The following is a 71,787-nucleotide window of genomic DNA, read 5'->3' as shown; positions in this document are numbered from 1 at the left end:
CCGATCTTTAAGACAACAAATGCATGTGTTTTGATAGCTGCACTAAAGAGCTCGGCAATTACTCAAAGGGTTTCCAAACTCAGTAGAGTTATTGGTCCCTGTTTGAAACCCTTCCTCCCACCATCAGTTACCGGGTTCATTTGTGCCACTGAAGCCTGCACTCAGAACAACTCGAACAGAAATGATGTTTACATTTTACCAGTGTTTTGTTTTCAATTAAACAACTTGGCTACTATTTACATAGTTGAATGGCACGGCATTTATACCATCCAATTTGATGTTACTTCTTGGTAAATATTTCTACAAGGAGAGACCTAAGTTCAAATTAGTTGTGAAAACGTCACTAAAAATAAAATAAACTTTAATTTAACCTTGATCACAAATTATTGTTAAAATACAGCTGAAAGCTTATAAAGGTTAAAAATGAGATGCTAAAAGAGCTAAGATGTAGATCTCCTAAGAAGCACCTGGCCTCTTCCCTGCCTGAATCCTTGAGGACTGGGATGACCTGAGTCAAAGGTATTAAACAAAGGCCTAAAGAGCAAGAGTACTTAGATAAGGAGGATGTGGCTCCACAGGGTCACTTCTCAGGTCCCATCTTAAAGGAGGGGAGGAGTAGACCAGTTCCTATTTCTCCCTCAGGCTGCTCTTCCCTGACGAATGCTCATGAGAAATTACTCATCATGACTACCAGCTCCTGTCTCAGGTGCATCTGAAATTTCCAAAGCCAGTCTGATCCACTTGCATTCATGATGTAAATCAACACAGGAGCGGGCCAACATTGCCTTCTTTGCTTTCTTGGACAGAACGTTCTCTTCCGTGGGGCATCGTGGGTGCTCTGGAAAAGCCTGAGCACATGGCAGAGTGAGTTTCACACACATCATTTTTGTCTGGTCTTCTTTTGTAAAGCAGGAATGCCGCAGGTAGTCCAGACTGTCTCAGCTCCAAAGGTCTAGGGATACAAGGTGCACACTCTTCCTAGATCATTTTACTGATCGCTTGTTAGGATCTTCCAGCTCTTTTTCGATCCTGAAAAAAAATTTAAACTTAGAAGAAGCAGGCTTGGGGAATAAGTTCTATCTTATTATACACATACTATGCAAACCAATCATATACACATACTATGCAAAACAACTGGGTAATGATTTGAGAGATTTTACTCATGCCAAAAAAAATGAGAAATACAAAAGTCATGCATCCATGCCCCCAAATCTTACTGTCTTGAGATGCCAGCGGTCCAAGCACAATCGCTATTCTCTTCTACACTTTCAGCGGGAATACATTCACCATTCAGCATGGGCTCCTTTACTACATTACTTGCCTTTGAAGATGAAAAGGCAGTAAAAGAATAAGAATTTAACAGAGAAATGAGGCATCTGCTGCATGACAATGTCAAATTCAACAATGTACCAATTTTACCAATTTACCTAATTCTCTTTGGTTTGGAGGGAATAAGCTAATTCTTTCCTTCTCAGTCTAGTTCCATCAACTTAGATGATCTCACCAGTGACTATCTGCTATCTCACCAGGTAACTGAATCTGCAGAGCCAACTTTGCAACGCAGCAAAGTGCAATAGGAATGAGCTGCTAGTTTTGACCCCCAGCATAGTCCAAATTAAAGGCAATTCTCTTTAGTTTCCTTCAAGGGACTCTCACTGGGGAAAGAAACTGCTCTTAAGGGTAGATGACATGCCCAGCAGTAGATGGCCAACAGAAAACAAACTCAGAGGCACCTTTGGAGTTTCCTTGTCTGTGGTATCATATTTTTAATTACACTTTTTGTTATTTTCTTTTCCTTTTTAAAATTTGATCTTTTCTTTTACTTTTTTGACCCTAGACTAAAGGTTCTTTGCATATATATGATGGTTTCTGATTTCATATTTTATGGTGTTTACTGGGTGTGCAAATGAGTGGTCTCTTGAGTCTATAACTGAGTCTTGTGCCTTCTCATAGGCTCTTTTTTTCTATTTGTTGTGTCCAATTCTGATGAGTTTGATTTTGTTTCCTCTTATTATATTTTATTTTATTATTATCCCTTAGGAACATGTCGGTATTCTAAGGAGAGACAGAAAGGAGGTGGGCCCAGATGGGAGAGGAGGTGTTTGATAGCAGAGGGAAGAGAAACCATAATCAGGACATACTATGTGAGAGGGGAAAAAAAAACTATTGTCAGCAAAACAAAAAAGAATGATAATATTTGGGAATTCGATAAAAACATCATCTCACTCCCTAGTGACGCTGGTTAAATCAAGAGGACCTTGAAAGAATCCAACTGACAGGTGACCAACAGTCACCTGTCGGGTTCTCTTGCTAGAAGGAACAAGTTGTAAGCATCTAAGGGGGATGTGGAAGACAGAGCATCACTCAGGAGCTCAGGAATCCAGAACCAGAAAGTAAAGTGCTAAGTGTCAGCATTCAAGTAGACACAACCAACCAGAAATGCTTCCCTTTTGTTTCTGCCTCTTTGAAAGTGGTGCTTCCAGTGACTGCCTCCAAGTGGTATCATGAATATTAGTCATAAAGTGCCTTACAGGTACTTTGAAGATGGAAAAAGGACTAATTACTATCAAGCCATGAAGTTGCAGCCAAGACATCCATAACAGTTAAAGCAAAACAGGAAGAAGGAACCACAGAAAAATTTGGAAGCGGTACAGCAGTGTGTTCATGTTTGTGCAAACCCTTTAATAATGAAAGCCTGTGGACTCCTCTTCAAATGAAAAGGGATTCAACTGTGTCTTTAATTAGGTCATCCTACTGGAGCACAATATAGTGATAAAGAAGATTTAATAAAGCATTTTGTCTTTTTATTACTTTGATTTCATGTAACATATCTGCTTATCCAAGCAAGATGTTTAACTTCAAAAGAAGTTTTGTCCACCCTCCCCTCTGGCCAATAAATAACTGCAAAGTAGGGAGAAAAAACAATATATTCGGAGCATCCCTAGGCTGCAGAGTGATGAAAAGATTCATCCTTTTTATTCTACTGTGGACACAGTCCTTTACTTTTTTTCCTGCACTTGAAGGAATGTGTAAAAATTTAACTGCTGCTAGTTGTTGATTCAAACATATGGGAAAGTAATTATAGGAAAAAATGTAATTACTCAACAACCGTAATAAAATTCTCTATTTGAGATGATTCCAGGCATGTCCATTAGAATGGGAATTTTAGAAATAAACAAAATTAAGCCATAAACCTGCTGGCATAGGAGTCCCCATATCACAATGCTAAGTGCCTTTTTGTTAAATCCGTAGATCTTTAAGCAGATCCAATTTGCTGAAATTTAAGGCTGTGGACAGACTCTTCCTGGAAACACATAAATAGAATATTTGGGAGGCTGTGGAAATGATTTTTTAATTGGTTTGTTTTTTTAAGTCATCTTCAGAATAATATTAACACAATCAGATTAGCCAGAAACGTATTCCGAGTCTAGATGTAAGAAAGCTGCAGAGAGAGTCCTCCAAATAAGCTCACAGGCAGTAAATTAGCAATCCCAATGAAGATGAGAAGGAAAACAGGCTAACAGGAAGAACAGTCAAAGAACAAGGCTGACAACAAAGAGGATGGTCCAGGGAATAATCTATCTATCTATCAACTTAATGACATAAAATCTAAAAGCCCTTTTGACATTTTTGTCCTTAGCCAAACTTCAGGCTACATCAATGAATGCACAGGTCGGACCTGAAAAAGGCATCAGGAATCCCAGCAAGGGTCTCTCCGTCCTTCCCCTGCCTCATTCTCCTTGCTGGTGCGAGGGATGCACAACTGCAGCTCTCGTGTTTACAGTACTGGCAATGGCACTAGCAGAGTCTGACTCTGCATTCCATCTTAATCCGGCTGGAAGAGATGCTAACACGTGTACCAGAGGCTGGGATGAAGGTGAAGCCCTTGGGGAAAGAAATCAGCTTAAGCATCATCATTATATATGTTTTAACTACTGAAAAGATCACAGACCCTGGAACTACAAGCAAAGCAATGGCATGCCAAGGCTCAGCACACAGCACATGTGGCAAGAGCTGGCCATGCATCACCTGCCAGAAGGAAACAGGAACTCTTGAAACAGGCAGGACAATGGAGACCAGAGGTGAAAGGACGTTTGGAAAATCTGACTGGTAGATCTATTCCTAACATTTGTCTGGTCCAGTAGAAGATGTAAAAAGCCAGATAGCACATCCTATACGAACAATCATGAATTAAGATCACATCCATAAAACAAATAAAATGTTTGACTTGGCAAATATACCTTCACAACAACTTTGAGTCCTCGGCTCTTTGGAGCTTGACCTTGAAATATGGTGGCAAGGGAAATCTGGCCAGAAGCTTCTCTCTGTCCCTTATACCCACTTCTCTGGCAGTTAAAGTAAGCTTCACACAAGCATATGGACACCTTATCACACAACCAAGCTTTACCATATCCCTCTAAAATACCTCCCCCAGCGTTCAAGTGTGAGAAGCAGAGGCCTTTAAAAGGAATTTTTGTTTTCAAAGGAAATTCAGAATCTTGGGAATCCGGGCATTGCCTAGGCAGGGGTTTTTTTAACCTCTGAACAATTGACATTTGACACTCAATATCTTTCGCACTGAAGGGAAATGGGGGAAATACTTTTACTGCATTTTATTTATTTAGTGGGAGGTGTGCGCACACACACATGCACAGATACATACTGTGGTATGCATGTGAGATAAGAGAATAACTTGAAGATATAAGTTCTCATTTTCTACCATGCAGGAATTAAATTCAGGTCATCACACTTGGTGGCCAGCTTCTTTACCCACTGAGCCATCTCATTGGTCCAAGAAAACTTTCTTGTGCATTCTAGAATATTTAAGAACATCCCTGGTTTCTACTTTCTCAATGCTGGCACCATCCCCAAAGACTTAACCAGAATAGTCTCTTGATGTTCCAAATGGCTCCTTTGAAGTTAAATAGACCAAGTTTGAGCCACAGATCTAGAAAGGAAAAGCATATACTGTGAAAGGGATGGAGTCAGATAAAGGCTAGCATTGACCAAAGTTGGGGCAATGGAGGCTCTTAAAAGTGACCAAAAGGGACCAGTGTAGTCTCTCTTCACAGAGCTGTTTTCTCAGCAGCTCCTAATAACTCAGAGAAGTGCTGTTAATCCATCTCATCAGTGAGGAAACAGGCTGTGAACTTGAAGCATCTCATTGATGACTTCCACACAATCAAAAACCAGTGGAAAAGGCATCTTCCAAATTCTGTCTTGGGCTATGATTAAGTTAATGAAGCCAAGTTAGAATCTCACTTTTTCTATTTATTTAAAAATGTTTTTGCAGATACAGAGACCCACAGGAAAAACATTAAGCAAACCTTAGGAAATCCTCAGAAAGAGGGGGAAGAAGGATTATGGGAGACAGAAGAATCAAGGACACCACAGAAAATCACAGAGTCAACTAACTTGGGCTCATGGGTGCTCACAAAGACTGAACCACCAAGAAGAAAGTTTGCATGAAACTACCTGGACCCTCTGAACATATGTTATAGTTGTGTATGTAGCTTGGTCTTCTTGTAGGACTCCTACCAGTGGGAGCAGGGGTTATCTCTGACCCTGCTGCCTGCTCTTGGGACCCTTTTCTTCTACTGGGTTGCCTTTCTTAGCTTTAAAAGGAGAGGAAGTGTCTAGTTTTGCTGCAACTTGATATCCCATGGCTGACTGATATACATGGAAGGCCTGTCCTTTTCTGAAGGGAAGGGAGAGGGAGTGGATGGGGACAAAGATTGAGAGAAGGAACAGAGAGGAGAGGAGGGATAGAGGGGAAACTATGTTCAGGCTGGGGGAATTAATTAATTAACTAATTTTTCATTTAAAAAGAGGAGGTTTGAGCAATATATTTTTATCTTTTTTTCTCTTCCCCAAGTCCTCCTAGACCTTTCCCAAGTCAAAAAAGACCCACCTCCTCTGTCCAGTTGAGGGGAACTTTTCTGGTTCTGAGGAAATAGTATGCTTCCATAAAAACAGAGCAGGAAGAGCCATGTGTGATAGCACACACATGCAATCTATCACTTTGGAGGCTGAGGCAGGAGGATTGTGCCTTTGAGACCAGCCTGGGCTATGTGGTAAGTTCCAGGTCAGTCTGTGCTACCCAAAGAATACCCATCTCAAAACGAAAAGAACTGGGCTAGAGAGATGGCTCAGGGAATATGAGCACTAACTGCTCTTTCAGGGAACCTGAGTTTGATTCCCAGCATCCACATGGCCATTCACAACTGTGAGTGCCATAGGATCTGATGCCATCCTCTGGCCTCTGTGAGTACCAGGTATGCACTTGGTACACAGACATACATGTAGGTAAAACACTTACATGCATAAAATAATAAAATAAATTTAAATTTAAAAAAAATCTTTGACAATATATCAGTGAATATTCAGCTTATTCAGGAAAATTTCCAAAACATTAAAAAATCTTTACACCTGTCTTGAATACCAATGTTTACTCTTTAAAAGAAAATTAGGTGGAGCAGGAAAGTGCATAAGCCTTAGTGTCCAGTTCATTAGTAGATGGAAGATGAGAACCTGGTTTTTAAAGCCAAGGAAATATTGCATATGCAATTAGGCAAAGATGGGGTAAGAAGCATAGATCTAAAGGTTCATAACTATATAAGGATGTTCATAAAGTTACATCACTGCATTTCTTCAAGAGCAGATGAGAGATACTTCATCCTTAATTTTTAATCTGGCACAGTAAATGACACATAAAAAGCATTTAGAAAATTTTACTAAATAGCTTAAGAAAACAAGTTTTCTCATCCACAGGCCGACATTTGGATAATTGGCATGATTTGTTATTTAGAGTTTAGCTCACAAAAAAAAAGAAAAGAAAAAACCTTCTAGAAGTGCCTTGGAATGATTGTACTTAAAATTTCTTAAGTAAATTTTTCATTTGGTGCCCAATTCACATTAAGTAATATAGACAGTAGCCAAACTAAGCATTAGCCATCAGAAAGCCAGACTGTATTAGTGAATATATTTGTATGCTCTGGGCCAAGGTACACAGGGGCAAAGGTTAAACAATTGGAGGCCCTGGTTTAATAGCAGACCTCAACTGTTATTTAAATATCACAAATGTCAATGTTCGTCTTCAGATGGTATTACAGCAGGATTAGTGTCCTAAGCCTTGTTCCAATTTACGGAGAATCAGGGAGAATGATTCTCGTCAACTTGGTCCAAAGCAGGAGAAGATTGATTTTCCTTAGCGCTCAGTTGGTTTTTATGAGATTTCCAGACCCTACCTGTTGTCGTCTGCGTGGTGGGTGGAAACTGCCAGGTCTGCTGGGAGGTCATCTGTGAACGGCAACTCTGGAAGACAGGTTCATTGAGAAACCAAGGAGGAAAACCCTACCGCTCTCAAAGACCTCCCACCAGTCAGGGCTCCCTGCAGCTGTCAGAACCAGCAGGGACTTAAACCATGGAACAGACATAGGACCAATAAAACCTGTTCTTCCATGAGGCATTCTAAAGGTAGAGCCCTGCGGGACTGAGGTAGGTGAGACATCCAGGCTTTTCTAGCCCCATAACTTCTCTTGCTCAATGAGGAATAGGTACCGGATCCCAAAGCTCGTCTAAAACGTCTTTGTTATCCTCCACAGTGAAGCGCATATATTTGAGCTCCTATTATGTAGCAAGTGCAAGGCATCCAGTATCCTATTTTCGTCACGGAATTACATGAAGACCACATTAGTCTGCCTGTTTGGAATGAAATGAGATTGATGTGTACGCAGCTTAGCAAAGATGGCTGGAGTCTGGGGCACCTCCCTCTCAACAATTAGAAAGTAGAGTAACTTTCAGAAAGGGATGAAGGGAAAAAAACTTCCAGGGCAGAGTTTTATCCCTTAAAGTATTATCCAACATGGACAGAAATACCATGCTATGGCTCAAGGGTATTTCATGTTAGGTCTCCAGATGAGCATGAGTGTGCATTCAAGATGTCAAACATTCTGTACTTAAGAATCACATCTACTCTTGACAATGCCTTCTCTTCTTCAGAGCTTTGGAGGTGCCAAAGAGTGGTTTCCATATTAGGAGGCCTTTCTTACTGCAGAGAGGACGTGGGGGATGTCTGAGAACATGGATCGGTCGTGAGCCTCTTGGCTCTCTAAGGGCAAAAGTAGGAAACAACTGCCAGGCTAACAACTGAGGCTGCTGTTTCTCTACTCCAGCTTGTCCTCTCTTGGGCCCCTCCAACCTACTGTAATCATAGAGAGGAAATGAACTTGCTTGTGCTTGGGATTGTGGGAGTGAGATGGGGAGACTGCATTAAGACTCAAGAGGTTCACAGCAAAAAAAATTATTTGAGTAAACAGCCTCTGTACAGTAAGGAATGAGACCCCCAAAGATCCCCAGATAGTGAGTACCCAGAAGACTCAGATCCCTCTCCACTACTTCATTTTTTTTATTTTTTAACATTAGGTCTCATGTGTAGTGCAGGCTGGCCTCGGACTTACTATGTAGCCAAGGATAACCTTAACTTCTGGTCCCTACATTTCTGTCTCCCAAGTACTGAGATCACAAGTGTGAGTCACTACATTCAACATGCCACTAAATTTTTAGTGAGGTATTCTGCCATGTCCTCTGTGCCTTGGGTCCCAGAACCCTAATGGAGTCTTCAGGGGAATGAAGAAATTAAAAAAAAAAAAGCACAAACAGATAAACATGAGCAGGTAGGGTTTGTTAACTGCTACCAGTACATCCTGGAACAAAGCCTGTTTATTAAGGTACAACCCAGGGTGAAGGGTTGAGAGTCTCAGTAGGAAATCTCTGTAGGCAGCTTGCTTTGGCTTTGGACAGAAACATCCAGAAGGCAGAAGCTGCAGTTGCTAGTCTTTATGCCCACTGAACACTGATCGATCATTCATAAACGCTCCTACTCAAGATTTCAGAGGAAAGCTCTGCCATCTCTCTTGAGCAGGGCCCTTGTTGGTAGATTTGCCAATTTGCCATGGGTCAGTTGGTCTTGGGTTCTTCAACAGGCTGTGCTTGTGTCTAGATACACATTCACTTGGGTTTCACTCGCTTGGGTCTTCTGCTCCCTAAAGTATACTGGACATTTTCTACTTTCCTTTTTGAGTTTGGCCAGATGACACAAATAATTACACAAATCTGATCACTGCTCATGAGATAATGTAAAAATATAATAAGAATGATGCCATAGTGGAAAAAAAAAACTTAATTCTTAACTGAGAATAACAAATCTTGGGCTGGGTGGTGGTGGCACACACCTTTAATTCCAGCACTCAGGAGGCAGAGGCAGGCAGATCTCTGTGAGTTCAAGGTCAGCCTGTTCTACAAAAGCTAGTTCCAGGACAGGCTACAGAGCTACAGAGAAACCCTGTCTCACAAAACAAAAATTAATAATAATAATAATAACAACAACAACAACAACAAATCTTTTCATAAAAGACACTGAGTACCTACTCTTTGTGAAGCACTGGGTGATTTGACACAATGGATTTTTTTTTTTTGTAAAGTGAGTAGTATCACTTAACCCCTCCTACAGGAGAAACAGCATTTTTTAAGTTCCTCAAAACTGGAACACTAAACTTTGTCCTTTTGATCTGAAAACTCTTGTTCTAATGTCAGTCAGGCTAAAGAAAGAGGCAGTGAGTTCAAAAGAGAGCCTGTCTCTAAAACAAACAAACAAACAGAAAACAAATAAAATTCCTGCTCCTCATCTCAACCTAGACAGTGGTAGGGAGGGCCTTGGACTTCCCAGGGGGTAGGGTCCCTTGCCCTCTCTTAGGATTGGAGGGTGTGGGGTGGGAGACTGTGTGGAGGATGGGAGGGAGTGGGAATTTGGATTGATATTTTTTAAAGTAATAAAATTAAATTAAATTTAAAAAATTTCTGCTCTTTCAGCACTTGAAAGTTGAGCAAATCAAATAGTTCACATGAACAGTTGCAAAGAAGAGGTGTGTGAGAGGGGGAGGAAAGCACAGACTTTGTTATGGGGCCTCAAGCCACTAATTTAGTACCCAGAAACCACACAGTAGAAGATGAATAAAAGTGATCAGTATTTGCCATCATATTTTAATGGAAGAAAGATGTCTTTTGGCTCACAGTTGAGAGATTCCAATCCAACATGGGCTGGTTCATTGTTTTATATCTGAGGGTAAATAGAACATCACAGTGGCATGCGTGTGTGGCAGAGGGGCCTACTTGTCTCAAAGAGAGTGCAGGGCACTGGGGACAAGGTACACCCTTTAATAGAATGTCTCTGTTTGAAGAAAGGGAGGAAAGATGGTAGCAGTCAGGAGGGTCATGATGGGGGAACCCATAGAGAGAGCTGACCTGAGCTTGCGGGAGCTCATGGATGCTGGACCAACAGCCAGGGAACCTGCATGGGCCCCACCTAGGCCCCCTGCTCTGCATATGGGTGACAGTTGTGTAGTTTGGTCTCTTAATAAAGCTTCTAACAGTGAAAGCAGGACCTCTCCATGGTGCTTAGCTGGCTTTAGGGAACCTGTTCCCCATGCTGGATTACCTTGTCCTGCCTCAACTTAATATGCCATACTTTGTGCAAGCTCATAGGAGGCTTGTCCCATTCTGAATGGAGGTAGAGGAGGAATGGATGGGGAGGGAATAAGATGGGGAAGGGGAGGGGATGTGAGGAGAGGAGGGAGGGGAAACTGTTTGGTATACAAAATAAATTTTAAAAATGTTCTTTAAATTAAAAAAAAAGAATCTCCCTGTTTGACTTCATACCAATATGTTTTAATCATTGCTAGAGCCAGCTGGAATTTGACCATCAAACTATTCTGTTTCTTCTAAATTTACCTCACTTCTTTTAATAAAGTTTCTTGTTTCCATAATTTAAACAAATCCTATACTACACACACACACACACACATACACAGAGAAAGAGAGAGAGAGAGAGAGAGAGAGAGAGAGAGAGAGAGAGACTCATCAGCTAATTAGACTTGAGCAAGAACAAGGAAGAACAGTAGAATTCAAGGCTAACTCTTGTTTTGTGTTTAAAAGTTGGAGTTACTTCAAACTTTTTTGTTTTAATTAGTTTCCAAGTTTAAGCTTTGAAACTCCTCTACTAAAACTTTACACAAAGAGAAGCAAAACCAACAGTAGCAACAATGTGCTGCCCCTGGACACAACTGGGAAAAGGATGCTAAGGACTTTGATCTGTACTTTTACATGAACTGTGAACATTTAAAAGGAATTTAGGGGTGGTCAAGACGGTTCCGAGAGTAAAGGCACTTGCCACCAGGCCTGGAAACTTCAGTCCAGTTCACAGAGCCACATGATGGAACGAGAAAACTCACTCTCAAAAGTTGTCCTCTTAACTAACATGGAGAGGGAGAGAGAGGGGGAGAGAGAGAGAGAGAGAGAGAGAGAGAGAGAGAGAGAGAGAGAGAGAGAGAGAGAGAGTAAACTAAATGTAATAAAAATATTTATTTAAAAAAAGCAACTAAATGGGACCAAAGAAAGACTGGTCTATAATGTGCTGACCTGAGCTTGATCCTCCATAACCCACAATTTAAAAAGAAGAAGAAGGAAGGAAAAGGAGAAGAAGAAGGAGAAGGAGAAGAAGAAGGAGAGGGAGAGGGAGAGGAGGAGGAGGAGGAGGAGGAGGAGGAGGAGGAGGAGGAGGAGGAGGAGGAGGAGGAGGAGGAGGAAGAGGAGGAAGGAGAAGGAGAAGGAGAAGGAGAAGGAGAAGGAGAAGGAGAAGAAGAAGAAGAAGAAGAAGAAGAAGAAGAAGAAGAAGAAGAAGAAGAAGAAGAAGAAGAAGAAGAAGAAGAAGAAGAAGAAGAAGAAGAAGAAGAAGAAGAAGAAGAAGAAGAAGAAGAAGAAATAAAAAAAGCTGGCCCCAGGAGTACTGGGGAGGTGGAGAAAAGAGGATCTCTAGAATTCTCTGGCCGGCTAGTCTAGTTGAATCAGTGAGTTTCAAGTTCAATGAGAAACCACGTCTCAAAAAGTAAGGTGGGTAACAGTTGTGGAGGGCACCTGATGTGGGCCTGGCTTCCACACACACAGTATGCACCCAGACTCACACACATATGTACGCATATGTACGCATATGTACGCATATGTACACATACACACAAGGTGGTAGGGAGATTACTGCATGTTATCCTATTCATTAATTTAGGGGAGATACAGCCTCCCTATATTGTCCAAAGTGATCTTGAACTTCTGGAATCAAGCCCTTCCTGGTCGCAGCCTCCTTGTGCTAATCCACAGGTACAAACCGCAGCGCTCAGCTCAAACTGGCTCTTCAGAGAAAGGAAACGCATGCACCCTCATCCCTTTTGTTCTTCCATATTAGACACTCATATCCTTACGATGTGCACAACTGATGCGAACGTGCGTCCTCTGGCCCAGTAGTGTCGCACTGGTGGGAAATGGAAATGAAGGAATGAGGGCGTCTCCTCATGGGCCATGGATGCAGAGGGAGCGGTGCTAAGGAGAGTCCAGGAGAAAACGGGGCCTTGGGCTACAAAAAGGCTTTTCATTTCATAACAAAAGTCCAATTCAAGATACAAATTAACCTTTTCTTAGGCTAGGAAGTAAAAACCACTCAATTAAGAAATTAAAAATACCAACATGAACGGAGGACTTTCTGATGGTAACTGTATAATAGTGCCTTTGTTGGTTTGTAAAAATAAGTCCGGGAAATATTTTTGATAGATTAATACTCAAATGAGCAGCAACTTAAATTTTTCCCTCACAGTAATACAATCTGTTTTATTGAGCACCAAACAGAAAGTTGCAAAAAATATCCACTGGACAACAATCTCTACAGTGTTACAGCTCAGCAGGTGGAATTTCAGCTGGCCAGAGACTCCATGTTGGGAAAGCAGTCTTCCAGGATTCTCCCGGCTGCTTCATTTCGTGAAGGGAACACTGTGAGAAGATTTGTACTTAAGTACGCAATGGGACCCTGAAACAATCTTTTGTTTCCCGCCACATTCCAAGAAGTCTTTCTGTGGGTAAATAGTTCGAGGGTACATTCTAAGCTGGATAGAGGAGAAACGATGGAATGTCAGTAAACACTTATCTTGAGATTCATGAAGATTAAATCCAGCTTCTTCGAAGCCATCCAATTTATCTAAGAAGCAAAAATGACAATTACTGGTACATCAGAGAGAGGAGGGCCCTCTCATTGGAGAAAATAAAAATAACTAAGCAACAAATTTAAATTTTTTCCCTAAGACAGGTTTACGTGTTTTAAGTCAAATGTTGCTTGCCACTAAATGATATCAAGAATTATTTAGCCCTCTCGGACACTGAAATACCCTCAAGTGCTATAGGAATTCAGTGAACCAGGAAGAGATGAACCGGGAAAGAATTCTTACAAGATCACAGTGGTTATTCACAGCTGAATAATGAATTACGTGTCATACACTATATGATAGCTATCTACATTTCTGAATTTATAGCTGAGGAATTATTGGCCTCCCTTATCTGAAAAACCAAACACAGTATGAGATCAAAGGAAGTAATAATGGTACAGGAAATATCTTTTTCAAAAAAAAACTTCCTCTGAGGATGAGAAGCTGATTTATAAATTTGAAGATTAGTAAGCACTGTGTCATCTTAGATTTCCCAAGTTGAATGAAATATTTTTGGCAGTATTTTGAACAGACTACTTGCAGCGGAAAGGAGCAGTTTAAAAAAATCAAACTGGCAAACCAGAGATCCCTCCTGAGAAATGAGCAAACAAAACAAAAAGTACATGAAGTTATTTTTCAGATCCTTCTCTGGCATGGATTCTATATAATAAATTCACGATTGCATCGAGTCCTTCCATTGAAAGAAGAAAATGACCCTTGGAATCTTCTCCAGAAGCCCCCACAGACGAATCAAGTTTCCATAGCCTCTACGCCAGGCTAGTTCTGACCTCGGAGTTTTATGAATCAGCAGTTCTGACAACTTCAATCTGAGCACAAGAAGGACTTGGAACAAACTGATGTGGAATTCAGATCAACAGTGAGTCCCTGGCTCTAGCTAGACCAGCTTACTTCCTTATCAAAGCACACCTACAAAGCACATTTGGAATTCACCAGCACCTAATGGCATATCTCACCACTATCCTTTGAGAGCCACGAGGGCAGAAGATGCCACCTAAGTTTTCCCAGGGCCTTCATTAGAGAAATGTTTTCCTTCACAAAACTCAGTTATGAGGCTAGAGAGATGGCCAGGAGCCTGCGACCATGGACTGCCCTTCCAGAAGACCTGGGTTTGCTTCCCAGTATCCAGGTTTGCTCACAACTGTCTGTAATTCGGGTCCAAAGGATCTGAACGTCCTATTCTGGCCTCAGTGAGCACCAAGTGTGCATGTTTTGCACAAACGTATATGCAGGGAAAACACCCATACATATAAAATAATTTTTTAATTAAAACACAATAAGACTCAAGTGTGCTGGTGAATGTCAAAAATACCAGCACTTGAGATGCTGAAGCAGGAGGATGAGAGAGTTACATAGCAAATCCGTATTGCAAATAAATGTAAATAAGAAAAAATAGCACTCAGTGTTTTAACTATATTAACTGGGTAAACATCTTTAAAACTATATAGTTGCGAAAAGGAAAAAAAGGGTCTCACAATGGGGGTATAAGACAAAGATGTATTTTCAGTTCTTTTTAATGGCCTAGATGCATAAAAATACACATAATGAAGCCGGGCAGTAGTGGTGCATGCCTTTAATCCCAGCACTCAGGTGGCAAAGGCAGGTGGATCTCTGTGAGTTTGAGGCCAGCCTGGTCTACAAGAGCTAGTTCCAGGACAGGCTCTAAAACGACAGTGAAACCTTGTCTTGAGAAAAAAAAAAAAGAAAGAACGAAAAGAAAAAATACACATAATGTAACCTCCAATTATAAATGATAAAAGCAAAAAAAACCATTAAAACACATTCTCAGAAGGACTTCAAGCACAGATGAGAAGAAACCTCTTCCCCATTTTATTTCCATCTATGCCTTCCTTACCAAACACAGACATGAGTCTTTCTGTTTTATTCTGTTGACTTTTTGGAATGGTCTATGAGCACAAGAGACTCATTTATCTAGACTAAACTGGGGAAAATATCTCTAGAGATCTTGTCATGCAGTACTAGGTTAAGACTGTGGTAAGTCAAGTGAAAATCTGATCTCCCAGCTATCCTTAAAGAATTGTAGTTAACTAGTTCCTTCCTCCTGATTCTTAGCATGGCTATTTACCTTTCTGTGGCTAATATAATACAATTGAGCTTATTCTATTGCCAGCATAAAGGACAACAATCCTGAAATGAACTACTTTCTATTTATATTTTATAACTTTAGACAAGACTTTAGCTACATAAATCAACAAGTTCAGATATAGAAAGCAAAAGTAAAAAATCAACTATGGAGCTAGACATGATCATTCACATCTACGATTCCAGCACTTATAGATGCTGAGGCAGGAGGATTGTCAAGAAGTTTAAGCCATGCTGGGATACGTGGTGACCATGTAGACCAGCCTGGACTACAGAATATCTCAAAAATTAGTCAACTAAGGGACTGCTTGTCTAATGCAGAGTGGTCAGCCTTGAAACTATATACGAACAACAAAAACAGCCTCAGCAGGTTGCATTTATGACGAGTTGTGCATACACAATGCTGAACCATCTATCACTCCAGCCGTTACACGAGACACGTTAATATAGAATGAGAACATAGGTTGCGTCTTGGTTGATCCTCAGCTATAAAGAGGGGGGAGAGTAAGCCTTGCTTTATCTCTGAGGCTCTCCCAGACAGCTTATCCTTAGCTGCCCCCTAAATTTCTACTGTTCAGTCTGAGGTTTGCTCACCTGGCCCCTATGGACTACTTTGTACCAACAACACATATCTTTGGTACAACCTACTTCTATTCTGTTTTTCCAAATAAACTGTGGGCCCTTTATGTCATTTTGAAACCCCTTCCCTCCAGAAACTTCCTTTCTGATTTTGTCACCTTCTGCCTTATCTAGCAAATATCTCATGGACAGATGTTTTGTGGATCTATCTATGTATGGCTTTACTTTCTGAACTACAAATCAACTACCTTTCACTGAGTCTAGCCACAGTCCTACAGGCTTAAGCGTGAAGGCAGCATAGCAGAACTATCATCATCCAGGAGGGTCAGAAGATGGCAAAGCCGAGCTCCTGGCTGCTGGTTACTACCCGTGTACTCTTGAATAAAATCTTTCACTTTCTAGACTTTAGTTTCCTCATTGGTAAAATCACAGTGCCACACGTGGCAAACTTTGAGCTCTAGTCTAATGCCTAAATGCTATGATTCTGTTTGTTTCAAAAAAAGCTTCACTGAACAGACACAGTTCATATGGGCCACTTAAAGTCAAATTGAAGATATGTTAAATTAAACCAAATCTAAAGTCCGGCTCCTCATTTGCATGATCCCCATTTCAAGTGCTCAGTAGCTACATGTGACTAGCGGCTACTATATTGGTAGACAGAATTAATCAGGTTCAATTTCTACTGATGCCAAACTTTAATTGGATAGAACTAGTCTACAGTGATAGCTTAAATACCAGCATTGTCCTTCTGAGATGCACCAGCCAATCCAATTAACTTCTATTAAACAGGTTATTTTCATTGCATCACGAGTTTTAACTGTCATAATTCACATATGACACATAAAACATGCATTTTTGAAACATTTACTTACAAATATTCTTTTCTCTTAAAAAAATACACCAAGTAGCATGATAACAAGCAGCGAACTGAAAACCAGAAGAGTGGGACCCACCCTTCCCGTGGAAATTCCCATGGGGTTCACTGGCCTTGTTCTACGTTCCTTACTTGTTGAAGTGAGTGAGATACAGAGTGAGCTATGAACAGAAGAGCATTTGGAATACTAGCAAAGCTGAAGAATCCATCCTTTGTGTCCATCTGGAGAGATACAGGTTACCTGCCCAACAGGCCACTCATCACCAATGGACAACATGGGACCAGACTGTGTGGGGTGCAAGCTCTGGCCCTGTGGAAAGTTGGCAGGCAGTGTTCCCTTCACCAGCTTCCAACTGACAGTTCCCTAAATTAAACCACCAACATTACCACCCAATAAATCACCGTATTGGGAGCCAACTCTGTTATTATATTGTTTCTCTTGCTCCACTCGCCTTGTTCTCCAGGACAAATGCCATTGTCACTTACTTAATGAAAGCATGTTGCCCTCCCTTGAAGCTGCCGGGGCACCTTATGTCAATCAAGAGGCACTCTGCCTACACTCCTACCCATTGATTAGTTCCTTTTCAAGATGATAAGATACGACCTGTATCTTGAAGTTCATTTTCCAGCTGTTAGCACAGTAAGTATATACTTAAAGCCAAATAGGTATTGCCTCTGATTAGGAATGAATAAACTAATGAAGTAAATAAATGTAAGCAAATGAACAGATTTTGAATGAATGAATGAATATGAATGAATGAATGAATGAATGAATGAATGAATGGCTTTACAATGAGCTACAACACCAAAAGTGGCAAATGCTTATAGTGTCTTTCATTTTCTCGGTCTTTCTTCCAGAGTTCCCTTAAATCTCCTCTCTTTACAAGGAATTACCCGGTCACATGTAGCAGTAAATGCCCAACAGCTATGGTAACTTCAGAGCAGGGGAGAGCTCTTGTCAGCCATGGTCTTAGTTCACGCCCTTGGGCATGCACCTTCTTTTCCACTTACGCATCGACAATAATTACTTTAGTCTTTGATAACGTATGTAACTGGATTCAAATAAAATAATCTGTAAGTAGTACTTGCTGTACATTGCGTGTACCAATATGAATCAGCATTTTTATCACTAACTTGCCTTCTCATCAGATTTCTACCATAGTGACAGAGCTTTTCCCCAAAACTAATAATGTATCTGAAAATTACAACTGAAAACTGTTCACCACTGACTACTCCAGCTCAGTGTGTCCATGAACTCACATTTTCGTGTCATTTTTCTTTCATCACATCCAGGCAATTTTAACGAAGCATATTATTCACATTGTGTTGCCAGTTTTAATTGCCATAATTCACATGTAGCACAGAAAACATGTTGTAGTGGTTTGAAAGAAAATGGCCCCCAAAGGGAGTGGCACTATTAGGATGTATGGTTCTGTTATAGCTTGTTGGAAGAAATGTGTCGTTTTGGGATGGGCTTTCAGGTAGGTCTCTTATGCTCCAGCTACACCCGGTGACTTCATGCAACCTTCATGCAATCAAGATGTAGAATTCTTAGCTCCTTCTCCAGCACCATGCCACCTGCATGTCTGCCTGCATGCTACCATGTTCTAGTATGATGATAATGGACTAACCCTCTAAACTGTAAGCCAGCCCCAAGTAAATGTTTTCCTTTAGAAGAGTTACCAGGGTCATGCTGTCTTCACAGCAACAGAAACACACTGAGACTCATATACATTTAAAGAAATGAATATTCCTTCATCTTAGAAAGATATAACAAGTAGTACGGTTGCAGAAGCAAGCTGCTCCATCAGCAAGGGAATACATAAATAGATCATGGTATCACTCAAAGGAATGCTATCTATGCAAATATTTTAAAAGATAAGAATGCTTTCTATATATTCCCAAGAAATTAATTCTGTCCCAAGAAAGTTATCTTCTTTTCTATAGCAGGAAATACACTAAGATTAATCATTAGGGAAACAAATAAGTTGTAGTCCATCAACTCAGTAGAAGAGCATACAACTATGAAGATGAAGCCACTCTGCTCAAAGAAAGATTTCCTAGTTAGATAATTAAGTAGAAAAATCAAAGTTAAGAACAATGTGTGCAGTGTTTTCCTTTTATTAAAAGAGGAAAGAGTTTAAGATACGTTGGGGGCAATTTTCTGGAATAAAATACAAAAAAATTAAAGTAAATGGCTGATTAGGAAGGTGGATGTTGTAGGAGGCAGGAAAGAGGAGATTTTTTTGACAATGTACCATTTTGTATTCTTATTTTTTAACTCATATGACTAGATTGCCTACACAAGAAATTTTAAGATGCATATCCCCACTCGTGTGACTAGGATAGTTCATGAGTGATTTTTGGTAAATTTCCTTCTGCTGTTTGTCCTCCCTTCTTCCACATCAAATCACTTGTTCAGTTATCATAAAGACCCAGCTTCAGGAAACAGATAAGACAGTAGAGTTTGAAATAGAGTTGGTTTTGATTCAGTTTGAAATCTAACAAAACTTAATGTTAACTAATGAAGGGGCATGATTTCCAAAAAATAAAAGCTGGAATCTGTTGTCTGAGTAATCACTAAAATTTGGGGGATTATAATTAATTATATCTGTTTTTATGATGGTCTGATTAACAGAAAGTTCAATTAAAATTTTCATTTGGGGTCTGGAGAATGCAGCTCAGTGATAGACTACTTTCTAGGCATGCATGAGGACCTGAATTTGACCCTCAGCATCACAACAAAAAGAAACACTTCCATTCATAAACAAAATCAGTGGTTTTCAACCACTGCCTGAAGAAACAGGTTTTTTTATTTCAATGGCCTATTCATATTTGAATAAAGAAGGAAAGTCATTATGTTGTCAGACCGAACTATCTTTTTTTTAACATTAACCCAACATTTTAAATATTTACTTCATTAACCTATATTTTGGAACCTCTATTCATCTCAGGACTTATATAGCTTTTCATTGATTAGAAATGAATTCACACACACACACAAACACACACATACACATGCGCAAATGCACTTAACTTTGGCATTCAAAAGACCTCCTCAGCAAGAGGTAATAAAACGTCAACTTCATTTAAATGAAACATTATTGACCCCCATTAGCAGGACATGTGCTTGGCTTGGCTTTCCCTAATGCTGGCAATGGATTTGGTCTTGTCCATCCACACACTCCTGCCCTGTCCTCTTATGACCTGGGGCAGACATATGCTAGACAGCTGGCTGGACCAAGTCTGTGGCCACTGAACAAAGCAAGCCTTGCTGGCCCACACAAAGATTGAACCTGTGACCTTGCTCTCATTAGCTTGTGCCCTAACCACCTGAACTGAACAGCCGCCAAAAGAGAATAAATTGAGCTCTGTGTAGATCAATGTCTGTGTGCGGGCATCAAAGTCAGGTATAAAATCATATATAACAACGGTCATAAAGCCGGTGCGTAAGAGGGTGTTACACCTTCCTCTTATGTTGTGTCTTGAGCCCTAGACACCAATGACACCTTATAAGCTGATAACCAAAATATGATCACCTTAGGAGCAATTTGAGTTCAATTCTGACTTATAACTGTGTGTGGCACTCACTCAGAAAAAAAGAGAAATTAGGCACTGAAATTAGTAGTTGACCAGTCCATACCAGGTGTTTGTTATGTGTTCTAGGTTCTATTGACCTAATGGGGAAAGAAAAGAGAAGACTAGTTAGACCTACAAGTGAAGATATGCAAGATGCAACTCCTGTGTGAGATCTAGAAACTGTCCAAACAGAGCTTCATCAAAAAAAAAAAAAAAAAGCCAGTGTTCAGTCATTCAGTCTAGAACTTCGGGCATGTTTTCAGGTGTTTTGTGTGTTTTAGGACCTCTGGTTGAAGAATTCTGCCAACAAGGTAGGAATGTCTACTCACAGATTATTATCAGAGTGTCTCTGGTATAGAGACATCTAGATGTCCATGTTGTCCCTGAGGTTAGAATAAATAGTGTAGTTCCAATTCCTAATGATCACCAAAGTGACCCCAAGGTGGTAGGGTGTATGGAAAATTCCAAACTAAATTAGAGATTCCACCAAAGTGTGATGGTCGGTTCAAAGCCAGGGCTTTGTTTCGAGGGCTGAAATGAAAGCCTGCATAGAAGCCCCCTTCCGCGTATACTTGAGTGGATTGTCTCCCACGGGAATGAGATGTGAGATTTGATCATACCCAGCATGGCATACAAGCCCCCTTCCTCGTGCACTTAAGTGGATGGTCTCCCACAGGAATGAGCTGCATGCATGCCCAGCCTCTAGGAGACAGCAAATGTTTTTATATTTTACATCATGAGAACAAAATCCTGTGCTAACCACTGAAAACTACAAAAACAAGTAGTCTCCCAGGCTCCTCCCTTCTTGAAGAATTGTCATGAGCATACAGTCCCAGTTCCTTGACACCTGACAGAATTTCAAGGCAATGTATTCCTTCTTATATATTCACCTCTATGTCTAGCAGAAGACTTTTGACATAAATAAGCTCAAAAAATTATTAATGAGGGAAAAAAACGAATGATTTCAGCCAAAACTAGTTTATCTTTCTACATCATTCAACTTTGTTTCTCTGATACATTCCTTTCCTCCAATCATAATCTCCTCACTATCCCATAAACACAGCCTATTCCCTCTTTCTTCTGTTTATTCAAAATGTTCTCTCAAGTGGAAAAGGCAATCGTTTATTGAACAACTACAATGTTACCATCGAGTATGTGCTACATCATTTAATAATGAAAGAAGGATTTTCACTATAGAGTGCATTCATAGAAGGTGCTTACAGAATCTAAGTAACATCCCTGGATTATAGGGCTGAGAACAACGAAGACAAAATTGAAACCCAGATCTATCTGAATCAAGATGTTTTCTCAGAATTCCCCTAGTATGTGCCTGCAAATTCTACCTTTCCAAAATTGGTCACTTCCAAAATTGCTTTATCACAGGCTCCCAGGAGAGAAACTTGTTCAGTCCATTCTGTAACATAGTGGACTCTTCATTTTGTTAATTTAAAGTGCTTGATGTCTCAAAACATAATCATGGACTGCCTATACGTTCTACCGCTCATCTCCTTCCTTGTAACTTCACTAATTCATTCGTTCTCGGCCTCCGCCAAGTGCAAGCACAGGAAGAGATGACACTACAGGTTGAAAATGGCTGTGCAATAAGAGACTCTGTTAGTATCAACAAAATACATATTGACTGCTTCATAACTGCACTCAGACCTTTTGGTGTCAATTCCGAGAGTTACAGAGAAACACTCAATGTCTTTGAGGAAAAGGGGAGAAACTGGAAAGCTTTGAAAATTAGCATATTTTAAGTATTCTAAAGTGTTGGTTTCTGGGTGTGTAAATCAGTGGTAAAGCACTCATCTGGAATGCATGAAGTTCTGCATTTGATCCTGAATTACATTTCATTTCCATTTTCAAAGCCTGTAACTATTAAAATTCTAGAGCATCTTTGCTTAAGAGGAGTCCACCACACCAGTGTCAGTGAGATCACCTTGAGTTTCTCCTTGCTTCAAGTACCCTCATTTTCAAAGGTTAAATACATGGTTGTAAAAGTGCACTCCAGAATGAAATTTAACCTGGGCTCTCCATCAGGAGATGACTATTCCTGGCATTTTTTTTTTCACAAGTAGAAAGCCATCTGTTTAAGGAATTTAAATACATACTTACAGAGAAATTAAAAATTCGGAATACAAAGGTTGGTGGACTTTAAGCTCTTCTGAGTTATGTGTAAAACACACGAAGACTTTGATGCTTAGAATAAAATATGAAGTCATGCTTTCTGCTCTAAATCAACACTAGCAGCTAAAGCCAGGCTAGAAAAGTGGGGATATCTTTAGGATGAAACTGTGTTGATCATCTAAACTGTTGTTCATTTGTATGCCTTAGAGAAGAAGGATTTATTGTTTTTAAACGGTTCAGCCTCTTAGAAAGATAAAGAGCATATAATTTGAGAAACATCAAATATAATAAATACAATACAATACAAAAAATAATACAATTTTTTTTGAATGCTGTATGTCCTTCCCTGAAAAACTTCACCAGGGTAACTCCCATTAGAACCAAACTGAACACGTTGACAGTTACACCACGCCAGGAAGGTGTTAGGCCAACGGTCTCTCCTTTTGAGAAGCTGTAACATTAATTCGATGTCACTTGACTAGTTTTCTTCAAGAACCTACCAGTTGGAGACAGGCTCTGTTCTTCAGGGCTTAATCACACAGAAGTACCAACAACCAAAGACCCCTAAACAAACACAACCCCTAAGCAGTCAGTTCCTCCTCAGTAACAGACTGGCTTGAGGTATGTCACTTATATTTTCATTGTAAAAATAATAATCCAGAAGAGGCTAGATTCCAGTGCTCATGGTTTGATATGCTCTCACAAAAAATCAAACTGTGTTCATAAATATCTCATATGCTTAGAACCGGGTATTCTCTGGAGAACAATGCATAGTAAGTTAGAAGGTTTTTTTTCCCTAAACAATCTTTGAATTGATTTTTGTCCTTATCCCAAAAAATTAACATGACAAAAAAAACTAACATGACTCTAAGATTAGCATTTCCTTTGCAGAAATTTTTGAGAAATTCAGGGAGGATTGTGTGACTCAGTGACAGAATGTTGGTTATCTAGCACTCATGAGACCCTGGTTTCAAATTCCAATGAAAATGTGGGACCAAGGAGTGTAAGGACAGAAGGGAGGGTCATTTAAAGGAAGGGAGAAAAGAGAGACTCGGTACACTCCAACATCCCAGGTATACTTTATTATAGATCTCCACGTATATTTATAGAAGACCTAACAAATATCAACTTTCTGAACTTGGGGGCTCAATACATAATTATAAAAATGTTAAAGGAAATCAGATAAAAGTCGTCTTTTTTGGTGGAGGTGGATCGAAACAGGGTCTCTCTACATAGTCCTGACACTCACTCCGTAGACCAGCCTGGCCACAAACTCACAGAGATCCACCTGCCTCTGCTTCTGCCTCTCAAGTGCTAGGCATTCACCCACCACCAGGCCCTGCTCAAGATAAGTCTTAAACCTAAGCTCGTATCTACTTTATACAGCTGAGTCCACTCAGTTCTAAGTTTGATCTAGTAAAGAAATTGCCTTAAAGTTTTTAAAAGCTCTAGACAGAATAAGTTAAGAAGTAATGTGAGATAATAGGTACAACTTTTGAAAAGGTTGCTTGGACCTTCTTTAATATAAAAGAAGAAAGCTGCTGGGGCCACTTCCCAAATCCCTTCCTGAGTCCACGCACCAGTTAGAGAACTCAGAGTCATATTCTGGAGTTGTATGCCACACGTTACCAACAGAGCCCCTGAGACCACCGTCCCCGAACGTCTTCTCGTACTGTCATTACTACTGTCACTGTGTATAGTGATGCCTGTTATTAACACAATTCTCCCCACGCAAGAGACAGCCATCAATATTAACACAATTCTGCCCACGCAAGAGACAGCCATCAAACAAAAGAGGAGAAACTTGACCTTGAGAATTCATATGGAACAAGTCAACCTTCCCACCTTCTCAAAATAGAGAGTAAACAAAAGGCTAGACAAGAGGGCTGCAGAGATGGCTCAGCGTTTAAGAGCACTGGCTGTTCTTCCAGAGGTCCTGAGTTCAATTCCCAGCAACTACATGGTGGCTCACAACCATCTGTAACAGGATCTGATAGCCTCTTCAGGCATGCGGGTATACATGCAAAGCAGTCGTACATAAAATATAAATAAATTTAAAATTTTTTTAAAAAAGCCATATAAGATCCAGCTCTGAAATACCCTAGGCTCCGAGAAAGAAGAATGTTGCTGCCCACACGCAGCCCTGCCCTGGACTTCGAGGAGAAAACACGGGCCCACCCGGCACCAGGCAGATGGGGCACTGTTATGGTGAGCAAATTTACAATGTGTTATGAGACATGCAGATAGGAAGGCAGGCAGACAGACAGACAGACAGAATGGCTCATTTCCTGTGGACAGAGTCATAACTGAAGAAGTGAAAGAGGTGAGGAGCAGGCTGACTTGGACATACATGGTGGCTTGATTGCCACTCAATAACATGGTGATGTCTGAGCTTAGGCTCCTGCCAGGGCCCATGTCTAGTAGGTTCATGGCCCTGACACAGACGTAGACACGGTCCATGTTAATGTCTAATGTTGTTAACACCACCGAAGGCTGAAAGGATATTTCTGTACAGAGCTGACCCCACACCTCTCAGACTGAAACTCTAGGGAAAACTGGTCCTGCCCCTCACCAACTAAAGCACTCAAGAAAGAGGGCCCTACACCTCACCTGGGCAGCGCTGTAAAGCTGACCCTGTTGGCAAGGCCATAGGCGAGCTGGCCCTGGGGGTGTGAGAATGGGAGAAGTCGTGCCCCTCTTGTGCCTATGTGGTAGCATGGGTGAGGGAAAAATCCTCCGCTCACCCTTCAACACCTTCAGCAGGTGGGGGACCTGACCCAACCTCTCACCTGCTGTAGCTCTTATGATAATGGGCCCCATGCCTCATCGAGCAGCACGGTAGAGCTGACCCTGTAGACAGGGACACAGGTGAGCCTGTCTACATGAGAGGGGCATCCCTGGTACTGCCTTGGGACAAACACCTGTGTGTAGAGACGTACCGATAAAGGGGTTCACGATGTGACTCACTGTGTCACACTGCAGCTTCCGTGACAAGATTTTCCCCTTCTTCCTTTTTTTTCTTTTTTCCTTTTTTAATCTTAAATTATATTTTGTTTTATTTGGGGGGATTGCAGGGGCAGAGGGCGGATACAAGGGGATGGGAGAAAGGTGGGATCCGGAAGCATGATGTGAACGGCACAGGGAATACATTACCAAAATAATAAATAAATCCAGTTCTGTGGTTTCATTCAGGTGTTATCGTGCGGCTTCTGTTGCTGTGATGAAACACCGTGACCAAAAGCCAGCAGGAGAGGAAAGGGTGTCATATCGCTGGCCGTCATCAAAGATAGTCAGGATAGGGGGCTGGAGAGATGGCTCAGCGGTTAAGAGCATTGCCTGCTCTTCCAAAGGTCGTGAGTTCAATTCCCAGCAACCACATGGTGGCTCACAACCATCTGTAATGAGGCCTGCAGTAAGAATACTGTATACATAATAAACAAATAAATAAATATTTTTAAAAAAGATAGTCAGGACAAAAACTCATAATGGAAAGGGAGCCTGGTTGCAGGAGCTGATGCAGAGGCCATGGAGGTGTGCTGCTTACTGGTTTGCTTCCCCTGGCTTACTCAGCCTGCTTTCTGATAGTATGTAGGACCAGAAGGCCTGAGAGAGAACAACCCACAAAGGGCTGGCCCCTCCCCCATCATCATTAATTAAGAAAATGCCTTGCAGCTGGATCTTATGGACTCATCATCTCAATTGAGGTTCTCTCCTTTTGGATAACTCTAATTCATGTCAAGTTGGCCTAAGACTAGCCAGCCTAGGGGCTTACATCAGTACTAACTTACATACTGTCATTGATTCGTTTTCAATATCTTCTCATGAAATCAGCTTGTTACTGAAAGAGTCAGCCTTTGTGTTCAACAAGTTATGAGTTCAAAGAAAGTCCAGATGGCTACCTAAATTCACTAATAGTTTCCCTGAAATGCCTTTCATGTACTAGATGCTTGTCTTAATTAAGGTTACGAGTCCTGGGATGAAACACCATGACCAAAACAACTTGGGAAGGAAAGGATTTATTCCACTTATACGTCCATATCATTGTTCAACGTTGAAGGAAGTCAGGACAGAAACTCAAACAAGGCAGGAACCTGGAGACAGGAGCTGATGCAGAGGCCATGGAAAGGTGCTGCTTCCTGGCTTGCTCATCATCGTTTGCTCAGCCTGCTTTCTTATAGAATCCAGGACAATCAGTCCAAGGATGATACTACCCAGAATAGGCTTGGCTTTCCTACATAAATCACTAATTAAGAACCTTGTGGGGGCATTTTCTCTTCCTCTTTTCAGTTAATTGTAGCTTGTGCCAAGTTGACATAAAACTAGCCGGTATAATTGATCCCGTGTCATCTTAACACACAAACACATCACTGTTAACATGCGTCCCTTCTTTTCTTATTCTCTCCCTAAGACCATACGTTAATATCAATGTTACAATATAAGCATTCCAATTTTCAAAAAAATCTCACAGTCTTTAAAAACTCAGACTCTTTAAAATAGCCTGTCCTTTTTAAAATCCAAAGTCTTTTAAAATTCAGAGTCCCTCAACTGTGGGCTCCTGTAAAATCAACAATAAATTCAATACTTTTTTACTTTAAGAAGAAAGAACCACGGCACAGTTACAATCTGAACCAAGCAAAAGCAAACTCCAAAAGTGTAAATAAATTAACGTCCAATTCTCTGGGATTCGCTCACTATCTTCTGGGCTCCTCCGGGGGGGGTGGGTCACTTCTCCAGCTCTGCTTCTGCAACACACACAGCTTGTCTTCTAGTCTCCGGCTGGACCCACTTGATTCTGTTCTTGAGGGTCCATCCCCTGGTTCTGGCGTCTTAAAAACTGCTGGGGTTCCTTGCTAGAACTAGGCTTACACTTTCACCAACAGCCTCTTCTAGGCTCTCTTCAGGGACTCCAGCCCTGCCACACAGTGCCAAGCTTCATCTGCTCTCCATGACCCCTTTTTATGTCTTCAAACCCAACTCCACCTGAGTGACCTATGCTCCCAAGTTCGGCTGCCAACAGGAGGTACAAACTTGGCCAAGTCTAGAACACAGACTGTGTGTACTGACCCTGGGGTGTGGGGACACTTCCCAGAAGACTTTACCTTGGTGGTGCTGGTGTCTTCTTAATTACAGTGGATTGCGCAGTTCCAGCTGGCCAGTACCCATTGTCCCAGTAAAGCAAGGCTTTACTTCAATAGTTCTGGTCTCTTATTAATCACAGCCAGTTCTTCAATTCTTCCACTCCACTGACCAGACACCACAGACTCTTCACACAAAAATCCTGGCACAGTCTCTGCTTCGCTCTGAAACCTCACAAACCGGGCCTCCACCATCTGTACAACCCTCGACGTCCTTGTCTTCCCAGCTCCCCCAAAACACCTCACTGTGCTCTTAATACTCAATAACTTTTCTAGCCCAAAGTTCTTTCACAGTCCTTTCAAAAACAATGTAACATGGCCAGATCTGCCACAACAATACCTCATTATCCTGGTACCAACTTGTCCTTTAGCTAGGATTTCTATTGCTGTGATAAACACTATGGCCAAAGCAACGTGGGGAGCAAAGCGTACATTTGGTTTACACTTCCACGTCACCATTCCTCATCAAAAGCAGTCGGGACAGGAACTCAAAACAGAGCAGGCACATGGAGACCATGGAGGACTGCTGCTGCTGACTGGCTTGCGCTTTATGGCTTGCTCAGCCTGCTTTCTTATAGAACCCAAGACCAGCAGCCCAGGGTCGGCACCACCCACAATGGACTGGGTCCCCTATGTCAACCATTAATCGAGGAAATGCCCTCCAGCCAGATATTACGGAGGCATTCTCTCAATGGAGGCTCTCTTCTTTCAGATGACTCCAGCTTGTGTCAAGCTGACATAAAACGAGCCAGCACAGTGTTCAGTGAGTCATGTGCTGAATGAAAGCAGATAAAACACTGTGGAGTCAGTCTGTGCTTTCCAGTTCTGTGCGGCTGTTTGACTCTGGTTACACGGTTGTGCTTTGAGTGTTCTACGAAACAGGGGTAGTAGCAGCAGCTTTTGTGAGGAATTGTGAAAAATAAGAATCCATATGAGAAACACACTCAGAACAGAGCATATAATAAATGCAACTGTTGTTGCTGTTATTATTATTATTATTATTATTACTACTACTACTACTACTATTATTATTATTATTATGTGGGTAGAGCAGGGTTCAGTTAACTTCCAGAACTTTGTGCAAAACTACAGGTGCTCATTACCAATAAATCATATTTGGGATCTTTGTTTTATTTTGTTTTGTTTTTGTTTCTTGAGGCAGGGTTTCTCTGTGAATTCCTGACTGTCCTGGAACTCATTCTGTAGACCAGGCTGGCTTCTGCCTTTCAAATGCTGGGATTACAGGCATGCACCACCACTGCTCAGCTCCAGTAAATCATTCGTTGTGAATGAAAACATAAAACTCACCAAACAATAAAATGAGTTCCCCGAAAGACTAAAGTTTCACAATATTCTAAAGACTGTCCAAGGCCGAGGGCAGTGACTCATGCTTATTCATACTTATTCCCAGTATTCAGAATGCTGAGGCAGGAGGATTCCCAGTTTCAATGAGCTCCGAGCCAGCCTAGACTATACAATGAAAACTATCCTTCCTTCCTTCTTTCCTTCCTTCCTTCCTTCCTTCGTTCCTTCGTTCCTTCCTTCGTTCCTTCCTTCGTTCCTTCCTCTCTCTCTCTGTCTCTCTCTCTCTCTCTCTCTGTCTCTCTCTCTCTCTCTCTCTCTCTCTCTCTCGTATTGATTCTTTGGTAATTTCACATCATGGACCCCAAACTCACTCATTTTTCTGTCCTTTCATGTCCATTCTCCACCAATGTAGCCTCCACCAAAACAAATGTAATTTTTAAAAAAATTCTCTCCTTTGTCTTTCCAGCCTCTTTATCTCATATTCATTTGTTGTGGTGGCCTTGGGAGCTGCAATGTGTCATGCAGTAGACCCTTTTGCCTGAACAGCTTTCGTTGCAAAAGTTCATTGCAATGAGTGATTGGTCTGGTTCAAGGCCTCTGGCTTCTAGTACATCATCAATACCGGACCCTCACTGAGACTCCTCTAGGGCATCCTGCTGTTGCCCTGAGTCGTGGAGATCCTGTGATTACAGTTCCACAGGACCAGTCCCTTCATGAGCTCCAGCAGATGAGGTCAATGTTGGGGTGTACCAACTCCTTTAAAGTCCTGGATGTAGGTCTGAGTCGTAGCTGAGTTGACCAATCTGGGTGTCCACCAGGACCACTCCCCCTCAAGGGAGGGTCAAGATTAGCTCTTGAGCACCTTCAGGGCCAGTTCTTCCAATTATATGAGGGTGTGGTGAAGGGGAGCAGTTCTCCCAGAGCCATTGAGGGTTGGGGACCAGTTATCTGGTACCAAGGTCACTGGGGTCAGCTCTCCTATGGCCCCTGGTGGTCAAGGACATCAACACAGATGCCACAGCTGCGGTAGGGCCATGGACCCAAACAAGGCCCCGGGCCTCATTCAGTTCAGCCCAGACAGAACCGTACCTCTGAGTGGAGCACGGGCCATCCAGATTGGTAGGACCCTAGAGGCAGCATAGTCCTTGGACATGGACATCAACATGGCCTCAGGTGGTGGTCCAGACCTTGGGCATCCATATGGCCCTCGGTGGTAATGAGCCATGAACATCAACACAGCTCCCTTCTGGGGTAGGGCCGTGGACCCAGAGATGGCCCTCAGTGGACATCACACCACCCCACGTGGTAGCAATGACCATTCGCATGAACCTGGTTCTCACCGCTATCGTAGCTCAGTGTCTCTCCACCATGCATGAACTACTCTGCATCTCCCTCTCCCGTTTCTCCACCATGTACCTGTTCATCGTAGTGGTGCTTGTTTAACCAGACCATGGGGTATGAAACTTATTCTTGCCCTTAAGTATTTTTTAAAAATAAATGAGCTAGGGAGGTAGGGGAGGGGGACGAATATGATCAAACTACATTGTATAAAATTCTCAAAGACTAAATAAAAACATTTTAAAAACTAAAATGTTACATCCAAGCTACTACTCAGAGTTCATTACTAACAAGCATAAAAGTTAACTTCCTTACATGTACAACTTATACAAAATGCTGTTAGTGTGATTTCAGTACAAGAAGACTATTAATATTGCTAATTTTTCACTGCTATTGACCTCGGCTACATTATATTGAACCTCCGCATTTCCACTTTGCCTGCTCTTCCATCACTCCCTAAGTGGTCTGGATTATCTAGCGGTGCCTCTGCAGATGCCTGGACATGTGCACTCAGGGCACCGTCAACGGCTGGCTGGACCAGGAACAGGAGCATCTTAAAACAAAACAGCTGCATCCCAGGTGCTAAAGGCTCAGGTGCAATCTGATAGCAGTTATTAAACTCCTTTGAGCTTGTCCTGACTTTGATGATTTCTCTCTTCCTCTTCTTTCTCTAACTCCGACTTGATCTCATAAAATCCCTCCAGTGTTTGTTTGGTTTTGTGCTAATGTTTGAGTTGTATTATTAATTTCAGGATGGTGGCTGGTTTCAGTCTTTTGCGGGGACTTCCCCCCCCCCTTTGTCTTTTCTGGTCTGGAGAAACTGTGAAGGGAGGGGAAAGTCCTGCTAAATTCTCCTCAGTGGACACGGAAGAAGCGATGTTCCTAGAAGGGACCTAATTCAAAGACCCTGCTCTCCAAAGCACTTCTTGGTAAATACCTGCAGTGATCTTTACATATTGGAATGGTTTCTACACACTCCGTATTAGCAACCTCCTTTCCCAACCCCTCTCACTCCACTGCCCACCATGGGAGTGAAAATGCTTCCTTTCTACACTCACAAATGCATCCCTGAGTAACATCCGTGGGCCACTGTTTTGAAAGAATAAGAGCTTGAATGCACTGTCGAAATGATTTTTTTTTTCATCTGAAGAGCTTAAAGACAAGGCAACCCAATCAGAAGAAATGCGTCTCAAGAGCAGTCGTCTCTTGGAAGCCTGTTCTTCTCTGAAGAGGAAACAAAGGAAGAGTGAATCTGGGGAAGAGAAGAAGTGGAGGGGGAGCTGGGAGGAGGGAAGGGAGGGGATACTGTGGTTGGGATGTATTGTGTGGAAGAAGATTCTATTTTCAATTATTTTTTTTAAAAAAAGGAAAAACGGAATTTGTCTCAAGATTAAGATTTTTAAAAAAAAATTAAAAAAGGAAAAGCAGACTTAACTTTCAAGATTAAGATATGAGTTTAAGGAGCAGTTATGATGCAGCTCAGTTGGAAGAGTACTTGCTGAAGCATGAAGAAACCCTTCTTTCCATCAGCAACGTATAAAAGGGAATGCAGGGGCTGGACTGTAATCCAGTGCCCAGAAAGTAGAGGAAGGAAGATCAGAACTCACAGTGATTTCTAGCTACTTAGGGAGTTCAAGGCCAGTGAAAGAGTTAGGAATGCAACTCAGTAATGGAGCATTGCTTAGAAAGCACGAGGGCCGAGATTCGATCCCCAGAACCAAAAAGAAAGAAAAAAAGCAAAAATAAAATAGGACATAGTATACGTTAGGCTAACAGAAGCAGTTTTAGAACCTTCTAAGTCATCCTATTGGGGAAATTATTTAAATGAAATGCTCTCTAAATTGGCCTGATGTGGTGGTGGCACAAGTCTTTAATCACAGGACTCAGAAAGCAGTGGCAAGCTGATCTCCATGAGTTCAAGGCCAGCCTGGTCTACGTGGCGAGTTTCAGGACAGCCAAGGCTTTATAGGGACCCTGTCTCAAAAACAAATAGAAAAATAAAGAAAGAAAAGAGAAAAAAAAGAGAGGCCCTCTAAATTAATATTGTTGGATTACATTGTGTGGAATGTAATCTTTTCTAGTAAGCTGTCGCTTAAAGATTATCCACAGTGCTAAAATGAAGCCAAACTAACAGTCACCCAAGTCACTAGCACTTTTTCCAGCTCCCAATGGCCACCTGGGATTCATCTCAGTTCTCTGATTCTGTTTCAAATCAGCTGCTCAAAGACACTATTGCTGTCAGCAGGCCTTCTGATTTATTTAATCCTTCCCCAAAGCAGGTTCTGAAATTCTCACACTTTAACCCCTACTTGTTAAGCCAGCAGCTCCCTGCACGAGTAGGTGTCTGCAGAGGGTTCCGTGGCACCACAACAGCCTGGAGAAAGGAGGCCACCCTTTCACCCTACTGTGGTACTTAGCCCCTCCACACACCATCAACAAGGTCTTCAACGCACTTCCCACCACTCCGCTCTGAACATCGAAACAGGCAGGCACACTGTCTGCGAATTAGTTGGAACTCAATATACGCTTCTACTTCACATCTGAACAATACTCTCGTTTTGCTGGTTTAATCAGCAATGAGAACACCTGTTCTAACTCACCGTAGCCCACTGCTGCAGTACCAACACCAGGAGGCTGAGGCAGAAGGATAGCAAGCTCCTGGCCAGCCTCAGATACGTAGTGAGTGAGACACTTCTTCACAAGAAAAAGGAAAGCACTTACTGGATTTTTTTAAAAAAACAATTTTAATACATTGTGTGCTCGGCTGGATAGGTGCCTGCAGAACATGGCGACCATCTGAGGACAACCTTTCTGGAATCAGTTTTCTTTGCGTCATGTAGGCTCCAGGGACCATCAGCCTCGGCAGCAAGCGTTCTCTCCTACTGGATCAGTGCACCATGGGAACATAGATCCAAAATAGAATAAAAGAAGGAAATCTAATAAGTCAGAAATAGATAAGAATAACAAAAAAAACATTTAGAAATAGATTATGACAGTAGCATCTAATGCAATCTAGTTTCGTCTTCTAATGTATATAGCTCAATCAGCTAATCTATTTTAAGTTCTATGCAAAGCAAAGTCCTGTCACAGAGGTAGCATCTTGTCTTTCCCTGGGTCTTTATTATTATAATTCATAATAAATATCAGAGAGAAATAAAATCAGAGGAGTTTGAGAAATTATCTAAGACTCTTTCTTAAGAATATAAATCTTGGTGCTGGAGAGATGGTTCAGCAGTTAAGAGCACTGGTTGTTCTTCCAGAGGTCCGAGTTAATTCCCAGCAACCACTTAGTACTTCACAACCATAAGATCTGGTGCCAACTTCTAGCCTGCAGGGATGCATGAGGGCAGAATGTTGTATACATATTAAATAAATAAATCTTTTAAAAATTAGAAATTTTATGATTTATTCACAATCTCATCTCTCCCCTACTGTGGGTTCAGTTCTAGAAAGTGTGGAATTGACCTTCTAGAATATCCACTGACCTTTTACTAGGCTTTTTGTGGTCATTTTAAGTTCTTGTGCAATGGTAAAGAAAACAATAGAGATCCTTTTCTCCTTTACCAAGTTTCTCCAGTGCTGTCTTAAGATATCACCTCTAGGATACTGAAACTTACACAGGTAAGTACAAGTTGTGTCCTTTGTGACGAGGACCTTCTGGTTGTTCTTCTGCAGCCACACCCACTTCCCTTTCGCCTCCACTGTTCTTCGATGCTTGGTAACACTAATCTTTCATCTGTTTCTCAAATTTTGTTATTTTAATATTATTACATAAATATGTGTGGGGGAGATGGATCAATGGTTAAAATGTGTGACTCACAAGCATGAGGAGTCAGATCCCCAGAACCCCCATAAATGATCCCTAGAACAAACTGGCTAGCAAGCCTAGCCACATCCAATAGCTCTGAGTTTGAGTCAGATCTAAGAGATCCTGACACAAAGCATATGGTAGAAGAACAACCAAGGATGATTCCTGACATCAGCCACATACAAATGCACAATAACATACATTAACTTACACATCCATGCCACACTCAAAAGAAAATGGATAAAAAAGGAAGAATATTATGTGGAACTTTGGGAGTTGACTTTTTTCACCCAGTCTAATTCTCTAAAGATTCAGGTTCTGTACATATCAATGATTTGCCACCTCTAATTGTTAAGTAGTATTTCGTGGTATGACCCCATCATGCCTGATAGTTACTTAAATGTCAGTAGAATGGCTAATAGTTTATTTGCCCACTGAAGGACATCTGGGCTGTTTCCGGTTGCTAGCCATTGAGAATAAGGCTGCTGTAAACATTCTGAGTGAGCCTAAGTATTTATTTATCTGGGATAAATGCTCAGAAGCACAATGTGAGTCCTGTAGTTGTCCATGTTTAGATTTTCTTAGAAACCACCGAACTAAACTATCTTCCAGAGGGTATCGTAGCTTCGGTCCCCGCTAGTATTGTATGAGCCATCCAGATTCTTTTCATGTTTGTTAATGCTCAGTTTTGTTGTGGTTAATTTTTAGCCAAATCTAGAAATACAATTTGGGGCAAAAATTTGCAAGAAGGGTTTAATATTAAATTTGTGGTGTTCTGTTAACAGGACTTAGACATGCATTTTTAATGTCAGCTCCCTTTATTTCAAACTCCACAAACTAATAACAATGTATTGGGGCAAATTTCCCAACAACTCTGAGCCTCAATTTCTTTATATGTGAAACCTGCTGCTCCGTGCCAAGAACTATGTTAAAAAGATGATCATGTAAAGAATAGGGGATATAATATGTGCTCAACAAGTATGAATTCCTTTCCTCCACAGTTTGAGTGTGTGTTGTTTTGGCTTTGTTCTAGAGATTGAACCCAGAGTCTCATGCACGCTCAACAAAGGCTACACCATTGACCTAACACTCTTCCATATTTAAACATATGATGTGCGTTCTTTTAATTCATCCCCAGCATCTCTGGGAATCACTGCTTCCTTACAGTTTTATTGCTATTTCTCCCTTCAGTTCAGCTGTTATTTTAAAAAATTAACAACACAAAAACAAAATAAAAACACAAAACAGAATGAAATTATTTTCAAACTTTTTAACTCAGATTGTCTACTTACCAACTGTAAAGACTCAGGGGATTGCTTGGCATCTCAGTCAACACTAACAATGGCTGGTCTCCAACTCTGTCTTTGGAATAAAAAGAATCTGACCTGCCTTAGAGAGTGAGAGATGGGGAGGGAAAATGAGAAATTGTCTGAATAATCTATAAACATAAAAAGAATGGTACCACAATGTGGAAATAGAAAAAGGCAAGAAACAGAAATTATATCCAGTGTACCTAAAGGTCTTGCTCATTTTGCCAGAGAACTTCACGTTAGAAAAACAGCATGAAACATAATGGCTGCTGAATATAGCATAATAGTGAACAAAGCAAGAAATACCATAACTATATTAGATATTCCACTTGCATTTGCTTTACTACCAAAAACTTAGAAATTATACACTACTATTAAATATAGCCATGGCCACTAACATCCTCAGTGGGTCCTGTGTCAGCAGATGCTCTAGGCATGTAAGGTCTCACTTGAAAAGGGATGACCCCCAGATGGGCTACCAGTGGCTTTTTAAGAGCAGAGAGTGGGGTGTGTTACCATCTGTCTGCCTCCATTATGTAGAAGGAGATTATATAATCCAAACATTCATCATGAATAAAGGGCTTAAAGGATTCCTTCATTATCCTCCCATGTAATACCGTGCAAAGAATGTGGGCAGAAACCATCTACAAAGGATGGCAGAAGACTGCCACCTCCCAGTTAAGAGCGAAAGTCAGCCACAAGACAAGGCAGCAGCTCACCATCTCAGTCTAGTCATGTATTTTTAAACAGACAAGACTGAAATTTATGCTAAAATACTTGTCTATTACCTGATTCTTCTCCATTTAGCCCCTATTTATTTTTTTATTTATTTTTTTTTTCGTTTTGGAGACAGGGTTTGCAGTTTTGGAGCCTATCCTGGAACTAGCTCTTGTTGACTAGGCTGTCCTCGAACTCACAGAACTCTGCCTGCCTTTGCCTCCTGAGTGCTGGGATTAAAGGCATGCGCCACCACTGTCCAGCTCCTGCTTATTTTTGCATGGGTTTATTATATATACTATATATTCATGAAATAGTGTAGTTATTTTTTCAAAAGAATATGCATAAAATTTATTATTGCAAAGATTTGAAATAAAATAAATAAGAAAACCATTCCCCGGAGTATTTTATTTTCCTAATGTGTTATTTTCCCCAATTAGACCTTCATGTTAGGCACCAATAGAGCATTATAACACTGCTGAAGATAACACAAGGGTAGATTTCACAGGACCATCTCCCCATATCCTCTCTTTCTTTCCGCCTTGTTGGAGACTACATCATCGGCCATATAGGCTGGCCTTGAACTCACATCGACACTCTGGACTCAGCTTTATGAGTTGCTGGGATCGTAAGGATGCTCCATTACACCCATTTGCAATGTCATTCTTGAACCTCTGAAGACACCAGAAACTATCTTTCCTCCTCCCAGCTTGGGGGCTGGAAACCAAGGCAGGCCCCTCACAGAGAGCCTGTGAGGTTTGGGAACTCCCCGCATCCTCATGCTCTATGACTGTCAGGAAAGGAGCCCTGGCAAGCCACTCATTGCAGACTCAGGCCAAGGAAAATGGCTGATGTTCATTAAGTACTTAGCATATATACACCAGACCTCCTAAGAACCCCATGTGAGTAGTCTCACTAATGTTCCTCACATAATGACTGAAATTCTTATCTGTGTTTTACAGATGGACCCACTGAGGCAGACAATGGCTACCCGAGTTTTCCAAGACCACACAGTTGATGGCTGTTCTCAGGGTTCACACTATCCATAATAACCTATTCCCTGGACCCCACTCTTAATCACAGTGTTCTACAGCACTGTGCTTGACATGTATACCAAAAGCCTCACCAGGAATCGCTGAGGTTTGTCTTTTAACAACAAAATGGATGATTTAAGACAGGTTGCAGCCCAATTGTGATTTTGTTTCTCCCTAGGATCAAAATAATTGTCAGAATACATCGCTGACCTTGACCTAAACATCAAAAGTAAATTGTAGTCATATTTTCATGAATTATTCTCACAAACAGATTTTGGGGGAAAAAATAGCATCTTTTCAATTCTTGAAACAAATGCTTTAAGTTCCTTCTAACACTAAGTGGAGCAAAGATAACAACATAAGAAAGTATATACAGCTTCTTATTTCTTCCACAATCTAAATTGCTACCCTCTAGAAAGAGACAGTATGCGACTCAGTTACTTCCAAGTATCAGAGTTATTGATGGGGGAAAAAAAAGACAGGAGAGCTGAGAAAACTTGTCCATCGTTAGTCATCAATGCAGCTAGATTGGTGCCTTGTAAGATGTCTAAGCAGAGAAAAGCCCAGTGAGTGGAACATCCATCCCTTCCTCATCCTGGAACTTTCTAATTAAAATACAAGTAGAAGTGTGGGGGTAGGGAAAGAATTGAAAATGTCTGATGTCTGTAGAGGAGCACTTCTGAGGGAAGGTTCCTACCATGATTATATGTTCTTAGCCGTGCAAATGAAGGACTCAGGTTTCCCTCCTTAGAGGCCCCCATTATAAATACCAAAGTCGTGATTTTAAATGCAGTATAATTTACAAAGCCCAATCAACACCAGACAGACTTAAATGTTGCTTTGTTACTGGGACTATTTTCAGCTTTGATACCCCTCACAGCTATCTTTGCAAGAAGTGACATTAGAAGAAATGTTCAATATCGTTATATCTAAAAAGAAAAAAAATCAACATTAAAACAACTAAGCAATTCAGTAGTCTGAGATGATGCATAAATTTTGCAATAAAGCAAAAATACTTACTTGATTAGATTCTGTAATTTGATTACTGACATCATCTTGACTTGAATAACACAAGATGCATAGAACCTAACAATGTTTGAGAAAGTAGAAAGAATTACCAGGAATGTAAGAAGACAGCTTCCTTATTTATTTGTCCCTGATTAATAACAATTAAACTGCCGGCTTTCTTCCAGATAAAACTTTGTCACATTTTGTTCAGCAATTAGGAATTTATAGAAATCTTCTCGCAGATATATTTTTAATCAGTACCTTATAACATGTAACGTACCGTGTATTGGGCTAGAAAGGATGGTGGTAGCCTACTTTAAAGGTCTATATTTCAACATAATGTGTAAAAGCACAGTAAGCTAGCATTTGCATATATACAAGTATTTCCTTGATTGGATTTACATGTATTTCCTTGACTGGATTTCTTCATCCACTGGGGGTGGACAATTTTAAAAACCACTGAACTGAAGAAAACAATAATCTTGGATTTAGCTTCTCAGCCTCCTGTTTATGAACAAAAACAGATCTCATTCAAGCAGAATCTCTTTTTCCTGTCTTCCTTTTCTGTATCCTCTGGTCTTGTCTAGTCTGTACCGCATCTAGCCATCACTTCAAAACTGTAGCTGAGGAAGTACTTGCTTATTTTTTCTGATTTCACATTTAACGGATTTTTTGTTTTTAGATGGATCACAAGCTATCTCTTGCGGGGGAAGATGTTCTGGTAGCTTCTGCAAAGGGTGAGCAGTATGTCCAGTGTACTGTCTGTCACTCAGCAGGAATGAAGAATCCTGTTACCTACACAAGTATTAGGAATGTGCTCCCAGCTGAGAGCATTTACCCAATTCCAATTGTTCGAAAGAGGAAAATACTAAAAGACACTGTCCCAGGAGCTCCTGTGCGAAACAGCGCAATCCCTGTTCAGAGTGAAGTCTCGGTATTCAGAAATCTGAGTTAGTCTTTAAAATAATAACTGTGTATCCAAAAAGGAATTCCAAAGAAGCATTCTTATGCCAAACACGTGTTTTTAATTTTAATAGCATTGGCTTACCTAATATGTAGACCCTAATAATTGTGCCTTACATGTTGATAGTTTTGAATATTATTTTTGGTTTAGTTTGCAAAAAGATTGCTGGACAATAATGTAGAAAATGCAGTATCTGTCAGTATCACATTGCTGTGGTTTATTGGAATTGCAAAATACTGTGGTTTTTTTTTTTTAAAAACAAAGTTCCATTGAAAACTAATAATTGAAAACTGCCCTAATTTTAAAAGAAATTAATATGGCCATATCCTTATAGGATAATGTCAAATAGAAAGAAATCATGTCCCCGTACAATCGTGTTTGTTGGCATTTATATGAGAATAATAATGCTGTACAGTTATTTTCATATTTGTCCACTTAACGTGGGATTAACTTCAACATCTTCATAATTATCTGAGATCGCCCAATCGAAAGTGGTATGGTAAAAACATGTTAATGGTTACGACACTCTCACCATCTTAATACCAGACAGATTAACACACATGAAAGTAATAAGATAATTTGTACATGGGGTAATATGCCAGACCGGCTCTTATGGTAAAAAGAGAATTCTTATAAAATGGCACCCTTTCTAACTACTGCTTCCTAATTCCTTGGGATATTAAAGCGATCAGCTGCCTGGATAGTGATACAGGAAACATGCAGGGGTGCATGTGCGTCTGAGGATTCAGATGCAGCAACTCTTCCATTTTGCTACCCCAGAATTTATGAAGGCATCAGTCCTAAGATTTGCTTTAGTTAAGACTGAGAGCTACAGTTGAAGATAAACTCTAACTGGGATCATAAACTGAAAAGGGAGAAAAAGTGTTTTTAATTGTGGGGGAAAAGAGATTGGTTATTGACCATAGTGACCATGAATTTAGTTTATGACCAACAAACAAAAAACAGACTGCACCTTACACATTCTTAAATCATATAGTTCATGTCGGTATGGACTCCCCAGAGTGTCAGACAAAAATTCTCTTCCTCAGCTTCCTCTACTTGGAAAGCCGCATGGAAGAAAAATAGCCATCTGTCTGCAAAGTGACATGAAGCCATAGCTCCTCAAGTCACGCCCATCGTTCTTGAATCCACAGAAAAAGTAAACTGCATCCAAGACCGTACTATTTAATAATCCTTGTTGCACGTGATAAACACCAGGATGGAGCGTGAATTCTCGGGTGCAGGTGTCTCCCCATCAGGAATGAAAGTACTACATGACAGCGCCTTCCAGTTCCAGCCGGCCTCGAAAAGGGGGAGTGCAGAGACTTAAATCATGTTGTTTCCACTTATGCAGGGAGAATCCATAAAAAAGAGATTTATTATTGTATTTTCTGTTTGAAATGTAATATTTGCTATTTTTTCCTCCAAAAGTGCTCCTCAGTATAGAGCAGAGTAAATATTACAATTTCGTTAAACAGCAGCCAAGATTTAATTGTCTGTGAAATATAAGGCTTAGGAACTGACTTAACTACTGTTCTGCTGACACAAACGAGGCTCCCAGCACAGAAGGGAAGGCTACCCCAGAAAGAAAGAAAAGAGAGCTAGACGCCCCCAACCACGTGTGGAAAAGCCTGTCCAAGTCAGGGGTTTGGTTCTTCCAGCAGGTTTAAAGTAACTACATACAAAACGTCAAGCAGGAACAGCTATGGCAAAAACAACAAAACATGCTAACAATTTACCAGCAAGAACGCAGGAAGAAATCCAGAACCACTAGCCCGTACTGTAGAAAAGTTAGGAGAGAAGGGAACAGAAAGGAAGCTGAAGACACAGCCCTGGCTTCCATGTGTGGATTCTACGTTTTGTTATTGTCGCATATACTTTGGTGGCTCAACCAGGAACCTGGAAAGTCACTGTTTACCCCCACTCTGCGCGCCCTTTGCACAGGGGTCTAGGCTAGGGCTCCGCCAAGCCCTCGCTGGGTCACCCCTGTTCGCGCCGCCCCCGCCTCTCCCAGCAGTGGCTCTCGGGTCGCTTCCTCCAGCCGCTCGGGGTGCAGAGAAGTCAGCGGACCGCAGCGAATTTGCCCCGGTGGCACCAGAGGCACAAGCCCAAGCCCGTAATTGCAAAGCAAACAAGGTTGAAATGTTGGATTCGCCTCCATCGTGACAAGATCTACGCTTTTGCCGCCAATTTGTTTGTGCAGCTCTATTTCAGGGCACTTGATTGAGGAAATGTTGAAAATAGCGGTGAGAGTTTCCCTAATGAGACCGGGTTGTTGGGGGGGAGGTAGGGGGAGCGGTGGCCTTCCCTCAGCACCCGGGGCTCTGAGGTGAGCAAGAGAGGCAGCGCGGTTAACCCCTTCCTGCCCGCATCGGGCGAAAAGTTCTCAGAGAGGCCTGGGGGAAGGTGTCGGCCCACATCAGCGACCTCTCCTAACCTGAACACAGTGAATTCGTCTCCTCCTATTCTCCCCACAGAGGGGCTTTGAGATCGTCTGAGAGTTTGGCTAGAATGCATGGGGAAAGAACCCAGGACTCAGTTCAGGCCTGTACGCCTGTACTCCAGGAGGTCTATAAGCCGGTGGTAGCCCCCCTCCGCCCCAGGTTCCCCTGCCCTGTGACCGCGGCAGGTCCTTGAGCATTGAGGACAGCAGCGATCTCCCGGGAGACCAAGTTTTGTGCTGCTGGAGGCCAACAAGGCAGGATGCAGCGAGTGGAGTGGGCAGACCAGAGGCCCTGAGTTAGGCCGCACCGGAAGGGTGCACTTGGCGCACTGAAGCCCAAGGCTGTCGCGCTGGATTTGGGGGGCAGCTAGATCCAGATGGGAATTTAAAATAAAAATAAATAAATAAAAATTAGAAAATAAAATAAAATAAACGAAGGGGCGGGAGAAAATAGGTGAATGATTACTGAGCGCAGCCCGGTATCAAACAACACTCTCGAGGGTGCCTTGATCTTTTTAATCTAGCTCACAACCCCAGGCCTGTTTCATTTCCACCACTGTTTCAATGAAGAGAGATGCTAAGGTACTAAACCAAGGTGGTGGAGTGTTAAGGCCACCTTGGCTACCTCCAACTCTTGAGTTTGGGGTACTTGGAATGGGTACCAGAGAAAGCAAGCCAAGTTGGTCCTGCAGCCTGCTAGCCAGACTGATCTGGAAGACACTTTCCCCAGTGCCCGCAAAGGCTTGAGGTTGAAGGTCTTGTTCCTTCATAAATGGTTTCCAAGTCGCTTACCGGCTCTAACAGCCTTCAACGTAGAAAAAAACAATCTGATTGCAATTAGAACGTCCGGGTTTCTCTAAATCGCCTGCCCACCAGTCGTTGGGGCATCTTTTTGTGCAAAACATTAGTTGCATTTTTTTCAGGATAGGAGAAGTAAAAACTGTGTGCTCAGAGAACAGCAAGGGTGTTTGCGCTGCCCCACCAGAAAGGAGTTCAGAGAAGGTGGGGCTTGACTTGGATGCAGAAGGAAAATCTGTAATCAGAAGGCCTCCTGCTGTGTGGAAGAACTCTGGAAGGACTTAGAGACTACGGTCAAGTGGGGGTTCTTTACTTGCTTGGGAAGGTGGGCCTTTTGTCAAAGAGGTTGGCGAGTCAAAAGGTGCCAGACCCACATTTGGCAACGATGTGAGCGTCTGTCTACCGCCAGCATCCGTCTCTCACTCCCCCTTAAACTCGGAGAATGTCAGGCTGAGCTAGTCCTGAGCCAAAATTCCAACCCGGTGTAAGGCTGAAAGCCGGGTTGGAATTTGGTAGTTTGGGAAGTTGGTAGTCTTCGACCAGCTTTGTAGCCTCTCTCAAAGGGAACTGTCAAGGGCAGAGACAGTAAGGTGACACTAGGGGCGCTCTCACTAGAGAAGATGACCGCGTAAGCCCTTGAATGTCTGCTCTTTTCCCTGGGGTCTAATCTGAGCTGTACCTTGGCCAATCTGAAGTTTCTTTCTGAAGTCACACTCTTCTGTAGATGGCAAGAGAAAAACTCCAGGAGGTGAAGAAGGCTGGTTTCGTTGTTCTTGCTCGAGAATGCCTTCTGTCAGAAAAAAAAAAAAAAAAAAAAAAAAAAAAAAAAAAAAAAGCTCTACTCACACGGGTTTCCTGAAGTATCCAAATGCATTCTCAATGGAATTCTGCTTTTCCTGTATGCAAATGATGGCCTCGTTTGAAGTTGGATGCTTTGCAAGAAAAAAATGTAGCTCCATTTTTTCATTCCTCGAGTTTGGGGCCTGTGTTGACTTAAATGGGCACTCACACAAGTATGAAAAAAGGAAAACCATTCTCTTTTGGAAAAATGGAACAAAGTAGCGCTTCTCCAGAGTGCAGATACATAATCGGTAACAACAAATCTGCCTCCTAGTGCTGCGCATTTCCAGCAAGCATCCTGACTTCTCTGTTTATATTATGACTTTGTTGCCTGCAATTATTTTTATTTTAATTTTCTGTCACTTTAACAGAAACCAGACCCTTTCCTTTTAATGTTTTGTACACAACATGTTCATTTTGATAAGATGTTCTTTCCTATCCTCTTTTGGTTTGCCTTTCCTTGTTTAGAGTTCTATATCAGAAGTTTCTAATATTTCTGCCTCTTTTTTTTTAAGAATTTGTCCCTGTCTTCCTTTATTTGTTTGTGTGAAATTTAGTTTGAAAGGAGATCAGAGAGAGCAGGAGGGGTTTGTAATAAGAGAATGACCGAATGACCTAAAGGCTGATTATCTATCATTAACTGGAGACTCGGTGTACCCAAATTACCAGGAAGACCTCAGTCTGCCGGATCCTTACCCGGCCAGAAAGGCAACCGTGGAATGCACACACTGAAAAAGACTCATGACATCGCGAGTGAGGACCTTGCTTAAACATAGTTTTCTTGAAGGAATTCTCCTTCAAAACTCAGCTCCAGCTGAAGGAATAAATCATTAAGTCATAATATGTCATGGACAGGTAAAAATCGGTACTCAAATACTAACTTTCGAGTTTTTTTGCAACTAACTTTCTCGTATTGTTTCATTAGAAGCAAAATTGCAGGTAATTGTCTAAGCGCCAGAGAATATTGAGAAATCAAGACAAGCTGCTTTTGATCTGCTCAACCCGGGGCTTGTAAAAATCGAAGTTTGCCATTAATATTGACAATAAAAGTGTTTCTTTTTGTTAACTTGAAACCTAACCATCCTGGCTCAAGTCCCTTCCTGGTCTATAAGCAAAGACTGCAGAAGAATGCAGAAAGAACTTGTAAGGAGCTGTCAGAGCTAAAGCAATCCATCTATGTGGTTCTGCAAGTGAAGCCACATTGTGGAGACTTCCCTGAAGTGCCCCCGATATGGCACTTAGGACTGGGAAGAAACAGGACTCAGGTCATAAGTAAATTCCCCAACTCCACAAATGATGCATCAGAAGCCCCACGTGTTAAGCGGCCATTTCATTTCTATTTTATTCTGGACCCCAGACTGGATGGCCTGCTAGCTTAAACCCATTGCTGGCGAGTTCAGAGAGCAGGAATGCAAAATCACATTCACATTCTCGTTGGAATTCTAAATGGTTTCTTTACAGCTCGGAGGGAAAAAAGAATTCTTTTTATCTTTCATTTTTATTTTATTACTATGTTGTTTTTTATTGTGTTTCTTTTTTATTTGTTAAGTGCTGGGGGTGTAAGCCAGGGTCTACCTCTCAAATATTTATCCAGCCCTGAACTATTTCTATGTGTATGCAGTTCTTAGAGTATGTTGTATAAATCCTGAGGGATGTATTGTCTTGTAACACTTTTATTCTAAGCCCAGGATTTTACTACAAAGGTCAGATTTATCATACTTCTTGAGACTACTATAATAACAACTCATAGGTTAAGTATAATATTATTATATGTAATACTGTCATTTGCAATGCCTGTTCACAGCACGTTTTATGTTGCCTTTAGTCTGAATGAGTTATTTTTAATTTACGGATACCTGTCAAAGTACCAAATCCTTCTTCATCAGTGAGAACTCTCCACAGCAGCAATCATCTCGTTAATGCAAGAATGCAGCCATGGGTTATTGAAGAAAAATAGAAGATTTCCATAGAGAACTTAAGGATAAACTAGTGCCTTGTTCTTCCACCAGTCTCAGGTTCAGGGACAAGGGCAAGTAATGTAAAATCCCCAACACTTCTGCGGAGGGGGTAATTTATGGAAGAAGAAAGAAAGGGAAATGGGAGGAGGAAGGAGAAGAAAAAATAAGGGAAGAAATGTCTAGGCACTTAGCAAGTCCTGGCTTTACAGTTTGCTAGGCACACTTGAACTAAAGAGTTCATTTTTTAAAATCAACCTCTCCATAGTCATCCCTGCCTTTGAACCAGCCCCTCCCTCCTCCATCTGCAACAGATCTGTTTTGAATGGAGAACTAAGAGGAAGAGGGTCTACTCCCCAAATGCCCCACCCTCTCCCAAAATCCAAGAAGAAATTGTTCAGAAGAAACGAAAGCCACATAAGAGTCAAGGGCACCTTCTCCTGCCCTTTGCTTTTTGGAAGCAGACATAAGAGTTCAATCGACAGGATTCCCTACTTTGGAGCTGCCTACTTTGAAACATTGTTGCCATGCCTGTAGACAACCACCACAAAAGGAAAAGACAAAAGCCCTATCAGAGGGCGACCTTTGCTGCCACTCAGCTGGGAGGCCTTGTTCTGGATGTCCTAAAACACGGAGGAACTAAGTGCCTAACAACTAATGTGACACAGTGCCCCCCAGTAGAGAAAAGGCCTGCAGGGCGATGAGAGTGTATAAGAAACAGTGTCTTTGGAGCAGGTGAGGCAGAGTTTGCATCTTCAATAAGATTCCTTTTCCTGACACCTTCTGGACTTGGTACTCCTTTGGGGTTCTTAGCATGTTCTGGAGTTCACTGTGTTATAGATATTTAAAGGAATATTCATGATCAATTCTCTGCTACTTTAGTTAGGAAAGGAAGGTAAGAAGAGGTCTGAAAGATGGTGAAGGGAATTGAGCCATAATTCCTGTAAATATAAAATGTGTGTTTATGACCTTCTGGCCTGGTTCTTCTCAGATCCCGTTTATTTTGAGTATTCCTGAGCAAAGCACAAGATAAAAAACTGTCCTTGCCTTTGAAATAATAAATACCTCAAAAAGATCTGAATTTCCCCTAAAAAGAGACTGAAGTTTAAAAAAATATTTGGCTTAAACAGAGCTTAAAAGAAATATCTCACAGGGGCAGGATGCTTGCAAGGGGCTCCCCAGCCTTTTTTCTTGCTCTTTGATTTCTTTTTCAGAGAAAAAAAATGCTAGTAAAAGAATAGAGACAAGTGAAATAGGCACAAAACAAATGTTCGAAACAAGCCTTGCTTGCTTGGCTGAAAGAAGATGTACCTCACAACACTTTGGATACACTATCAGGGACAGAGAAGTCTATGGACACAGAATCTCCAACACTACCCTGAACCTGGGCTGCCTTCATAAGATGGTGTGCAGACCTAGGACGGCTCAGCCCTAGGTCTCCCTGAAGACAGATGACCCTCTGTAAGGTTCCTCCTGGGCACCCAGAATGGCCCACAGCCAGCATCATCACAGTTCCTTGGTCTTTGGGGATTCTAAATGTGTACCCTAAGGGAGTAGTTCTCCAGAGGCCTTAATAGTAAGTACAGCCCAAGAACGAGGGAGCAGGCTGACATCTAAGCTGGAAACTCTACACCTGCCTTCTCAGCCCACCTTCTCCCTGATCACCAGTGCCAACTTCTCCACCACATCACTCTGTTAGTTATCTCAGGACCACCCCTGCATGGGGGTAGGCCACATAAAATGGGGAGAAATTTAAAACAGCATCTTAGCTTGGTAGTTTTGCAAAGCTAAGCTAACCTGAGCATCCTGAGCTTCCTGAGTAAAACGTGTCCAAGATGCTAAAATGAAAAGGCGAACAGACCTATTAAGGACACCACTCAGTTAAAGACAGCCAGCTACTACGTGGGAGAAATCACCAAAACTTACCCATTTGTCTCCTCTCTCCAGCTACCTCCAGACTGCCTTTCTGAAGCTCTAGTCTCTGCATTCGGGTTTTTGAGATACACGAAGCTTTGGCCCCCTGGTTTGGAGCTTAGCAGATAATGGTGCTGTCAGTGCAGAAAGATGGTCAGATTAGCCTCTTTTATGGCCCCTTTTCTGCCCCCATGCTATCCACTTCTTTTATCACTTGTGAGGATGCTGTCTGGAGCCATGCTTCTTGTTGTTATTGGTTTGAATTTAAAAAGCATGAAAGGGGGCTAAAAGTAGCAAGTTCTGGTCCCTAGATTCAAGGGCCACTGGGAGACAGACAGCTTATCCATCCTTAGCCCTATCTTTCTCTGGATTATTCTGCTATCTCCCAAGCCCCTAAAAGTCAATTTCCTAAGGCAGCCAAGAAATTCACTTGCTTAATTTTTTTCTTTTATCTGTTGCTGGCCACAGTGCAATCATCTTACTTGGTCTACCTGCTCCCAAGGCCTACATGTTTTTATAAACAGACTTTTTTAAAAAAAAAAAGTGTATCAAATGTCAGAGGATTGAACTCCCAGTATTTACTAGTTCAGGGTACCCTCCTGGTGAAAATGTAAACAGAATCCTCCACCACACTAGCCCTATTCTTTCCTTGAAGAAATGGTTCTCTTGAAAACTCTCACTGTACCCCCAACTACAGACCCACCCAAGTTGGGTCGTTATTTTATCCTGCTACCAAACACAGTCCTCTGGGCTGGTTAGCAAGACTGGTTTCAGCTATTTCCCATCCAGGATTTGTTCTCTGTCTTAGGACACTGTTGGAAGCTGAAGAGGAAAACTGGCCCTATGGACAGAAGATAGGCCCCAGTCTTTGAGTTTCCCCCTTCTCCACCACCTAGCTCCATATATTTATATTTTAAAACTCTCAGTGAGACTACCACAATGCAGTAGCCAGCAGGATCTCAGTCGGGAGACCATGGGAGCAACCAGTTGGGCCTCCTCCAATTCCTGTCGACCTGGCCTTCCAGACGGAACCATAGCCAGCCAGGGGCACGGAAAGGACTGCCCGTGCAGAGTCCTTAGACTGGGTTCTCTTTGATGTCTGGAACTAGACTGCCCCTGCCTCCAAAGAACGATGCCCAAGGTGGAGCAAGGTGTGCCCTCTGCCTGCCTACTTAGTTCTCGAGGCCAGCCCTAAACTTGATCAAAATTACAGCCTATCGGACATCTGCTGCATACTCTGTTGCACACCGACCTCCATCATGCGAGTGAGCAGAAGGAATCTTCACACACGGTTGGCCTCTCCAGGCATCCGAGGCCAAGGCCACAGGGTGATTTCAGCTTCTTCCACTGACCGCCTCCACCCGTGCTGCTAGGGGTCTGCCTGGGTGCCCCGCGGCCGGCTCACTTACAAGTAGAGATCCATTTTCCGTTCTAATGCGTTCAAGATCGCCAAGGCAAGCAGTCTAAACATCCACGAGCCTTCCTCCCTGCCTGCCTCTTAAACAGCCGTTTAATGGCTCCCCTCCGATAACTAAACCTGGTTTCCACAGATGCCCGCTTTTATGGGGGAGGCAGGAATGCAGAGATATATTTATATGTTTGTTCATAAAAACTAGAAAATAAGCTCCGAACACGCTGTAAAAACTATTCAGTTACTTACCAAACAGGCTAGTTAAACCAGCGGAACACGGGTACTCGCCACACCACAGATTCTGAGAAATCGAGGTGCCCCACTTTGAAAACCTCCAAAGTCTGTCTTCGGGTTGCTGCACCAGAAGAATGTGCAAATGAGTGCATCTACAAACCGAACTTCCTATCCACCATCTCTGCAAGTTGTTACTAGAACCCGAGTCATCCAAATCAGTTCCTAAGCAAAAGAGCCACTGAAATTTTTCCAGCGTCTGCGGGGTCAAAAGAGCGCTGGGTACCAGCCTGGTCAAAGAGAGTCGGCTGCTCCCAACTGCACCTTAATGGGGATCCGTACCGCCGCCACCAGACTCTTGTCGCCACCACACCGCCCCCCACCCTTCTCCGGCCCGGCACAAAACTACAGGAAGCTGCCTGCTCGGTTTTGTGCCTCAGTTACCTACCTCCCCCCCCCCAAAAAAAAAATACTTGACAAAAGTATTATCTGTGTTCCTTCTTCCCTTCAACCCAACCCTTGTAACCAGAAAAGAAAGTGAAATAATACCGTACCTGGTTTGAGATTCTTCAATATTTGGGGGGGGGGGGGGGGATTTTAATAGTGAAGCATCTGTTAAACACTTGAATTAACCTATGGCTGATAAAAAGTTTTTTTAACCCTGCCCCCCCCCGTTTTAATTATCTTATAGTTATGAGTGGACAGCCAATCCAAGAAGAGGACCTCAGCAATTAGCAACGTGAACATCAAAAAGTTTTATTGCGGAGTGCGCGAGGCGCCGCCCCCGCCGCCCCGGGATTGGCGTGAGGAGCCTCTGACGACATATATTAACCCGAGCGGCCCTAAAGATGTAGCTGTACATGGAGATCTTGCTGGGAAAATCGGCTTCCTCCCCTCATCAAGTCCAGCCCAGAAGAACCGCCGCCACCACCCGGGAGCTCCTACAGCCACTGTGCACACCCCTCCGAGAGCCCAGTCGCCGCTTCTCAGCTCCAAGGCGCCTTCAGGGGCCCCAAATTCCTGTCGCGAGAGGAGAGGATCTTAGAAAATGGATGCGCTGAGACCTCTCTGCAAAGCCTCCGAGAGAGCCTGAGAGGAGCGGGGACAGACACGTTACTCGCAGCTTTTAAAAACAAATCACACTTAAGGACCAAAACAATCAAAAATTTTATTAAAACAATAAGCGCCCAAGAACCCAGAACGGGCTGGTGGGGGAGGGGAAGGGGCGGGAAGGGGAGGGTCGCACCGAGGTAACTCCACGCTGAGCAGCGACCCCGCAGCCTCCCGGCACAGCCGGGCCGGCTCCTCCAGTCCCGGCTCGGACTCTCCCCGGATACCAGGTCAGCTTCGGAGTCAGGAGTCCCGTGCCCCGGCAACTGCGGGACAGCCTCGCGGGAGCCGGCCGGCACTTTTGCATGAACACCGGAGCGCTCTGCCTAGACGCTGCAGCCGGGAAATCGGGAGCCGGCGCGCGGGCTGTAGAGCCGGGCAGGCAGCGGCGGCGGGCAGGGGCGCACGGTGCCGGGACCAGCTCGCCGCGCCCCATGGGGAGCCGGCGGCCGCGGCGCAGCTGAGGCGGGCCCGGCGGGCCAGGCGCGGGCCCCGGGCTGCAGCGGCCCCCTCTGCGGCTGCCGGGCCGGCCCGGGAGCCCGGGGGTTGGGGGGTGGGGGGTGGGGGAGGCCGCCGATCGTCGAGGCCGGGGCCCGGGCGGAGGGCGCGGCGGGTCTGCGCGCACGCTGGGGCGCGTGGAGGGCCACGGAAGGCGAGATGAGTCTGGTGGGGGGCTTTCCCCACCACCCTGTGGTGCATCATGAGGGCTATCCGTTCGCCGCCGCCGCCGCCGCCGCTGCCGCCGCCGCCGCCAGCCGCTGCAGCCACGAGGAGAACCCCTACTTCCACGGTTGGCTTATTGGCCACCCGGAGATGTCGCCCCCCGACTACAGCATGGCCCTGTCCTACAGCCCTGAGTATGCCAGCGGCGCCGCCGGCCTGGACCACTCCCATTATGGGGGAGTGCCGCCCGGTGCGGGGCCTCCGGGCCTGGGGGGGCCGCGCCCGGTGAAGCGCCGAGGCACCGCCAACCGCAAGGAGAGGCGCAGGACTCAGAGCATCAACAGCGCCTTCGCCGAGCTGCGGGAATGCATCCCCAACGTGCCTGCCGACACCAAACTCTCCAAAATCAAGACACTGCGCCTGGCCACCAGCTACATCGCCTACCTCATGGATCTGCTGGCCAAGGACGACCAGAACGGCGAGGCGGAGGCCTTCAAGGCGGAGATCAAGAAGACCGACGTGAAAGAGGAGAAGAGGAAGAAAGAGCTGGTCAGTACTGGGGTACAGGGGCGGTGAGGGGCTCGGGGTTCGTAGGACCGCTGTTCGGGGCTTCCCAGTAAAGTTAAGAAATTGCACACCTCGTTCTTTGGATGCGCTGTGCTCCAGTTTGTTTTCACCAGGTTGTGGTGGGGATGGTTTTCTGCAAAAGGTGGGAAGACTGGAGGATGTCAGCGGCCGGACAAGAAAGGTTTAGACTCGCTCGGAGTTTCTGGTCTTACCTTGAGGTTCTCTATTCCTCTAGCCATTTAGGACCGGCCTCCCAAACTGTAGGGACTGACCCATCTCCCAGTCGCACTTGCCGGGTCCCCTCATTCTGAGGTCATTAGAGCTATCTTTTGGTTCCAAGTCAGTCAAGCTTTCTTTTAAATATTTCTATAATAAGTTGTCAATGATCTCTGGGTTCCAATTATTTCACTATTGATCACATTCCCCACTCTAAAACGAAGGCTGCCTCTGGCTCCAACACTAAGAAAATGTTATGCTTATTCACATTGGTATGGCACAGGAGAGGTGACGGTAAAACATTAGGTACCTTTAACGTAAAAATGCAACTTTAGTTTCTCTTTGATTGTAATGTTAAACAGTAATTTCCCAAGCGCTGTATGTCACGAGTATTTCTTACTTTATTTGGATGAGCATTTTAAGAGTTAAAAAGAAAAGGAGGCATTGTGGTCACTGTTATTAACACTAACACGAATTTATGCTAGACATTTAAAGTATTCTCAGGTTCTTACCAACTGCCTGGAAATGGTGCTGGGGAAAAGTCTACGATCAGTTAGGAGGAACCTGGGAAACAATTCCATTTGTGGAGGTTTTCTTTTTTGTGGCTCGAAGCCCTCTGGTTGCTGCGTAATGGAATGACCTTCCCAATAACCAGAGCTTTCAAGGGCCTTGGAGACGAACTGCAGACGGCACAGAAACGTTGCTGCCTTGCGGGAGAGGCCCAGGCCAGAATGTGGGGTCGCTTTGAAAGTAGGATCGCTATTGAAAATGCAAGGCAGATTTAGCACCGGCCCCTGCCTCCTCTTTTTCACTAGCAGTCAAAGGGAAAATAAGACCCCGGACTTCCCTGCAAACGACTAGAAATCGGGCCGTTGTTTATAAACTTGCGACTGGGCCCTTGAGCATTGCGAGGGGAGGCCTCGGATGCAGCTAAAACACAGGAAACCTGCCTAACTTCTGCTGGGGCCGGTACCCGAAGTCACCCCTTCTTAAGCTCTTGTACTTAAGCTGTGTCCTCCAGCGTGGGAAGGGCTAAGGTAACGAGGACCAGGTATCCTCCCTGAACTCTTTCCATTCCTCTCCCCTCTTTCTGTTTAGAACGAAATCTTGAAAAGCACAGTGAGCAGCAACGATAAGAAAACCAAAGGCCGGACAGGCTGGCCGCAGCACGTCTGGGCCCTGGAACTCAAGCAGTGAGGAGGAGGAAGAGAGCTGGGGAGCCCCGGGCGGAGGCGCCAGATGCAGACCCAGGACTCTCCGAAAGCCCTCGGACTCCCTTCTGAGGACTTCTAGCAGTTGGATCATCCGGTTTATTTATGTGCAATTTCCTTCCCCCACTTTTGCCCCCCCCCTTTGAGGCATCCGCTCCCCAACTCCCTCTCCAAAAAAGTGGATATTTGAAGAAAAGCATTCCATATTTTAATATGAAGAGGACACTCCCGTGTGGTAAGGGACCCCGTCCTTCTGTGTGTGAATGTTCCCTCTTGGCTGTGTAGACACCAGCGTTGTCCCCTCCCCCACTTACCCAACTCCTTCCAGATAAAGAAGCGGCCACTAGTGCATATGTGAAGTGTATCTTTAATACTCAGCCTTTGGATATAAATATTCCTGGGGGTTATAAAATTTTATTTCGAAGCAGAAAGCAGGGCCGCTAACATTTCTGTTGCGGGTCAGTTATCTAGTGCTGTCAATTTCAAATGTCCTTGTTCCCCATTCGAAGATGTTTCCACCAGCTACTTGTTTTGTGCACTTCCGTCCTCTAAAACTAAGTGGAATTTAATTAATATTGAAGGTGTAAACGTTGTGAGTATTCAATAAACCACTGTGTTTTTTTTTTACAAAAAACCTAATCTTTATATGGGTGATACCTCAAAAGAATTTTGAAAACAAAGCTGTTATCCTTGTTTTCATAATATTTAAAATATTCAGAAGTAAACTAAATTATCGTAATTGCCTCCAACTTTATTTGAAAGAGTCAGTGGTTCTAATCAATCAATGTGACCTGAGGCTTCCTACATGAAGGAGCACTTATTAAAGTGAAGTGTCCCAGTGGAAAGCCTGACCAAAGGCCTGGGCTTCCACCCAGTGGTATCTCCTTTCTTCTTCCCCAGCCTCTCAGGAGACCTTTGAGCAGTCTTTAGGAGTGTCTGGCTGGGAGAAGGGCCTGTGCTTGGTGCGGAAGGTGGAAGGGTGCCCTTGTTTTATAGGTATCACTCGGAAGCCCTGTGCCTGGTGCTTCGTTTTGTGTTTGGGGAGCGTGTTTTTTTCTGTGGAGGTGTGAGGAGTATCCCAGGCCTTATTACAGGCACAGGAAATAGTCTGGGGCTTTTAGTTCAAAATATAGGGCTTTCATCCAAAAAATTTTTTAAGAGAGAAAAAAAAGGAGAGGAGGGGGTTTTGCTTGCCGTCCAGATCGGAAGATTCTCATCTGCCTGGTGGCGATGGGGGAGGGGAGTCTTTTGAAAAAAGAGTCTATGATTAGGTAACAAGGAATTTTACGTCAAGTAAGAAATCGCGAACAAGACCACAGATTTAAAGGGGGGCGAGAGGTTGGGTTAGATTTACAAGGAGCTACAGGGAACTCAATATTAACTGCTCGGTGTCTGAAGTCTTCGGCGCTGCAGCCAGAGCAAGTGGCGACCTCCCTTGTCTAAAAGCCGTAGGGAACTTCACCCTGTCCCGGGCTTTGCTGTGTCCGGGTCCTGTACCCCAGAAGAAAGTTCCTGCGGCCTGCTTTTCCCAGCGAGGGCTTGATTAGATAGAGCTTCACTCTTAGCTTTAGAAATCAAAGAAACTAGAGTACTATTAAGAAGGGGCTCTTGGGGGTGGAGAACTGGGGCGGAGGGGAAGGATTTCGGGGAGGGAGAAGGAAGATGAAAAGTACTAAACCGGTTTGTTTCATGAAATCCGGTGCTGTAGAGCCTTGCCAAAGGGTCTCCGTCTTTAGCCATCCCTGCGGTGATCTTCACACCTTGCCTTTGGGCACAGACCTTCGAGCATTCCCACGGCTCTCTGACAGGGGGTGGTCTGCAGTTAGCCTGACCAGACCTTCGTGGGTGAGGGTGGGGGGCGGGTTGAGTGGTGTTTCGGACTTCTGCGGATGGCTGACAACACAAGGGCGAAGGGTTACAACAACTAGGCCAAAGCGATCTGAACTTTCTCCCCTTAGGTCAGCCGGCGCTGGGCCGACCTGGTGGGCGAGGGGCTGTGTTTATAGACACTTGCCTTTGTTTATAAGGGGGGGGGGAGATAGCCCAGGTTTTCTGTAGCTCTTGACTGTTTGGCCAAGCGGCTCTTTCCTTTTGCCTGCAAAGGTCTACTACATCTTTACTTTTAAGACCTCAGAAGGAAGATTACAGGGTCTAGAGGTAGAAGAAAGGACTCTAAGAGAGTGGCCACTGAAGGGACTGGTGGTGGTTTAAAGACATTTCTTATCTTCTCCATGAGCCTGGGCCTGGGCCTGCTTGGGGCTTCTCTTTGGGGCTTAATGTACTCCTGATTGATTGACGTTTTCTGTTTTACTAAAGACCAGCACAGGGAACTAAAAGATCCTGGTGTGCTGTCCAGGTGTTGCTGTTTTACTGATCCTCCTCTCTTTAGATGGCCACCCTAGGTATCCACCCCCTTTGACTCTCCATGGCCACTGAGCAGCAGGGCCTTCTCTCCCTCCAGCCTGCCAGTAACTAGGCCCTGACAGGGAATCCGTGATACCATTTCAACCTGCCAGGAAATCCCAGCGGGCCAGAAATCCAGCTGACTTAATACTTCAGCCAGCAGAAAGCCCTGGGTGCTCCAGTCCCTCAGTTGAGCAACCCCTCTAAGGAGCCACAGACCTGAACCAGGAGGACACTCCAACCTGCAGAACACAGATTATTCTTTCCCTCAGTCTCGAATCTCAATTGTTCCCAGCATCCCTAGCCGCCCAATAAACCTGCCTTGCGATGAAGTGAGCAGGATTTCTGCTCTGCTTCCCATGTTTTTCTCGTCTACAAAACGTCTCTTTTTCTCCTTTGTTTAAAAGCAGTGGAGGGCAAAGAACCCGAGCTCCTGCTTGTGGGACGGGCTAAAAGGCCTCTGTTTTAATTGCTCTGATAATGTGTTTGCTGCCATTTTGTTAAGAGCAATCACTCCTGCAGCGAATTCACAAGCGTTCTAGACAGACCGGAGCCGACAAAAATGTAGGATTTGACGTTAAAAGCTAAATGGGAAGCTGGGGCGCGGAAGGTGAATTGATGGTCGATCTGGCTGTCAGGGTTTGGCCCCAGACCTCCACGCAGGACGAAAGCTTGATAACCCTGGAGCGTCTACAGGCAAGGGCTCTCTCTCCTCTCTCTCCTCTCTCTCCTCTCTCTCTCTCTCTCTCTCTCTCCTCTATCTCTCTCTCTATACATCTCTCCTCTCTCCTCTCTCTCTCTCTCTCTCTCTTCTCTCTCTCTCTCTCTCTCTCTTCTCCTCTCTCTCTCTCTCTCTCTCTGTCTCTCTCTCTCTCCTCTCCCTCTCTCAGCTCAGTCTTCCAGGACTTTCGTTCCAAGAGAGGAGCATTGACAGCAGCTTCCAGAGCGCACGCGTTCCAAATGACAGGTCACGGGGGGGGGGGGGGGGGAATTTGACTTCCTCCTCCGCCCCAGGGCCACACTAAGGAAGTAGGGAGTCAGGGAGCTCTGGTTAGGCCCGTTGGTTGCAGCGTTTTCGTTGTGGGCCTCAGGTCTTAGGCCGCTTTTCTGGGCTGTAAAAGGCTTTTGATTTCACCGATGAAAATGGATGCAGCAGTGTCGTGAATGAAGACACTCTTGGGGACCCTCCGAAAAAGTGTCTGCCTGAATCCCACGTGGAGCGATGGCCCAGTCCCCGCCCCTCACCTGTGGCCCTGCTGGCTGCTGCCCCAAAGCTAGAATCTCAGAATTAGCCTCTTGCAGTATCAAAGTAGCTGGAGAGAGGCAGGGGGCATTTAAGGATTTCAGATTTTGCAGAAGAGGTGTGGAAATTGAGAATGATTTCAAATGCAAAACTACACACTGAAGGAGGCGGGGCTTGGGGCTCCTCTTGAGAGACTCTGAGGGGGAGAACCTGGGCCAGGTACAAGGGCCTGAACTGTGCTCGAAAGGACAGCAAACTGTAAAGGATGCCACAAAGGTCTGGCTAGCATTGGAACAGAGGGTCTCCAAACTGCAGGGATAGGCTGCATTATTTCTGTGTCTTTAAACCTGTGCTATTTCTAAAGTAGTTTGCACGGGTAGTGGGTTTCTCTTCGACCGCCGCTTTACATGCGCCTTGCTTCTCCCTGTGCGTGAGCTCAGGAGTTGGAAGAAAGGTTGGCTGGTGGATGCAAAACGGAGGAGTTGGTTTAGAAGGAAGTTTGTGGTGGCATAAGCCCACATAGACTGCTGAATCTGAGCCCTGGCGGCTACCCATCCAGCCATTCTATCTTAACTTGGGAGAACCGGTGCCTCTGAAAGTCAAATCCTGCGGCCCAGATCTCCGCACGAGGAGAGGGCGCTAACGAGTCTTCCGAACACGTGAGAATTCTCTCCAGTCCAGTCCCAGCCCTTGGATCTCTAGGACAGAAAGAAAAAAAATACCAGGAACCGCCCTCAGACTGGAGTTTAGAAATCGGATGGAGGCCCCAACAGCCTAAAAGGTTCGCGACGATTGCTGTTGTGGAGATCACCGGGGCGGCGGGGTCGCATAAGGTATTTTTAACTGTTTAAAAGAGGAAGAAGGGGGCCCGCTCCAAAAGAGGAAACCAATCCCACGTTTCCGGGGGCCGGACAGTTCTAAAAGCGCCGCCTCACCACCCAGCCGGTGTGCCACTAAGCACAGTAACTGTCTGCCCCAGTTCTAATTAGCCTAGGACGCTGAGCTGCTTTGGCCGGCCGGCCTTCTACAAGTTAACGCAACAGAATCTCGGACTCCTGCGCAGTTCTAAACTTCTTCCCGGGTTCTCAACTTTCCACCCTGGCCAGGCCGGGTCTCATCCAGGAGCGCGAGCATCCAATCCCCTGCACACACATTCCCTCCAAATTTCTCCTGGCATTTCGGCCGCTTTGATGATCAGATGGTAGAGCCCTGATTACAAATTTATTCCCGGCCTCTCTGTCCGTCTTTATCTCTGCTATTAGGGACATCTGGGAGTGATTAGTGCCGCGCCTGCGCCCGGCCGCGCTCTCCTATCTCGCCGCAGCGGGGCCCAGAGCCTCGCTGACGTCAGGGCAGACGGCTCGGAGCCATCCCAACAGAGCTGGGTGTAATCGGCTGCTGCGCGGCCAAGTTCTCCCGGGGCCAGGCAGGCAGCTGGAAAACTCCATCCGCCTGCGCGAAAAGACCTTCTAAATATATATATTTTTAGCCTAGAACACTTTTTTGTTTTCCTTGTTTGGGGTGAGAAGGGGCCAGTTGGCGATGCTTACTTGAAACCTTCCAACCCTGTCCGTCATGAGCATTCTTTAGTAAAGCCTTCTTCGATTGGTCCCTACCAACCTTAGCTCTTTGGCTACCCCTGAGCCAAGCGCTGCTTCCCTTCTCTAGCTGAGTCAGGCAAGTAACGCCAGTGCAAAACGAAGACTCACATGGATGCAAGAGGCTCTTGTGTAACCAAGGGACCCTCAAGAAACTTCTTAGAGGTTGCTAGTGCCCCGCCCACGGCCCCTGCCTGAGCTATAGTCCCTAGGACCAAATGATGGAAATTTTAGCCTAAGGAAGGGGACGACCTGGCAAAAGTTGATTACAGAGCATGACTTCTCTTGAGGCTGCCACCTCTGCACCTGCTGTTGCAGTCAAACGAGGGATCTAGTGAGCTGCACAGTTAGCTCTTAAGCAGGCCACACGACTAGCGTGGTGGCTTTATCCTGTGTTGTGTTGCAGTGTCCAGGGCAGAGGAGTGAGGTCTGTGTGTGAATCCTTGCCGCTCAAGACCTCTGACCCTGCGGAGCTGCTGCCTGACAGACAGGTGCGGTGCGGTGATGAACCCAGTATCCGAATGGAGCTTCTCATTCCCCAGAGAACTGACAAAATTACAAACCCACCCCTGTTTCATCCAAACTTCCAAAAATTCTGATTGGGCAGGCCGTGGGCTTCATTTTAGAGCTTGCAATTCTTAGAACACCCGCAGAGAATTCTAGAAACACGGCCTTGGGCCACACCAACCACCATAATTAGTCCAAGGTCTTAGAAATGTTTTTTCTTGACCCTCCAGAAACACTTCCTGGTGTGGGTAAGGGTGACATCACACGTGAGGAAAGAGGAGCGCAGGGTCTCCATTATCGAAGTCTATACCCTGCAAGAGAGAATTCACCAGGACCTGTGCCGTCCTACATCTCGATTGAACTTCATCAGTAATAAATGCTTTCATAGAGTGGGGTTTATTTCCTCATACACCAAACAGAGCAAACTGCATGTTCAGTCAGAAGCTTACAATTCAGAGGGGGAAAGAAGACAGCCTTGGTTTGAGTAAAGGGATAACCAAGAATATAAAAACAATTGGGGAATCCAGAACCCCCAAAAGTTCCTCACAATCAGCTGAAGCTACTCTATAGAGCAGACTCAATGTCTTCACATAATCTAGGATGGAAATGGGGAATGACTTGCCATTCTAATTCTTAGGGGGACCTCTGAGGTGAGGTTTGAAGAATCAACCCTTGCTGACTTATTACTTTGGCCTGGCTGAGAAGAAAGGGCAATGACTACAAAGCACCGGTTTTTACACTGTGGTCAGTGGGTTCTTCACGCTGTGCCTTTATGTTGAAATCTGATTGGTGCAGCCAGCCAGATTTCTGAGTTTTGATTTGGTTTGGTTGGGGGGGGGGTGGTTTGCTTGTTTTGTTGGTTGGTTAGTTGGTTAGTTTGGTTTGATTTTTTTCAAGACAGGGTTTCTGTGTATGTAGCCCTGGCTGTCCTGGAATTCGCTCTGTAGACCAGGCTAGCCTCAAACTCACAGATCCGCCTGCCTCTGCCTCGCAAGGGCTGGGACCAAAGATGTGCCCCACTACTGCCTGGCCAGATTTCTGAATCACGTCACTCAAAACCACAAAGATCCACACTATTCTGACCTACAGTATTTTCTTGCTCTGGGTACAAAGCTCCGGGAGAAGCTGGGATAAAACTAGGTGAGTCACTGGTCAGAGATTCTCAGTTTATGACCCCAAGCAGAGAATCTAGATTCATAAAAAGCTGAGCCTTTCAGGTAATAATCAGGGGGTACTTGACAATTCTGGCCTCCAACCAGTACCTCAGCTGCTGCTTTCTCAAGTAATTTTTGCTCTTCAAAGTATGTTTGTGGCTAACAAGATCTCGCTAAAATAGCTCAAACTAACCCAGAACTCCATGTGGATTATGCTAGTGTCGAATCATGGTAATCCTTCCAAGACCTGGGATTACAGGTATGTGCCATTATGATCAAGGTCAGATAATATTGTTAATACACAAACCATCAGAAGTGACCAGATCCAATAACCTAGTGCTTCCCTATGACCAGATGGAGTGTTTCAAAATATCATTCTGTGTTGTCACACCAAGGCATCTTCCAGCCACTTGGTGACTAAGAACTGAAGAGTCAGGGAGACCTGCAGAAACATATCACTTGTTCCCCTGATGCTTGCTGCTCAGCAAGCTAAAAATCACTTAGAACAAACAGTGCATTTAATCAAGGGCAGAGAATTCTCAACCTTCATTAAGCATATTGCCTGGAGGAGGCCAAAAAGATAGCATTCTAAAAGATAGTATTCTAAACCAAGATGGCAGCAAATCCTCTCCTTTGTAAAAAGATGGTCACCAAGATGTGACCAGGATGGTGGCCAAAGATGGTGACCACTGGTGTCTGGACCTTCTTTATAAGGTAGGTTGCTACTGTTGCTTGGATCTCTCTCTCTCTCTCTCTCTCTCTCTCTCTCTCTCTCTCTCTCTCTCTGTGTGTGTGTGTGTGTGTGTGTGTGTGTGTGTATGTGTGTGTGTGTGTGTGCCTCGCTTGTGACTTTTGTTTTAAAGAAAACAAAAACAAAATCTAAGTTTGTAGCTAGCAGGGGGCAGAAGAAAACCTGATGCAGTTTTAATGGGGGAAAGTAGCGGGCAGGACCATCGCCTTCCTTGCAAATCTGGTTTTCATATTCTCGCTCAGTAATCACCTCAAACCATAACTGTCTCTGAAATTATTCATTAAAGTCATTTTTAGGGATTCTCACAGGATGACTCTTACGTTTATGATCTGAGAGCAATGACATCAGTCTCTGTCTCCCCCCCCCCCCCCCCCCCGCTTTTAATTAATGCTCTGGAAGACGGGATTGGGGGAGGCTGAGAGCATGGGGAGGGGAGCAGGCCGGGTGGAACCCGCAGGCCTCTCTGCTCCAGCGGTCAGCTGAGCGCCGGCGCACAGACATCCTTTGATTAAGGAGGGTATTTCGGGGAGTGCAGGCTGTGCAGAAGATCACGGCTGTGCCCTGTGGTGCTGTCAGCAGTGACAGATCCCAGATGGAGCCGCTACTGTGTGGCAGATTGAGTTTCTCAACAGAAAACTCACCCTTCCTCCTATACGTCTTCAAAAACCTTCCCCGGATACTCCATCCATCCAGGTCGCGTCGTTTGAAATAGAAACAGTCCAACCCTAAAGTTGGTTTTGAGTGCGTGCTTGTAGGCTAGGTTTATTTTCCCCCCTTCCTCTTTGCTCTGTACTTCCTCTCCTTTGTATATCTACAACTCATAGCGTAGATGCGGTGAGTCTGGGGGTTCCTGTTCACCGGGCTCACGGCACCGAGTGGTCGAACCAGCACTGAGGGGCCCCAAAGGCAAGGCAATCCAGTGGGTAGAAGCTGTCGTCGTCAGCGATGCGGAGTGAGTCTGTGGCACGCGAGGGGAAGTCAAGGTGGACCCCGTGAGTCACACTCTGGAATAGAGAAACTGGGGGCGGGGAGGGTGGGAGATAAAGGAGGAAACTGAAGGTCCGTTGTCCTTGCTCTAGCCGGCCTGACTCCTCGGGGAGGCAGTGCGGAGTCCGTGATAAGGGAGGCTGGGTGTTAACGTTGTGGTTGGAGTTGGTTGAGGATGGATGAGAGTCTGCGGGAGCCAAGAACCCTTAGGAAGACGGAAAGAATACGCTGCGTGGATCCGAGCTGCGATCTGAGCGGTGAGACTGGTGGACTCCGGCCTTCTCAAGGTGAGAGGAGACGCGTGGAAGCCCAAGTCTCTACCCAATACTCTCCCAACCCAGCATTCCCGGACGTTTTGGGGGTTGGAAATTGGGTCGCAGAAATATGGATTTATTATAAACTGTTCTTTAAAAGTGACTTTAAATGTCTTGAACCTTTGCTCACCGGAAGCAACAGAGATTCCTCTCTTATCCCCACCCCCAACCCTTGTCCTTCTCTGGAAGAGCTGCTCTGCCCAGATCTGGGCTAGAGGCAGTGGCTGAAAAGAGAGGGAAGAAAGGTTGAGAGCTCCCGGAGTCCAGCGGGAAGAGCGGTTTCTAGGCCCCACCCATCTCCCCCACACACGCCAAGGTTTTGTTATTAGTGAATCTTGGCGCATTTTTTCAGAGGAATCATTTGAAACCAATAGGTGAAATGAGAGAGCGCGTTTTGTTCTATTTTGCTTTAATAATAAGAAGTGTGTCCTTTTAAACACCCTGGCAGTCGCCACCGTCCTTCTCCCACAACCTCTCTGGATAAGACACAGTTGGAGCGTCCAGGAAACTAAAAAATACCGGAGATGCCACGCTCAATGTCCAAGAATCCACCCGCCTCCGCTTCTGCAGGGCGGGGACGCTACGGGTGAGAAATCGTCACCTTCCTCACCCGGACGACCTGACAGCAAGGCCGGGTAGCTGGCTCTTTCCTCATTTTGAGTCAAGGACCCGGGTCCGAGTTAGGTGAGGAGGCCCCACCCTGCAGCAGCGGAGAGAAAGCAGCTCCTCATGACCCTGTGGAGCCCGACCAGTGTGTCTATACTTTTCAAGTAGACCGTTGGGTCAAATCTAGATGACACTTTTAATGCCTTCCAATCTGCCCCTTGTAGAGTCTAATTTTTGGAAAGAAAAGAGAGAGATGGGCCACTAGACTCTTTTAATGTCACTATCATCTGGTATGCAAGCATTCTCCAGGTTGTGTTGAGAAGTATTGGCGCGCATCCTTAGGGGGAACCTATGAACCCCACCCCACCCACATCCGTCAATGTATTAGTATGTGTCCGTGTACCCCGCCCCCGCTCCAACACACACACACACACTTCCAGCCTCAATTGTCGGGTAAAACCGAAAAACGCTATATGAAAACAAAACACGCTGAATTTCAAATCTCCCGCCCACCTCCTCTAAAAGGCAGCTTTTATTTTCATTGCCCATGATGGATGAAAGTAGTTTATTTTGATTTTGTTTTCTTGTACCCACGTGTCTTATAAAAGGTTCCTGTGCACGGGCCTGCCCCCCTCTGATGACCGCGGGGGCCTTGCTTCCAGACTGCAGTCCCCACCACTTGGTTTTAAGTCCTCGCCTGGAGCCAAGGTGTAATTGTGACCCGCCCTAACTCCGATTCTCCCGGGGGTACGGTTGGCCTGGCCAGACTGAGGCCGGGACCTCCCAAGTGGCGGCCTAGGCTCTCGAGCCTCGAGGTCCGCGCTCCCCAGCCTCCTCCCCCTTTCTTTCCTTTGCGGACTTAGCTAGCCTTCTCTCTTGGTTCTGTACTTTGTCCATGCCCCAGCTCAGAAATGGTAAACTTTTTCTTCCTTTGTGTTTGCTTTATTTGTGTATCTTTTACCTGTCCAGCATCTTACAAGTACTCTTTGGGTCGCCTTTCCATTGAAATCCCAAGTCCGGACGGTCTTGATGGAAATCTGGGGGAAAGAACTAGGAGCCTCTAGCCCCCTCCGCACCGCCGCGGAGTAGGAATCCGGAGCGCTTCTGCGTAACGTCAGCGCGCCGGGTAATTTACCTTTCCTGCGCGTCTGTCAATATGACTAATTTCCACCCGGGTCAAAAAGCCTTTCTCCGGCAGTCCATCTTGGAGCGCTCTCTTAACGCGGTAGACGGGGGTTGTTTTGTTTCCACCCTAGAAATAAATACTCTTGGGGCGTCCCTGCCAGGGCAGCCCTGAGACGAACAGGGGAATATACACCGTGTCAATTAAAGGCAGTTTGCCTTGAACTACGAACTGCGATTGGGCCTCAACGACAGCGACCTGCTTGCCTTTTAATACACATTACCTAACTCGTCCTTGATTCCAATGCTTTCTTTAGAAACAGATATTTTTTTTTTTCTTCCAAGAAGGAAGTAATTATTGCTCCAATTCTTCTCCGTTGGGTGAAGTTCCCTAATGAAACAGAGCCACAATTCAGGGTGTGTTTTAAACATAGGATATGGTTGCTAATCTGGCCTAGACAATATATCATCCAGGTGATGTTTTACAATAACTTTTAAACTGCTACCGACCTCTAAGTGCGAATCGAGCTGTGGAGTCAACCGCTCTCCCGGAGGCCGCCAACGGATGCTGGGAGGAGCAACGCCCTGACTCTGAGAAATGGCGCTTGAAAAAGTTAGGCTGACATGGGAGACTGGGCGATTCCCCGGTGGCAGAAACAAAGGAGCTCTGAGGACATCCAGTTAGGTCCCTTAGGCTTTGGAGGATTTTACTTCACCGATCTATGGACCAAGGTGCAGCGGGCACTGAAAAATCCCCAACAGCACATTTTCTTTGCACCCAAGCTCAGGGAGTGAGGACACAACTAATAAAATTAAAATTGTTACAAACTTGACAATACATGCCTATACACACACACACACACACACACACACACACACGGGTGGGGGAGACTTGTAGACTTAGGGAAATTTGGCACTTCTGTCAAAACCGGGGAATACCACCCAGAGAGGTGGTTGGCACACCCTGCACCATGATGCCACCTATAGCTTAACCCATACACATGCTTCAGCTGTCACACCTGTCTCTGGTGAACACACACACACACACACACACACACACACCTCTTTCCCTTTCTCATCTGTTGGTGCATTTATGGCCTAATGAAAGTATATCCTTTAGGGAAAAGACTGTCTATAAAACTTGAAATATGGAGAGCCCATTCACACTGGCCTGGTCTTGAAGTTTTGTTTTGTTTTGTTGACTCCTTCTGTTGTTTCCATAATCTCCTTGTTATTTTTACTAAACTCCGGACATTTTTTTCTTCTCAACCTCTGCTCACTCCTCGTGGGAGGGGAACCGGTTTCGGCCTGAACACTTATCTTTATTTGTGGGGAAGGCATTCTTTAGGGGGAAAGGAATTCTACTGCCTATTTTCTGTCGTCTTTGAAAATCCCTGGCACCACATGTTCCAACTGCTGGGGGAAACCAGGGGTTCTTTCAACCCCCTTTCATTTCCTTCTTACCCCAACTGCCTCCCTCCATTGCTACCTTTTGGGGTCTTAGGCCCATGCTTTCTCCTGGCCACTATATGAAATCCCTCCTGCATACTATGGGAATCACATAAACACCTGTCTAGTGAGGGAAAGATAACCTAATTTTAATGTGTGGGACAGAACCTATGGATGAACACAAATGGACGGAGCAGAGATCATTCCCAGTTTACTGTCCTATATACTGTACATTTAAATAAGATAGTTTCTCTGTAAGCCCTTTCATTTTGCAACTTGACCTTTGCCACTAGAGCAGTTTAGGTTGTTTACAAGCCTGGACTGTACAACATGAAAACCTTCTAGAGACATAAACATCAGAAGGAGTTGCGGAGCAGTGTCCTTCAGCGGGGTGGATTTGTTTATTTGCACATTCTTAAAGACCACAGCAGTTCTAAATTAAAATATTTGGGGCATGCAAGAACTCTTTAATTACCTGGAAGTAATGAAAGTGAGTGATTATCCAACCCCAAACATACACGGTTCCTTTGATTTCTGAGTTCACCCTCAGTTCTGATGCTTCTATTTTTTTTAAATAGGTTTGAGGCAGGCCTGGTTTCTACCCTAAAATCTGAACACTTGGAACATGGGTACAGGAGATCACCAAAAGTTGGAAGTCAAGTTGGTCTTCACAGCAAGTTCCAGACCAGCTAGGACTATATAGCAAGATACTCTTTCGCAAAACAAAACAAAATGAAACACACATACACACACACACACACACACACACACACACACACACACACACACACATGTTTAAAGCATTGTGTTTTCCTTCCTGAGTCATAGTTGCCTGTCTCCTACCTCTTTAGTGTCCTGGTGAAGGAGCAAAGTGTACAGCCCACTCTGAGATGTGTAATTGGGTGTATGTGGAAGAAAGGAAGCCATTTCTAGGTAAGGATCTTCTCCCTGGGGGGAAAAATGTCCACTACAAAACATCTGCTAGAAACTGTCTTTCTGGTTATATTGTAGCTTAGTCTTACCCAGTGGCACTAAAGGCTCTCACTCCTTCAAATCTATGTTCCCAGTGACCTAACTGGAGTTGTAAGTGGCTTTAAACTGGCTGGTTCCCCTTTTTGGGAGGATGAAAGGAGAGACTCACCTAAAATGCTTCTCTTCTCATAAAAATAGCATTTCCTGGTCAGATTTCCAGTTTAGGAGCTATTAAACACAACAAAAAGCAAACTATGTGTTTTTAAACCCGAGATTCTCAGCAGATAGCAACGAGTACTTCCTCTCAATATGTGACAGATGCTAAATATGCTGCATCAAGATTTCTTCCTTGGCTTTGTTTGTAAAGATAGGTCCACCTGTAATCTAGACCAGCCTTAAACTAAGTAAGCATCCCTCCTCCTATGTCCATCTCTCAAGTGCTGGGATTACAAATTTGCACCATCTCATTTCATGAGATATATTCCTAGTGGAAAGACATGATGTTCTTGTGAGCCAAAAATATAGACAAAATAGACAGGCAAAAAGGTTTTCTAGCTATTTCCTACCCACTGTTCTTCATTGCTTGCTCATCTTCTCTAAGGTTTCTAATATATGGCAATGCCAAAAGTCGTATCATTTCCATGGTTCTAGCATTGAAAGTCACTGCTGACTGTGTCTGTTCATATGGTGGAAATGGGAGGGGATGGGAAGCTCCTTGGAGACTTTGAAGAGGCTCACACAAAACACAAAAGTTGTGGTGTAAGACACACCCTAATTGTAACTTAAATTTTACAACCAGTGTTATACCAGAACAAATAATCACTAAGGCTCCATATTTGATTGTCTTTACTCTGTGACTGATGCCACAGAATTAGGAAAGGGAGGAAAGAAAGGGGAGGAAGGAAAAGCAACTAGAAAGATAGAAATTATTCAATTCTATCTAGAGTTGTGGAAGTGGCTTTTTGCGTTTTAGTGTGACCCTCCTTCCAACTCAAGTTGATCTTGTTTTTGTGTTCTTTTGGGTGCTTAGGATTGAGTCTCAGGCCTTGCACAAGTTAAGAAGTCCCTTTTCCAACAATCTGTCCCTTCATCCCTCCAAATTGAAAACAGCTAAATTGCTATGCATCAAATAAGTCATGAATAAATTTTCTCTTACTATAAGAGAGTTTTACAATGTTCTCAGATGCAGTTAATTTGTGCAGGTTTTAAATGGATAGGCAAAGGATTAGGCGATACATATTCACTATAAAATAAGTGAGATAAATTCTGAGATGTAATGGTCCATGCAGACTTAGGCCTCTCGGGTATTTTGTTATTTACAGTTCAACAAAAGATGAAAGGATGCTCTGTGGCAAAGAAAGGTGCTAGAGAACTTGCCCAGTGTGCTTGAGGCCCTAGGTTTGACCTTCAGCGATATGGAGTCCGTACACCCAACACGTGAGATGAAGATAAGGCCAGAAGTAGTTAGTTTTGATAAACAAACAAACAAACAAACAAACAAAAATGCTTTTGTTTCTCTTAAGATCACCCAAATCTTTCAACTTCTGCAGAACAAATAACACCTTTATCTACATCCTTGTGGTCTTGGGAAAAGTTTAAGGGTCTTATGCCTGAGTTTAGCCTAGACAGTAGCTTATCCTTATTGCTGTTTATATGAAAGATATAGATGGAGAAGAAGACACTTTTTTTTGGAGAAAAAGATGTCATGTGTAGGAAACAAGAGATGAAGTAGTTCTGTTTCCTGGTTATTCTCTGGCTTTCAGCACTTGAGCAGATTTGTAGTTAAGTTGACTCAAGCCCATGCTCTCTTCACCACACCTTTCTTTCCTCATCCCTGTAAATGATGTTAGAAGCAGTTTCAGTCACTGGGAAGACTACAGTCACTTGTGTGTGGGGGGGGGGCTGCTAAGTATCTTCACATTTATTAATAACGAAAATATGTCCGTTTTCACTTTGGACTCTCTCACAACCCCTTCGTTAACATACTACTAGAATTAGAAAAACAACAACAACAAAGGTTTCTTTCTATGAGTAGGTTTTTGTCTACTCTTAGGGACCCAGTGGTAGAGTTTGCCTTAGATGTTAAGGGTAAGCTGGCCAGTAAAGTGGACTAGTTTTCAGATCCAGTGGTCCAGTGATGCCTTGGTGGAACCAAAGGGCAGTTGGTGATGAAAGGGACTCAAAACCTTCTGTCCCTCCGCAGTCCTGATGGTGTTTGTTCATCAGACTAGAAGCCAAAGAACAATGTCACTCTAATTTAACATGTGCATATGTTGGCCAGCATCTTGGCCAGTTTTATGAGGTTTTACTGGCAGGGTCAGCAGGTCTGATGCTAGTATTCTCATGAGGATTAAGGATTCTAATGAATCATGTGACTGTGAACAGACCTGGATGATGGCAGCTTTTAGGAGACCCACTTACCCACCCTCAGGCTTTCCCCCCTGGAGGTCTCCTTCCCTTCCCAGAAGGGAAGACTGATCTCTAAAGACCCACCAAAGAAGAGGCCCCCAGATTTTTAAAATATTCTCCTCTTCTGCTTCTCCAGCACAGACTATTCTAAATGTTCTATGTACACATGGGTATAAGTGTATATTTCTGAAAATGTGTACTTGCGTGCACATATAATATGAATACAGAAGACGATAACTAAATTCAGCAGCTGATGTGTATTCATATTATATGTGCATGTGTATGATATGTTGGAAGATGCTCGTGGTACTAGGAAATCAGGTCTCATTAGCTAGAGCAAAAAATGGGAGTGATGGGTTTCTTTTCCTTCTGTGGGTGGTTATTTCCAGGGATCTCTTGTTTAATAAAGATAAATAAGAGGAAGTTTCGACAGGAAATGTTTTAAAGGGGAGGCATCATAGAGAACTAGGTGGGAAGACAGAAATTCTCATCTAGTGGTCGGATGATTAAAGAGACCTATCTCTACCATTTCCTGAACCTCTTCATTCTGTTCCAAGACTACTGTTGGAGGCTGTTGTTTCCACACCACAGATACTTCACGCTGGTTACTATTTTCCCAAGTCAGTCAGGAGAATGGATTCGTCTCTCCTGGGGAAAGGGAATGGTATTCCTAAAAAGACAGCAGTTCTAATTCAAAGGCGGAGGGGCTCTGGTGGCCACACAAGTATGAGGTTCCTTTATAGCCCAGGATCGCTGAGGTGGGGTTGGGACCATAGGTTCAGGAGACTGTCAGGCTAAGCTCTCTCCTATGCTGGAGACTAGACTGCAGTGGATCAACAAGAAATCTCTAAGAGATGTAAAAGGAAGAAATGACAAAGAGGAGAGCGCTGGAGATTGCTTAGGTCTGAACCGAGGCTTCTGAGTTTCTAGGGTACTTCTGGGGAGACCTTGACTTGCCTGGCTGTGCAGTCTGTATATTAGGAGGAGCCTCCCAAGTTTCTCTCGTCTTTGCACAAATATTTTTCTCCGTGGGTAGAAACAAAGTGTGTAGGTGCTGTGGCTTTGGTGGGGAGAGGGGCTCTCACAATCAACAAGACAGGGCAAAAAATTAAAATCAACCAAGGAAACCAAACAGCCTGCGCACGCCAGCTTTCCATTATTGGAAAGCCCTGTTCTGGCCTCAGTGCTCAGTTCTGAAATACGAATAAATGGAGTCAGATCCCATATTACACTCCGGGGAAAGAGTTTTAATGTAAACGTAAAATATGCTTGTAATAATCACTTGTGGGCCCTGAAGCGCCACTAGAATCTGTTTAATTCTGTTTAATTCTGTTTAACTAGAATACTGTTTAATTGTAGGATGTGAGAGGAGTATTACCAGCTAATTAAACCTCATCCTATTTGTAATTCCCCCTCTGCTGCTGTAGACTTTTAAACGCGAAATTGCTCTTTTTAATATGAATTTTAAAAATACGAATGAGCTAAAGTGAGAAACAGGGTGAAAGGGGGCGGGGCAGAAAGGGAGAAAGAAAGAAAAGAGCCTCAGGCCCTGGCCCAGAGTCAAACGGGCACCTAGGAGAACCTAGGCCTGGCCTTCAGCGGGAGCTGCGAGAAGCCGCTTCCTCTGAGTTCCCAGGTTTCTACTTCCGCTTGCACGGGGCTCCAGGGCAGGGATCCAACAAACCCCTAGGGCGGGTTAGGAGCGAGGGGGAGGCCGGGCTGAGAGACTGTGCTTGCGGGGCAGCGGCGGGAGGCCGGGGGGAATGGAGCGGCGCGGGAGGAAGTGAGTTCACCCGGGAAGGAAGGGAAGCGGGGAGCCAGGCCCCACGCGCGCGCAGCGGGGAGACCCGGAGGAGGCTGGGGAAGAAGCTGCGAGATCCCGACCCGCGGCCTCGGCCCTCAGAGGAGGCCCGTGTGCCCAGGGCTGCAGACGCAGCCGACTCCCTCGGACAGCACGATCGGTCCTCTGTGCTCCCAGGGGGCAGGAGCGCCAGGTGTGACTTTGAAGCTTCGGGCCTGGAGGAAGATTGGAGGTCAGCACGGCAATCGGCGTCGGAACTTTGTTTCCCGTTCTCCTCGCGCAGCCCCCCATCAACGCCCTTTCTGGTTTTCTTCGCGCTGTGGGTCCTGGAGCCTCGGTTTGCTGTTGGAACGGGGCCGAGTTGTTTGCGAGGGAAAGCCAATGGCTAGCGCGCGTTTGAATAGTGACCGAGTACTTGTAAGATAGAATACGATGCGCTATGGGGCTGTTTTCTAACTTGGGACCTGCTATAACCTGATGAAGTCCTGTGCTGCGAAAGCGCTGGACAAGCTCTTCAAACGGGTCCAGGAATGAAGAGTACCGGGCTGCTGCCTGTCTCTTAGGGAGGAATTCACTTTCTGGCTTCCTCAACTGCATGTGGAGTGGTTGCCTTCAAGACCCCTTGAGTGCATTCGTGTCTGGAAAGAGTCACGAATATCCAGGGATGCAGGGATTGAGGTTCATTCTACTTCGCAGTAGGGGAATCCAGCCTAGAGCTTATTTCTCTGCTCCTCCATGCGGAGGTGGGGAGGAAAGTGGTGTGCCTTTACCCACCTCCCGCTACAAACTCAAAAAAAGTCGGACCTCTCAAGGATTATTGAGAAGGTGAGAGGTCTGGCTCCCTCTATTGCCTGAGACGGGGTTTGCTGAGGCTCAAGGTGGTCAGAACCCTCCTCTCTGTCTGTATATTGTTGTCAGAATGTGATAGAGCCCTTGTCTACAGGGCACAGCCTGAGCTTTGGGTACTCTAGATCTGGGTTTGTTGTGAGACATTTCCGTCACTTTAGAGTCTTCGCATCCAGCTCTAACCCACACCTCTTGACGAAGCCCCCACATACTTTCTGGCCCTTGCTGGTTTGGCTTAATAAGATGGGTCAGATATTATTTTCATCTTTTAGACACATAAATGCGTAGCATAAGATGGAGTTGAAAAGGAAAGAAAGCTGGGCTTTACCCCCACCTGTCAGCTGGGTCCCCATCTGCCACCAGAGTGCTATTAGTATGCTCCTCTCCTCTCTTCTCTCCAGTTTCACACCCCCTCCCCATTTGCCTTCCTGTTCACAAAGGGACTTAGGGATTCTGGGTCTTTCAGGCCGGCCAGAGGGGCCTTGTTGCCCGCTTTGGAAACTCTCCATTTTCCCACAGTATTTCACATTCATATTCCTTTCCACACCCTGTTAGGCAGTAATGGCACTGAACCTGCTAAACACTTCCATGCTCCAAGCCAGGCCTCCCACAGCCCTCCAGATCTGAGGAGTGTTCTTCCAGCCTCGAAGATTGCTGCCTTCCTTTCTCCTCCTTGGATTGACCACCCTGCCCCAGCTTAGTAACACGACTTGGTGCTGGGCACATAGGTCTAGTGAGAGTTTTTCAAGAGGTTCAGGGGGTCAGACATAGGAAGAGGAGGCAAGGGGACAAGCGTGGCTTCTCAGAATAGCTGACGTTAGATTGGTGATTTAAAAAAAAAAAGTCACAGCACTTGATTGGTATGAGCAAAATCCTGGCTTCTCTCTCCAGAGGCAACAAACAAACAAGCGGGCCATGCTCCAGTCCTTGTTCAGGGCATGGAACCTGAGCATCTTAATTACCAGAGTGTGGCCATCCTTTCCCTTCAAGAGCACCAGACCCAATATGAGTAGAATTTGGACACGAAGGGTACAGGATGCAGTGTTCCCAACCCCTTATTCTATGGCCTAGAGGGCTAGAGGAAAAGGGGTGGGGCTGTTCTATAAACTCGGAGGGGGGGGTGCTGAGGAATAGGCAGTGGAATTCTGGGAGCCCACTGTGGTGCACTGGGCCTAGAATGGAGCTCTCTGTACTAGCTCTCACTGTCTCAGGCCTGAGTTGGCTTTCTTAATAAGTCTGGTGGTCACTGGGCTTCAGTGCAAGAAGTTCAGGGATGTTAATGTTCCTT

General features: G+C 44.2%; 1 protein-coding gene and 1 long non-coding RNA gene across 4 annotated transcripts; one reads left to right on the top strand and one right to left on the bottom strand.

The window, feature by feature from the left end:
• Positions 1-32,893: 32,893 nt before the first annotated feature.
• LOC121677175 lies at positions 32,894-49,279 on the bottom strand. 3 transcript variants are annotated; one of them, XR_006020806.1, is made up of 7 exons: positions 49,125-49,279; positions 48,589-48,694; positions 46,941-47,062; positions 42,899-43,009; positions 38,027-38,092; positions 35,238-35,334; positions 32,894-33,019 (listed from the first exon to the last, which is right to left on the bottom strand). It is a non-coding gene; the product is annotated as an uncharacterized LOC121677175 (long non-coding RNA). The 3 variants fall into 3 exon arrangements; XR_006020804.1 differs by lacking the exon at positions 42,899-43,009; XR_006020805.1 differs by lacking the exon at positions 42,899-43,009 and having other exon boundaries at positions 32,900-33,073.
• Positions 49,280-50,265: 986 nt separating this feature from the next.
• Hand2 (heart and neural crest derivatives expressed 2) lies at positions 50,266-52,688 on the top strand. The gene is made up of 2 exons (XM_038327634.1): positions 50,266-50,892; positions 52,225-52,688. The coding sequence occupies exons 1-2, from the start codon at positions 50,338-50,340 to the stop codon at positions 52,321-52,323; spliced, it is 654 nt and encodes a 217-aa protein (XP_038183562.1). The 5' UTR covers positions 50,266-50,337; the 3' UTR covers positions 52,324-52,688.
• Positions 52,689-71,787: the final 19,099 nt, after the last annotated feature.

This window comes from Arvicola amphibius, chromosome 4 (genome assembly GCF_903992535.2).
Source record: "Arvicola amphibius chromosome 4, mArvAmp1.2, whole genome shotgun sequence".
Taxonomy (NCBI): Eukaryota; Metazoa; Chordata; class Mammalia; order Rodentia; family Cricetidae; genus Arvicola; species Arvicola amphibius.
The sequence above is the reverse complement of the archived record's forward strand: the minus strand, read 5'-3'. Positions and strand labels throughout refer to the sequence as shown.

What these genes read in the sequence shown, in the direction of transcription:
- Hand2 (XM_038327634.1), top strand. Translation starts at nt 50,338, where the DNA reads ATGAGTCTGGTGGGGGGCTTTCCCCACCACCCTGTGGTGCATCATGAG. An exon ending in AGAAGAGGAAGAAAGAGCTG is followed by an intron (nt 50,893 to 52,224) that starts GTCAGTACTGGG and finishes CTTTCTGTTTAG; the next exon opens with AACGAAATCTTGAAAAGCAC.